The 64716-nt window shown below is 35.7% G+C and overlaps 1 protein-coding gene and 2 long non-coding RNA genes across 4 annotated transcripts; 1 reads left to right on the forward strand and 2 right to left on the reverse strand.

Annotated features, from left to right (window-relative positions):
* The first annotated feature begins 9414 nt into the window (after positions 1–9414).
* Positions 9415–10585, forward strand: LOC127698539 (uncharacterized). The gene is made up of 2 exons (XR_007980877.1): positions 9415–9574; positions 10375–10585. It is a non-coding gene; the product is annotated as an uncharacterized LOC127698539 (long non-coding RNA).
* A 12805-nt stretch (positions 10586–23390) lies between these two features.
* Positions 23391–48750, reverse strand: LOC127698546 (uncharacterized). The gene is made up of 2 exons (XR_007980885.1): positions 48469–48750; positions 23391–23671 (listed from the first exon to the last, which is right to left on the reverse strand). It is a non-coding gene; the product is annotated as an uncharacterized LOC127698546 (long non-coding RNA).
* Positions 30810–50817, reverse strand: LOC127698501 (RNA-binding protein lark-like). Of its 2 annotated transcripts, none has more exons than XM_052202009.1 (8): positions 50775–50817; positions 39993–40143; positions 35250–35333; positions 34610–34689; positions 34103–34126; positions 33172–33465; positions 31712–31750; positions 30810–31144 (listed from the first exon to the last, which is right to left on the reverse strand). In XM_052202009.1, the coding sequence occupies exons 2-8, from the start codon at positions 40125–40127 to the stop codon at positions 31069–31071; spliced, it is 732 nt and encodes a 243-aa protein (XP_052057969.1). In that variant the 5' UTR covers positions 40128–40143; positions 50775–50817; the 3' UTR covers positions 30810–31068. The 2 variants fall into 2 exon arrangements, with proteins under 2 accessions (XP_052057969.1, XP_052057968.1); XM_052202008.1 differs by having other exon boundaries at positions 33172–33480.
* Positions 50818–64716: the final 13899 nt, after the last annotated feature.

Raw genomic sequence — 64716 nt, forward strand, 5'->3', positions numbered from 1 at the left:
GACCAAGCAGGAGTACTTTTCTTGCAACCTTGTGAGAAAGTAAGTCAAAAAAAAAAATAAAAAATAACGGGGCGGGTGGGGTACAAAAAAATTTTCCAATCCGACATTTCTGCCGGATTGGAAAGTTATTTTTTTTTTATGTTTGAAACGGAGCACATCGTGAAGTGAAGCGAAATGGAACACATCATGAAACGATGTGTGTAGTGAAGCGTAACGGAATGTTGTGTGACGTTTTTACGGCGCATGCGCATTAAGGTCCTCACTAAAAGTGGTGGAAGGTTGTCGCAGCTGATCTTTCTCATCATAGTAGTTTTTGAGGCAGGTTGCAATCTTCCCAAACTCAGCATCATCAATTTGTTCATCATCAGCCAAAGCAGTACTAATACATTATTCAACCAAGGATTTTGTGGACTGCACCAATCGCAAGGTGTCGCGGTGTTTTTTCTTCTTTTTCATGATACGCCTTGAGATCAGTGTGAGTACCATCACGCCAGTGGCACTTAAGCAAGCAAGGGGTCCTAGGGGAAGGGAGGCTATAGCACCTATACCGGTCAAAGCTGAACCCATGGTGCAGCTGGTTAACACCAAACTGCCCACAGAACCAGCACCCAGTGCTGCAGATACAACTTTGTCCAGACGTTTGTAGATCTTCAAGGTACGTTGATACTTATGAATATCCGCGTTGAGTTGGTCTTCCATACATTCGACTCTGGTCTGTCGGTATCCAGAATCTAAATCATCCATTTATTTATAGGAGCATACCGAGGAGGTGAATATTTTTGAAGGGACTGTTAGCACCTCAGATCAGGCCGGCTCCATCGTGGAATTGCTGACCACGCTTCAAGTAGAGTCCATCACCATATGTGATCCGGGCGTTTGAGGGTTTGATGTAGAGACCGTTGCCACTAGGTTTCACTGTGCAAACGCATCCACCACGTTTCAGGTACAATCCAGACCCTAAGGCCTTGTTGACGGCTACACCACCAAGACCACTCAAGGCTCCAACACCCAAGGCGGGTAGAATGGTTTTTGCTAACATGGGGAGTGCCCTCATTGCAAGCCCCGCCAGCATGGGTAGGAAGCCACCAATCTTTTGCATGTTTTCCTTCAATTGGGTCGCACTCAACTATATGACCATGCCACCAGTACCCTTCTGTAGGAGCTTGGCGATCTTTTGAACCTGGCGGGTGGTGAGCCACATCTTGTGTTCGCCTTGCAGGTTTGCGTGGGACAAACGAATGGAGACCGGACAACCTTTCTTGGCAGCCCGTTGTAGTTTATCAACTTGACCTTTTGTCAAGTTCAAACCATGTTCGTGATAAGTCATTTATTTATACCTCACGAAGATGAAAGCGGATGGTGAGATGTTCACCCCTGAAATCGATGGACCTACCGTCTTGATCGGTGAGATACGTCTGCATGCGATTAATGGTTCGCAAGGTCACCGGCAAGTATACTAGATTCTTGGGGGTTTGAATGATCTTCATACCAGGATCGACTGCGGGAAAGAAGCTGTAGATGGTGGACTGCTGGGTACCGTTCACATAACTTCCATGGATGATATCACTATCACCAGAATGCTGTTAATGCTGATGATATTCACAATGTGTTCACCCTCAGTGTAACCATTTGTAACCCTATCAAAAGTGTAGAGTCGTCGCTCAAACCCCAACACGGTGCTAAGGCTGTTTTCAACATCAAAGTCCATTTGAAAGCGTCTGGCTAGGGTCAAGGTTGCTCTCAGCGTCGAGCGGTTGGCATTGATGATGATCTTAGTTTTGTGCTGGTTGAGACGAATCTGTCGCTGGACCTCATTGTTAATTTCATCTATACCGTACGAGCCAGTGCTCAACACAATGGGAAACCAGTTGGCACCTTCGTCTTGAGAATAGCGAAAGGAATTGTTACCTGCGTGAATGTTTGGGATGGAGTAGTAGGTTTCCAGGTTCACCAATGCCATCTCGTAGGCCTTGGATTCCTTGAGTTGCAGTGGGGGGTTGAATCGGGTAAGGATTTGGCTATCGTTTCCAGAGACGATGAAGGAAAACCCATGCTTGGGGTCGGTGTTATCGACAATTTGCTGCAACAATGTGTTATCCATTTATTTATGGTAGACCATTGTCACATTTTTTTGCTTCCACTCTTCGATACCGTCATACTGCTCCTTGAGTTGTTTACCAGCCTTCACTACGATCGCAGACTTCGGCGGGGCGACTGGCAAAGAGGAGTTGTAGGTGAATTTTATCCATTTTACTTTTTAGTACATGACGTTCATCTTCTGACCATCGGATTCAAACTGTAGGATTCTGTCGGAAATGACAAGTACAAACGCTTCGGTGTTGTCTGGAACATTGCGGGCGAATTCGGCCCGGATCTGAATGTCTACCGTAGATTCTTTGAGACTTCAGACTGATGACTCACATCGATTACAAACAAGGGGTACAAGTCGATGAAATCGGAGGGATTAATACCACCATTACTGAGGAGACTGTCCATGTTGTGGAATTTCTTTCTGAAGTCGGAGGCCTCTTTGAACACTCTGGCGATTCTATTTTCGTTGAAAGCTGCATTATAGTCGACTGCCGGATAACGTTCAGCGTTGAGGGTGACATGGATATTTCGCAATTGACAGTGATCGAACACGGAAGCATTATGGGTTTGGTCACCACTTCTGTTGGTTTGGAAGGCAATGATGATATATCTAGGCTTTTCGCGACCACTCTTGGCAGCTAGGCGCCAGTTAAACTGTGAGGCTTGGGGAACGGCTATGGAATCGCACTGTCTCATGCGAAATCCACAGCGGATCTTGGATTTACTCTGGATGGTTTTGTACAGTTGCATCTTATTTTCGTCTGAGGGGGTGACATGAGGGACGAACCACGATAATTTACTCGGGACGATCTTTGCCGGATCGTTGACGGCAGCTGCTCTCAGAATGGCATTAGCATTTGAATCCCGAACGAGTGAGAGTTCGTGCCTGAACCCGTACACTATTTTGTTGTAATCATCTGCGAATCCAAAAATATGTTTTAGGGGGATGGCAAACGAAAACGATCCTTTGTTGGTGGGCTTGGTGATAATGTATCCATGGCGGGCTGCAAATCCAGTGTTCTCAGCCTCAGCATCGGTGGAAGAATCCTTATACCACAGTTGGTTGAGACCCTGCGATTTGGAGAAGTCTTCGGGGTAAGTTAACATTCCCAGCATAGTGGTGGCGATGCCGGGGTCGTTAATATGTTCGATCTGCTGACCGGAAAGCCTGTAACTGATGCTCTTGAAGAGATACATGATACCATTATGGGTGAGCGACACAAGATCGCCATTGGCATATGCTGTGTCATCATTCTTGAGAAGTCGACCTTCCACCACGAGATAACTCTCGGCGGGGTGTAGGAACAAATCCTGGGTTTCGATGTTGATTCGGATTTCAGCACCGGCATTGTTCAGCTGGGCACCGGCTTGTGGTTCGTATTCTCGAACCTAATATTCCTGGAGACTTTCGTTGAAGGTCAACCCTTCGGTGATTGTAAGGATGTCAGACATAATGTATTTATTTATAGCGTTGGACGAAGTCGTGGATGGTTTTGATACCAAAGCCGGAGATTAGATTGTTTAACCGAACTTGCTCTGGCTTCTTGCGTTGAACACTAGGCTGTCGAGGGGTTTTACTGCGTTTTCTGGGGTGGGTCACTTTATCAACCACATGGTCGACGGCTTTGGAGGCTCCTTTTTCAACACCTTTCAAGGCTGCATTGGTGGCAGCACTCACGGCCTTACTTCCTAGGGTTTTGGCGGCAGAGGAAGTAAACATGCGTCCAGCCAAACTGGCGATTGTGTCAAACAGTCCTTTACCACCGTAGACGTACTTTCGAGCGTAACCTTTCTTGATTTGCAACATTTATTTATAGGATGCTAGTATGAAGCGCCTTATATTCATCGATGCTGATATGTCTACCCGTTTTCATAGCATCGATAATCGACACAATTTCGTTGCGCACACCATTATTTCCTGCTCGGTATGCTGCAGCACACAGTTCCAAGCGATCGAGGAGCTGCTTGAAGTTGGAAGGAAGAAACACGGTATGCAGCCCACTACCAAACTTATCCTTCTTGTAGATGTGGGACACGATTTCCTTCCACTTGTAACCCTTATTCGCCTTCGGGGTTCTCGAAAGGGTGGAATTGCCTTGATACATGGCACCGGAACTTTTCAGGATTTGTGCAAAGTCCTCTAGGTCTTCAGGCTCGAACGTTTCTGGATTCTTTTTCACCATGAGTTCCCAGAGGCCAAGGGTTCCTTTGTACCTCACACCATCTACGAAAATATCATCACCGTCAAAAGTAACTGGTGAGCTTCCGATGAAGATACCATCGTTTTCAGATCGCAATCCAAAGGTGTGGTCGGCGGAAGGAGTCATACTGAGCTGCAAATACTGCTGTGCTCGAGGTCCGAGGACGGTGTCTGTAGGTGGTGCGATTGGTAGTGGATCGGCAAACTCGGGCGGTGGAGGAGGGAGGGCTGGCACTGCAGCAGGAAGGTCCAATATTGTCAAGGCGGTGTTGCATGTTGCTGGCTTGAATGCTCCGCTTAGTTTCATGCAACTCCTTTGCAAGTGCCTCACGCTGCTTAGGGTCGGTAATCTTGATAAACGTCATTTATTTATAGGATCGAACGCTGTTGAACGCCCCATAGCGTTGGTGTGAACGCCCCTAAGCGTTGGTGTGAATGTCCCTAAGCGTTAGGTAAAACGCTCCCACGCGCCTGGGGGAAGGTTCAGACGCCTTTCTCAATCGCTAGGGGTATCGTCTGTAACCGTTGCAGCCCCCTTTTTCTTTGTAAGATTCAAGTGTCTGAGGCATAGGTCTTTACGCGGTTGGCATGGCTTTGTGCACTGGTGGCCTCGAATCGTCTTGGTAGGGCATTGGGGTTGAGGAAAGCGCTTCTTTTTACCATACTGACGGCCAGAGTTCCATGCGTCGAAATCACTTCCACCGCTATAGATCGGGCGGGTGATCGTGCGACCGCATTTCCAACACATACTTATCATATCTACTGGGTTCCACTCAAATTTACATTTGCAGGGCCATTCGAACTTGCAGGGTTGGGGTTCCTCTGTGTCCAGATATTCTTCATTCTCCAGTTCCAGGAAAAAATCTTCGAACTGATCCATTCTTTATTTTATACCTCATAGAACTCATCTAATTAGCATCGGTATTTCCCTGCTGACTTGGGGCTTGTGAGATCGATGGTTACAAATCCATATGGTTGGGACCAGCAATGCTTTCACAGAGTGTCGAACTGTTCCTTGGTGAGGTCAGCATCAAGTCGTCGAACACCATGAGGTTCTTGCGGCTGGGATCGAGTTCCCGGGGGTCTGGTACATCACTCCCTTGCTCGAAGAAAAAAGTGTCGATACCACTCGGGTGTCGTGGTGGTTGTAAGGCGTTGACCACATCGATCATCGAGTAGGGTGACTTGCTATTGCACTGTAGGAGGTCTCGAATATCTTCCTTAGGGAAGCCTTTTCCCAACGCTTGCTGCAACAGCTGGTAGTGGGCTGGTGAAGTGATTTTTCGAGACGTACAATCGATCGTAGTCGAGCCATCCATCGCGCAGGAGTAGGTTGTTCAACAGCGTTGTTTTACCACAGTCCGACTTCCCAATGATCAACCCTCTGATCGACCGCTGCGGAAGGAGGTAGTGATTGCTCCTCTTAGGGGCGTTGGCACTGTAGGAAATGTCTTCGACGTTCATTTATTTAAATAAAATAACGATGATCTTCTGCGTGAAATGTCGTAGGAAGACGGACACAGTTAACCCTGGCGAAACAATTACCAGCAACGGGCGACGGAGGAAGTTTGGCAACTGCAAGGTATGCGGTGCCAAGAAGTCTCAATTTGTTGCTACAACCGATGCAGGGTTCATGAACAAACTAATCAACGGATTACCCATGGAAATGCATCTCCCCGGACACAACTTCACTGGGCCAGGGACTAAACTTAGCAAGCGACTACTCCCCGATGGCACCCCGAGGGCTTGGTCAAAACCCATTAATCGAGTGGACCAGGCTGCATATCACCACGATCTTTGTTATGCCCAGCACAAGGATACAACCGCACGCAACTCCATTTGTGACAAAGCTATGCTAGCCTCGCTTAACACCATTCCCAACCCTACCACACGCGAACGCATGGACCGCAGCATTGTCGGACCCATCATCGGCACCAAAGCTCGATTCGGTCTGGGTATCAAAAAAAAGTTCGCTGGACCGATGATTTAGCTGAGGAGTTGCACAAACCTGTTCGACGTAAGTTTCAAAAACGCCGTGTGGTAGTGGGTGGTGTGGATGAGACCTGGGCGGCCGACCTTGTTGATATGAGTGCCTTTTCCAGGGACAACAAGGGAAATAAGTTCATCCTGAGCATCATCGATGTCTTCTCCAAATATGGTTGGTTGATACCGCTCAGAAACAAGAAGGGGGTGACGGTGCGGGATGCCTTTCAAGCGGTGTTCAAGGAGCGTGTGCCCAAGAAGCTTTGGACAGACAAAGGCACTCAGTTTTTACAACAAGGATGTAAAACAGTTGCTCCAAAAGCATGATATTGAGCTCTACTCCACCGAGAACGAAGAGAAGTCGAGTGTGGTTGAGCGATGGAATCGCACCATGAAAGAGAAGATGTTCAAATACTTTTCAGCCAACTCCACGCGCACCTATATCGATGTCCTGGACAATCTTGTTCGCCAGTACAATACCACCAAGCACCGCTCCATCAAGATGACCCCTGTCGCCGCAAGTCACAAGGAGCATGAAAACAAGGTGTATTGGAACCTTTACCAGGGCATACCTCCCATGAAACCACCGCGATTTCGTGCTGGCGACAGTCCGAATCACAAAGAAGAAAGGTACATTCGAGAAGGGATACACACCCCGCTGGACCGAGGAAGTATTCACCATTTCCCTAGTGTTGAACACTCAGCCGCCCACCTATCGCCTCAAGGATTTCAGCGGCGAGGAAATTCAGGGTTCCTTCTATGAGCCCGAACTTCAAAAGACTGATCAGGACGTCTACCGCATCGAGAAGGTCTTGCGCCGGAGAACCCGGGGGAGGGGTGAAAGAGCTTTACGTTAAGTGGAGGGGGTATCCCACGGAATTCAACTCTTGGGTCAAAGCCACAGATGTGCAATAGACTAGTCAAGTTTTCTTGTCCTTATTCATAGGACAGGAAAACTCTGCTGTGTTACCTTATAATTTCATGAGTTCCGCCTTGATTCTGTCGAAGCGCCGGTCCTCCTCAGATATGGAATCCAATTCGCGCCGGCTCCTGTCCGTCGTGTGATAAGACTTCACCTTCTGTTCGATGGTGTTGATTTTCTCTTGAACCGCCATGCTTAGATCCACATAGTTCTTTGCATACTAGTACCATCCTTTGGTCACCGGTTCATGTGCCGCCACCCCCTCTGGAAGATTGACGATCGAGTGTCCCTGCATATCCAGGACACCACTCATCATACCGCCGGCCATAGGCAAACACTTCGCCACTTTTTTCTCGATACCAGGTGTTTTTTCATCGCCTCGAGCTCTTTCGAGATTGCTTCGAGCGCAGCCTCTAGGTCATTGATGTCTTTTATACCATCTTTTAACTGTTGGGTCACCCACCTTTTTGTCACAGCATCCGAGCTGTCCTCCGGATGTCCTAGGCTAGTAATGCGATTGTCGTTCATATCCAAATCCATTTATTTATAGAGTGAGAAGATTGTATCTTCCAGCGATTTTCCAGTCGCCAACACTTTCAACACGAATAGGCAAAAGTGACCACACACCACCGAGCCTCGCTGCTGTAATTCATCGGTGCTATATCGAATTTCAGGCTGTAAGTAGTCTACCATCTCGTCAAGAGTCAAAGTAATACTTTACCAGCCCACGTTTATACCAGCAAGTCCAATGCGTTCCAGGACCTTCCCAGCTATCGTGATTCAAGATTCCACACTCAATGCGGCGCGGGCTGGGTGGTAGGGTATCTCGCATGAACACCCCTCTGAAACTTGGGATTCCTAGGGCTGTGACGGCTCTATCCAATTCCTTATTCGACAGCGGCTTGTGGGGGAGAATTATGCTGTGAATTCTGATTTTATCCATTTATTTTGTAGTGTCCATGGGCTAGGGTGCTAATTCCGTCGGGGAGAATGTGTCGCTTGGTATCTTTAGCCGAGAGAGCGACTTTATTAATTTCCTGGGTGTAGATCTGATGGCGGTGACTACGGAAAATATTCATCGATTTGTAAATCTCTTGTTGGGTGTGCAGACATCTCTTATACTCATCGAATGTGATGTTACGTTCAATCACATTCCTCTTGACCCCCTTTGCTCTCTTGGTGGTGCCACCATTATCCATCTTGTATGAGTATAACTTAGGTCGAAGCCCCACGAATTCAGTCAAACTCTTACCACCACACTCGTCCTTGAACATACCGATCACCTTCTTGTTCACACCGACTGGAATTCCAGATGAGTGACCGGCCGGGTAGTTTGAGTTGTCGATTTCTCCTGGATGTGGGGGGTAATGTCCTTGTAGAAATCAGCTGTTGTGATCTCATAGGCCAAACTGTCAGTGTCTGTGAATAGTAGGCGCGCGTTGTCGCCGTGTGTCTTCCGCATGAAATCGTAGTGGAAGTCGTACATCAGGATCTTTGAGATGTCTAGGATGCACGCCCCCAAGTAGATGGGTTTGTCGAACTTGAGCTTGGTCATCTTCATGTGGACGGCTGCCAGGTTCTCGTGAAACACAACCCTTCGATCGAAGTTAGGTTTAGCTACAAGCTTCAGTGCTTGTTTCTCTGTGGTGACCAGTCGGACATCGATCCTCTTGCGGATGTTCTCCATGGTTTTGCCAAACACTGAATTATTCATCAGCTTGAAGAAATCCTTTTCGGCATCGTTCTTGGCCACGGCCCTGGGTCCGGTGTTTTTGTCGATGTATGGTTTGAGCCATGCTGATTGTCTGAATCCAATGATGCGATGGACCTTGGTGAGCTTTATCCCCCGCGCCATGTACTTCTTGAGGTTTCGATGGTGGAGGGTGTACTTGACGCGCTTGTTCAGATGAGGTGTCAGTTTGTGCACCCCATCAATCTCCATTTTCCGGCGCCAGAGGGTAGTCGTTGTGATCATCGTGGAGCTCTTGGGGATACTCTAGGTCACATTCCACCATAGCCCCATGCTCGTGATCGTCTGGGTAGTCTAGGATTTGGTCGATCTCCTCCGGCTTCATCCATTCAAAATCTCCCGTTGGTAAGGGTTCTGCCACACTGAAAATTTAAATTAGTCACTATGACTATTCATTTAGTCAAATATTAGCCGAAAGGTAGTCAACAGCATATATGACTACCCATCATGTCATTGTGACTACCTGCACGGTCAATTTGACTATGTTAGTGGTCACAGCACCACGTGGTGTAGAGTATCAGTTTTCACGCGCACTCTTTCGCGTTCCCTTTGTTCTCTAGATCGTGTAGATGTAAACAAACCAGGAGGCATGAAACTGTCATTTTGTCAATTAAACCAATTGTTTAAAGTAAGTATTATGTATATTTGTTTAAATTATAACTTACAAAAATTAAATTTAAGAAAAAGTGTAATGAATGTAAAATCGGCACATGTTGACGTAATGACAATAAAAAAGGGGGAGATATGTATACGGGATATCAATTCTGATACACATACAACGTATTGTCGATTGAAAAGAGTATTTAGCGATATCTTTTTTTCACCTGACCAAAAACTGTTGAAAATAAATTTAACACTGCAATCGATATTCACAACAAAAATTAAAAAAAACCTCAGGTTGGCTGTCAAGATCCTGGTGCTTACATTACAATGCTGTAATATAGGATGGGTGGATGTCAAGATCCTGGTGCTTACATTACAATGTTGTGTTATAAGATGGGTGGCTGTCAAGATCCTGGTGCTTACATCACAATGTTGTGGTAGAAGATGGGTGGCTGTCAAGATCCCGGTGCTTACATTACAATGTTGTGGTATAAGATGGGTGGCTGTCAAGATCCCGGTGCTTACATTACAATGTTGTGGTATAAGATGGGTGGCTGTCAAGATCCCGGTGCTTACATTACAATGTTGTGGTATAAGATGGGTGGCTGTCAAGATCCTGGTGCTTACATTACAATGTTGTGGTATAAGATGGTTGGCTGTCAAGATCCCGGTGCTTACATTACAAAATAATAGTATAAGATGAGTGACTAAATCACTAGATCAAAGATTTTAAAATTTGTTTTATTCTTTTAACTTTTAACATGACTAATATACTTGTTTATTGTAATATTTTAGCTTTTAAAAAGAAATAATTTTATTTTTCAGCAAATGAAGACATTGCTATATTTGTATGAACACAGCTGAGAGATTTTTTACCAGAGAGAATATTACACTGACACATGCAGAGTTGATACCGACAAAATATCTAAAATAAACACTTCAAATTCTGACATACTGAAAATGTATAAAATATATATTGAAGTTGGGATATAATAATGTATGTAACAATGAGTTTATAATAAATATATTTTCTTTATTTGATTTTTAGACTTTAATATATGTCACTGAGTAATGGTTACACATGGAAACTTAAGATATAGGAAGGTTTTGAACATTGAGCACTTTGTGGTCCTATACTGTTGTCATTGTTAGTATTGCTGCTGTGGTATTTTTAATGATATTATATTCCAAATGTATTTGTCAATCCTATGGAAGAGAAACAACATAAAGTAGAATAACAGAAGAAATGAAACATAAAAGTACAAAACGGATGGAAACACACACAAAGTAAAATGGTAGAACAAAAAACACAACACAAATTAAAATAACAGTCTAACAGTCGTGACTATTCACAGTAATCATGTTGACTAACCAACATGGTCATTTTCGACCATTTCAATAAGTCATATGGACTGCATTCAATTGTCAAACTGACAAATGTGCATAGTCAATTGAACAATCCAATTCGTCATAACGAGTATAACATATAGTCATTTTGACTTCCTAACATAGTCATAAATACCAGCCTTCTCAGTCAAATGTGACTAACCATCTAGTCAAACGACTAAGAGCATAGTCAAAATGATTAAAATGCATTGTCATCTAGAGGACAGTCAAAATGACCAATTAAATTGGTCAAATTGACTAATTTAGGTTTTCAGTGCATGGTCCAGCCGTACAGGTTGTTGGCGTCCAGGTAGGCCAGGTACTTGATGGGTTGTGCCGCATCGTAGTTGGTCATGTATGGATTGTTGGCCTTTCCATATCGGTGGGAGATCATAGCCACGCCTCCCCTAGTCGCATTCTCAAACATCATCAGCATGTCTGGATCTGAGAGGAGTTCCAGTCGGACCCTGGTGAATTTTAGCGCCGCGTCGTAAGCGAGTCCGGGGGCTGTGAAGTAGTGTGCTTGATCGAGCTTATAGTTTACCATACAGATATCCCTAAAATTCTCGAAGACATCCTCCAGTATGGCTACATCACTTTCCAGGTAGAGATTGTGATAGTCCCGCATCGTCTGGCAGCTGAATTCCTTGAACATCCGCTGGGCGTGCTCATAGTCATCGTCACTAATATCTGTGCCGTTGAGTTTGTTGAAGAACTCCTCCTTGGGTGGTAGTTGTGTTTCCTCCAGCTTGGTAGGCCCATCCATGTAATCGTAGGGGTACACTCCCTTCCTGATCATCAGTTCTGAGCGTTCGCCGAAGCATTTCTGTGTTGCCTTGAACTTACCCATCGTAAGATTTTCCGCCAAGGTTTCGAGGGAGTTGGGCATAAACCTACACGAGTCGATGAACCTCATCTCCAGGGTCTTATCCACCTTCTTTGAGAAGCTGATGTAGGTTTCGTCTGTGCTTGGGATGCAGTTGAGCTTCCCTTCCCCAAATCCTAATTCCTTCACAAACATATGGGCGTCATACTTGCTGAGATTGTGAAACACGATGGGAACGAAGTTGGGAAGTTTGAATGCTAGGTTGCACTCACTGTGCGCTGCACCGCGATACTTACCCGTGAGGTGGTCGTGATCTCGAACCTTATCCCCATTCAATGCCTCATCGCAAATATGACAGTGTGTGCTCGCTGTAAAACTCTCCTTGTCGGCGTCGGTCATCACCATCGTCAGCTCTTTACCATAGATTTTACCAATTTCCCGGACTTCCTTCTCCATGCATTCGACAAAGTGCTTGGCCGCATCCTCCCCACAGTAGACGACTGAATCTTTGTAGTCACCGTGGACGTATTTCACACGGTAGCAGAACCCTGATGGTCGGTGTAGCTGGTACGCCTTTGTGTAGGCTCTCGATGGATTAGGCTGACAGGTGTTCATCTTTTCAGTGAAGCACTCAAAGTCTGCGTAGATGGTGAATGGAACCGTCATCTGACGTTTGTGGCTTTGGAAGCCGACGGAGGTTCCTTCCTCCGGCATCTCGATTTTGACCGCCTTCTTCTGACCGCAGTATTCCATATGCTCGTCCAAGATGTCCTCTCTGGAAAAGTGGCTCAGACACCTGCGGCAGAAGAAGAGCTCATGACCATGCTCTGTGACTTGTGAGCTCAAGAGTCGTGATATGCTCTTGATCCAGCAGTAGTGCTGTTTGTCGGTGCCGGTCAGGAACAGGAGGTCTACATGTTGCGCGCCGGTGTTCTTCGATATTCTCAGGGGATATAGTTGGAGATCCTCCTCTTCATCTTCACCTTTCTTCACACCATCGAAGCCAAAGACGTTGATGTTGAGGTTTGTATTCCGGGTTTCGAATTTGTCGATCGCCTTGAGGGAAACCGGGAACTCAATGTCGTTAAAAGTTGAGCTCGTTTTCCCACTTTTTGTATTGCTTCAGGCGGTAAGCATGATTCTTATCCACCTCGTCTTCATGCAGGGCCGCCAACACTGCCCATTGAAAGCAGTGATCATCCCTGTTTTGTACATTGATGATTGCTTTCCTCCTGGCAAGCTCCGATGGGAGTGGTATGTAGGAGCTGCCGGCGAGTGCCTTAAATTTGTTCAGGTGGATTTCAAGTTTCTTGATGTGATTAAATACCCATCCACTACCCTCACGCATGTAGTTTACCATACTCTCCTTGATCTTCGCTATCATGACCGCAATCTCAAAGTCCAGGTCAGTTGATTCGGTGATTGTTACCATCAATGATCTGAAGTAGGGGGTAGCGTAAAGATTCTCTCCGGTCGCGGGGTTCGTTTTGACTAATTCCAAGCTCACCACTAGCTGTACCTTCAACCCCTTCTTTTGGGTGAGGGCATCTTCGATTGTGCTGGTGATGGTGTTGCGACTTACCTGGAAAAACGTCTCCAAATCATGCTGCTTGAGTGGTTCAATGGTGACTGTGCCAAATACACCTTTCAATGCATTGCGTCGGTCGACAATTTTGATTTCCTCTTCGACGGTTGCATTTTCGATTTCCTTCTTCACCAGTTCGGTCAGGTCAGCTCTCCCTAGTCGGGAATAGTTGGTAATTCCCCGTCTTTTGGCAATGGTCCTCAGCTCCTTCTTGGTAAAGACCTCTTCGCGAGTAAATTTGTGGGCGGTATTGGTCTCAATTAACTTTATCAATTCCCCCTTTGGTTTCCTACTGTACCCCTTAAGACCCTCCTTCTTCGCGATTTCTCGGAGTTCTTTCATGGTGGCTTTCACCACAATTTTCCCTCCGACTGGGGTATCCTCTTCCTCTTCCTGCTGGCGTGGTTCTTTGCTGTGTCTCCAGCAGAGCCTATCTTTTCCCGGTTTACTCTTTCAAAACTGCCCCTTCTTTTTCTTCAGCGGAGCGCCGCAAGTTTTTGGTTCTTCGGCAGTGTCATTCTCAATATTTTGGCGCACCTCCGTACCACAGTGCTGACAAATTTTGGTCCTTTCGTCCATATCTTCCATTTTGGGGTTGCTACAACACTGCTGCTTTTGGGGAGTTGGGGTACTATCTTCCATTTCTTCCATTTCCAGAAAGAATTTTTCATACTGATCCATATCTATATCAACAATATCAATTTGGGGGATGCTTCCTTCTAAGATGTTTGGGGCTGGGGAATCTCGGACGTTTTGTGTAAAAGACATATTTGTATCTACCCTAGGATTACATCCTTCTAAGGTGTTTGGGGCTGGGGTATCTCGGACGTTTTGTGTAAAAGACATATTTGTATCTACCCTAGGATTACATCCTTCTAAGGTGTTTGGGTTTTGTGTAAAAGACATATTTGTATTTACCCTAGGATTACATCCTTCTAAGGTGTTTGGGTTTTGTGATAAACTAAAAGACATTCTTGTTTTTACCCTTAGGCTAATTGAAACGTATTGCGTTTGCATTTTATTTTTAGGGTTGGGGTTCCTATGCTGAATTTGTGCTTAAAATGGCAAGTGGTGTAGAATCGGCCTTTTGACACTACTAATTGGTTTAAGTGTTTTTGAGTTGATGTCCGACATGTTGACGACGGACGGACAGACGGACAACGGTATACCATAATACGTCCCGTAAACGGGCGTATAAAAATCGTTAAAACTGCAGCAGCTATACAGTGACGAGTAAAATTTCCTGTCATTATCTTAATCTTATTATTATACATCGAACATCTTTTTAGGCTTTAACCGCCTCTGTAGTCTCGTGCTCTTTGATTCTTGGTCTGTTTCAGCGAAGTTTGATAAAATTGAGAATGGAAATGGGGAATGTGTTAAAGAGACAACAATCCGACCAAAGAGCAGAAAACAAGCACTAGTTCAGTGAAAATGGACGTCATACTAAACTCCAAAATATATAAATGAACTAAAATTAACATCCAAGTCTAACAAAGGCCAGAGGCTCCTGACTTGGGACAGGCGCAAAAATGCGGCGGGGTTAAACATGTTTTGCGAGATCTCAACCCTCCACCTATACCTCTAGCCAATGTAGAATAAACAAACACACAGCAATACGCACAGTAAAACTCAGTTTAAAAGAAGTCCGAGTCCGAGGTCAGAAAAGGTAACAAAAGGCACTAAGCAAAATGACAATGATACAGACCTCAATTAAACTGATTGAAAGATTATGTCTTCTTCATATGAAAATCAAGCACAATCCCTACCGTTAGGGGTTTAGTATCATACCATCATAAAATATATGAGAAGAACATAACCCGTATCATGCCAACAAATGGTTTTAGGAATAAATGTGTTGATTTCCGATGCAAAGATCCTATGAGTGAATCAATATTAATACCAAAATATGCCATCTTTAATGACCTGACAACAGTATCGTAACGATATCCCTTCTGAATAAGTCTGTTTAAAGGTTTGGTTAGCTTTTGAGGTGGATGCCGACATTTTTGTGCTTTGTATAGAATATTACCATAAAAGATCGGATGTGAAATACCTGAACGTATAAGATGTCAGCATGTTGATTTATATTTACGAATGATGTCCTTGTACCGATGATAAAATTTAGTAATTGTTTTGACTAATTTGTGATATCGAAAACCCTGGTGTAATAATTTTTCAGTAATACAGAGATTTCTTTCGTTAAAATCAAATACGTTGTTACATACACGAGCGAATCGAACAAGTTGAGATATATAAACACCATAAGATGGTGACAAGGGAACGTCACCATCTAAAAATTGATAATTAACAATAGGAAATGAAAAATCATCTCTTTTATCATACATTTTCGTATTAAGCTTCCCGTTTACGATATACACTAGATAGCATAATCTTGTGATTTTAGTTTACTTTCGACTTATGAGTTTTGATGTCCGTTTGGTATCTTTCGTCTCTCTTTACCGACTAATTATTCTAATCGATTATGGCTGCTTATCGTCCAATGATAAACATTTCATGCTTTCTGTCGAGGATGAAAGAGTTGTTATTTTTACTGTGGGGAACATTACTGAAAATAGTACTTGGAGGACGCGTTGTTATATTTTAAGTGTCTCATATAATTCTACAAAATATTCATCTTTTTGTTCGAATTTATATAACTTACCTCGATTTTCATCATCGTGTTTCCTTTTTCCATCTAGTTTAAGTTATTTTTAAATCCATAAACGTCTTCCAGTGCCATGCCAAAGTAATTCTTGTTGATAGTTCCGTCACTCGTGTTATACCACCAACCGTTACACAGAAAACTTGACGTGCAACGTGAAAGTAGTTATCAAGAGTGATAGGAATATTATTTAGGCCCGGTTCTTTATTCGTCATCTTCATTTCATCTACTGGACTACTAGATATCTTTGTAGGTTTTGATGGATTGCTGTCCCATTGAGATACATCCCACAACTTTTATACATGTAATTCACTATTGCGAATACAAGGGAGAGGGTATCACTTAATCTCATTGAATTAGAAACTTTTCTTCGAACGATGTTATTTTATTTTTTCTACTATTTATACAAAAGCCCACAAAGCCATTTATTTTTAACAAAAGCCTAGTATATCAAATTAAAGAATATATCTCCCTCATGCAAAGTTCTGATTCCTTGCCCTCTTTGGTTTTACATTTTTTTATCCTTTTTGGTTGATCAGCACTTCATTTTTTTTTATAAGGCTGGATTTCAAATATTTTTGTCACGAGCATCACCTAAGAGATATTTATTGTCAAAATGCGCATCTGGTGCAGTAAAATTGATTTTTTAGCTATTAAACCTTGGAAATATCGCCTGTTTTACTGATTATGATTGAATTTATTTTGAAATTCCTATAGATAAAAGGTTTTACTACAGATGTCAAATAAACTTAACATTATCAATGGTCCATGTAAATGAACTCAAGGTCAGGTGAACATGACATGCACACATTACAATCATTCCATAGTTGACCTATTTATTATAGTAATTGAGAAACACACCTAACCACGAAAACTAAAATTGACCAATGAACTATAAAAAATGAGGTCAAGGTCTGTTGAATCCTGTCATATGGACATGTACAACTAACATTTATTCCATACACCAAATATATTTACCTATTGCATATAGTAGCTGAGAAAAGAACCAAACTACGAAAACTGAACATTGCCAAATGAACAATGAAAATGAGGAAAATCCATTTCGAGTGCATTTCACAAAATACATTTCATACACCAAATACACTTTACCAATTGCCTAAAGTATATAAGATATGGACTACCTTTTGAGATGTAATGCTTTATATGCCACCGCCGGATTAGAATCCCTATATATATGTCTCGCATTCGCAAGCTAGACTAGACAAAATGCATTTCGCGTGTATGTCTTTATTAAATCATGGAGTTCATTATTCTTAATACCTACATAATATCTTCAGAACAAACATTCATGAATAAAACTTTTTTTAGAAGATCGTATTCTTCAATTAAAATTGAAAATAAATAAGTATGCACGCGTTGTCGTGCTACGCATGTCCCACTCGTAATTCAATTTATCAGAAAACAGAAATTTAGTGTCGGGCCGTTCTGAAAAGCGCACACACGTTACAACGCATCACTGTTGAGCTACGGACTAAATATAAAGTCAATCTGTTTCATAGTTTCAGAGAAAACTGTGATATTATTTATGAGGTCATTCAACATACAAAAAAAATCAAAAGATCCGAAAAGAGCTCACACCTTACAACCATCACTATCAAGCTACTGACCATATATGAAGTCATTCTGGTGAATAGTTTCTGAAAAAATAGTGACGAAAATATTTGATTGACGAACGGATAAGGTGATTGCAATATAGTCCCAATTCAACAGTGGTGTTAAATATAACAGCTGAGACACTGGCATGCATATTTATACATATAAAATGTGGTTTTCTAAAATTTTGCTAGAATTCCTGTTGAATGTTTTTCTATAAAATCAGCTCTTGACTTCAAACCCGAAACCAATAGTTATGTATGGGTTTCTATATAAAGTATGAAGCTTGATAAAATTTAATGATTTTCTATGCTGGAAAATTTCCTTTTGGGATTCAGTGTCTGGAATGGTTTTCAAATTTGGCTGTCCATATGTTCACTTATCACGGCCACTAAAAAGGTTTGGACAATATTAAAGTGTTCAATCATGGTTCTATGAAAAGGTTTTTTCTATCAATCGTATTCTACACGTTATTTAGGGTTTGTAACTGATTTACATGGTAGGGGCGTGGAAATATATTCGAGTCGCCCATGCGACAATAATTTCCACGCCCCTGATTTGTAAATCAGTTTCATATCCTAAAAAATACCGTATATGTTTGGCGTCATATATATAGATATTCATGAATTTTTTCCCGCGTCCCGTACAAACAAATTTTGGAATATTTTCTTTACCGAAAGATCTGCGCATATTTAAAATAGTCTTCGCCTCCGGGTGCGAGATTTTCTCGCTGCGTTCAAGACCTATTGGTGATCTAGAACTGTTGTCTGTTTGACACATTTCCCATTTCCATTCTCAATTCTATTCGATCATGATAAACGAGGGAAAGCTATAGAAATAACTGTTATCCAAAGTTGCAGAAAATATGGGATGCTTACAAAAAGCCAAATGTAATTGACAAACGATAATATCAATAAACTGCTTCGTCGAGATCAGCTGGATACGACCGCAGAGGTCCAACCTTGAACAGTTGGGGCAAAAATGGACAAAATATTCAAGCTTGATACAGGTCTGAATTTGGATTGTAATTAAATATTTCACACATTATAGGTTTCTGACACAGAATAAATGTAGTCAAAGAACTTGAAATTGGTTATATGATTTGAATTTATATTCAATTGAAGATTTCTTGCTGTTGTGCAATATACTGTGCTGTTGCGCAATACTTAGTAAATATGTTTTCAGACTATAGACAAATAAGCAAAATAAATTGTGACCCCCAATTTATTTTGGAAAATTGACAATTTCTTAAAACATGAGGGGAAAAAAATTTGGCCAAAAATTGTTTGCGGTCGTATAAAAATCATTGCTCGGAAGGTAAGATCTTGTTTATTGCAAGGAGATTGGGATTCGAACAGGTATTAACTTTTAGATACAAATATATTAAGTTTATGTTGGTTAAAGACGTCTTTACATGCACGAAATACTGTTCACTGGACATAGAGCAAAAAACATCAATCAATCATTCGATGCAAAATTTTACTAATTGTTTTTTTACATCTTTGTAATGAATCATTGTTACAGAGTAAGTGCGTTTGAATAACAAAACAACCCTATGCTACAATAACTGTTAAAACTTTAAGTGTACTTCTTGCTGGTAAAATTTCATTTGAGATGACATATTATCAAAGTGAAATTTAGCCATGTTAATTATTTTATACATATAAAACTGCAAAAAAAAAGAAATCTGGCACACTTTCAGTTGCATCTCCTCAAACTCTGCCAAACAGATTTGATAACAGACTTAAAAAAAAAATGTGTAAGTTATTTGTGGTTGTAGTTTTCAATTTCTGAATTTTTTTAAGTATGTTCTTTCATGAAATATTTTTATTGAACTTTCGAAAAAATGCGTCCTAAGAACCAATCCGACAATCGTTTGAAATAATATATTAATGACATACATGTATTAAATGGATTAATAAGGTAGTGAAACCTTTTGTCTGTTAAAAAAAATATTTTCAAGTAGTGTACAATGAGCGTTGCAAAATTTTAAACTATCGGCGCACAGGAAGTTGTTGGCCGCACGACAGATGCAAAGATTGCTTACACACTAAAGCTCAGCATTATTTAGCTGCACACCAAATATAAAATCATTCCATTGCATAAAAGCTAAAAACACTTTGACAAAAAATCATTGTATAAAATGAGTATTGTAAAATTTCAAACTATCGGTAAACAGGAAGTGGATGAACAGATGTAAAACTTGCTTACACGCAACAACACAATACTAACCAAATATAAAATAATTTCCTTGAATAGAAGCTAAGAAAACCTTTGACGAAACATTTTTACAAAAGGTCTTTCGGACGGACGGAGTGAAGTAGTCATTACTAAACTTGCATTCGTCGTTAAGATTAATATGTTTAATGTGGATACATATCTGGCGAAATCGAAATTTCATTTGAAACGTGAATGTGTTAATAGAGAACTCTACAACTAACCTTTTCTGTGTTATACTTATAAAACATCAATTATACTTCAATTTCTTTTCATGTTGATATTGATAAAAACTCTCCCAATTCACAAAACAGTGAAAGTTTTAGATTTGAGCCCTGTGGCAATATTGTTACAACAGACCTTTTTGTCCTGTTCGAGATGCTGTGATGTGAAATACAGAAAACTTGATATCATCGACCTGCTTAAATTAACTGCCAATGTTGGTGCATAACAGAAAAAGATTACACGAAATCAGAAATTTACTCATCTGGTTAAAGTATTTCCATATTTCACTTGTATGTTCATATCAAAACGATTACCAGATTGAAAAATAAATCAAATACTCTCGGAAATCGTCACTTGTTTGCACCATATGACAAAGCAGCCAACAATGTCGTTGTTTGTCGTATGTAGCCGAATATAGAGATGAAACAGATACAATAAATTCCTATTACTTCCATTTAAGAAAATATTCAGATGGACACATCTCAACGATGATGGAATTTTAAGCAGCTTCCTGAATTATACAAAATCCTCTTTAAGTTTCGATCACATCTGCATCAAGTAAATGCTGAACTACTTATATCTCTGTCCTTCTACTAGCAATTTACCATATCCGAAGTTTTTAAATTCTTTGGGAATAAGTTTTTTCTCCTATGAAAATTGAGATCTCTCTACTCTTTATTTTCGACACATAACATAATCATATCGCACAAGCAAAATGTATTTTTTTCTGTGTAACTTTCTTTGGTAATTGCTAGGACTCCTCTTTCCACTATTCAATTTACAAATACAAATTGAACATGCAAAGAAATGATTTTAGCCATTCGCTTTCGCTTGAAAATATTTATAGTTGTTATGAACATGGAAGTAGTTGCTAGGACTTCTCTTTATAATACCACTATTCAGTTTAAATATACTAATTGAAAATGTGAAGAATTTAGCCATTGGTTTTCGCTTGAAAATTTTGGTGTTTAGCGCCCCTTTCAACCGGTGTGACCATTTTTGGTGGAGAAACCAATACTAAAAAAAAATCTTAGTCAATTAAGATTGGAGCCGAACGCACCAGCAATGTGTAGGGTTGGAACTAACAACATCAGTGTTGACAGGCTAGTGATAGTAGCTGAACTACTTAGACCATTCGGCCACCGATGCCCCTCCATGTTTTGAAGATAAAAGTATTGCGTTAAGCGATCATTGGTATCCCCATGAAACTGCTAGCCTGCTCAGCAAACGTTAAACGCAATCGTTTTTTTTTTTATTTTAGGATTTTGATATCCAAAGAGAAAAAGTTTATTTCCCATAAATATATTTCACTTCTGCATCATTTTCTAGTAATCCTTCAATTTGTACTAAAATTTACGTTATCATACATTTAAAATTGAGAGTGGAAATGGGGAATGTGTCAAAGAGACAACAACCCGACCATAGAGCAGACAACAGACAACAAATTTGAAGGCCACCAATGGGTCTTCAATGCAGCGAGAAACTCCCGCGTCCGGAGGCAGCTGGCCCCTAAACAAATATGTATACTAGTTCAGTGATAATGGACGTCATACTAAACTCCAAGTTATACACAAGAAACTAAAATTAAAAATGATACAAGACTAACAAAGCATGTCTATTTTAAGGTTTCAACAATATGTTGGCGTATTTACGAACACGCTACCGAATCATAGAAACTGAAAGATGGTACAAAACCAATATTTTGATCGAATCTGGATATTCCAATTTTTTATCGCAGATATTGGAACTTCAATTCGTTCTAAGGGGATTCTGAATCCTACTGAATTCCAATTTGTAGTTATACATATACCCATCATTTTGTAACTTGAATATCTGAGCATACATTTCAGATAAATTTCTTGAAAAGTTCACAAATAAGATATAAAGAATGTTGCGCTCAATGCACTTTGTTTGGTTTATTTTTAAACTCAAGTGTAGTGATAAAGTCATGCAGACCCACAGAGGTTTTGATTGCATACGTGCAATCTATACCACAAAACATATTCTCATTCAAATTAAAAGATTTTTACAATAGGAATAAAGATATAATAAAATGTCTTTACTAAAATAAATAAAGACTTAATTTTTAGCACTATCGGCAATCAAGATAAATTGGTTTATAATGGAATCATGATACAACTTAATAAGACTCGTATATTAAAAGTGGTACTTCACCCAAGATTGTTCATGGTAATATCAGTTTTAAGGCAAACAGGTTCAAATGTGTTGGGTTTTTTCAAATCATCCTTTTTGACTTTTATACATCTTGGTACAGATTATTACACATGGTCTTGGGGAATGGGCGCTCTTTTTTTCTTTCTATGCTACAGCTATTTCCAATAATGTCTTTTTCTGTCGTACTTCTTACTCCTACCAAGCTACTTTGCATAAATCAATTTATTTGTGCTATTTCACCACAATATTAAGATTGTGTTTATATGAGCAAGAAGGAGATAAAGGAATGGGATCTGAAATGTACTTTGCTAAAAATATGAGCAGCATGATTTCAAAATATGAAAAAACCAAGAGCAATAAAGCTAACAAGTTGAAGATTGAAGACAATATCTGGTCAACAAGAGTGCACATGCTGATACTAGTATGTCTCGCCTGCCTTACTTTTCATGATTGAATTTATGTTGAAAGTGTGTGATATGAAGGTTTTACTTTAAGTTTCAACAAGAATGTGCCCATAGTACACGGATGCCCCACTCGCACTATCATTTTCTCTATGTTCACTGGACCATGAAATTGGGGTCAAAACTCTAATTTGGCATTAAAATTAGAAAGATCATACCATAGGGAACATTTGTACTAAGTTTCAAGTTATTTGGACTTCAACTTTATCAATAAAATGCTCCGCTGGGCGCAGCTTGATACGACCGCAGAGGTCAAACCCTGAACAGTTGGGGCAAGTATGGACACAACATTCAAGCTTGATACAGCACTGAATTTGGATTGTGATTAAATATTTGACACAGTATAGGTTTCTGAAACAGAATGAATGTGGTCTAACAACTTAAAAATTTTTAATTTACCTATTATGGTCCAATATCCAAAATTTAAATACATACACGGTTAGATTCAGCATATCAAAGAACCCCAAGAATTCAATTTTTGTTAAAATCAAACTAAGTTTAATTTTGGACCCTTTGGACCTTAATGTAGACCAATTTGAAAACGGGACCAAAAATTAAGAATCTAAATACACGGTTAGATTCAGCATATCAAAGAACCCCAATATTTCAATTTTTGATGAAATCAAACCATATCATTATTATTTGCTTTTATATATAAATAAAAAATAACCAACTTAAAATGGAAAATTTAAAAAAAAAAAAAAAAAAAAAAGGAAAAAAAAATCCCCCCCCCCCAAATTTTTTGAACCCCCTTATGATTCATCACCCCCAAACTCAATCCCAGCCTTCCCTTAGAGGTATGGTACCTTGCAGTACAATTTCAGAGAGATCCATACACTTGAACACAAGTTATTGTCTGAAAACTAGAAAAATGCTTGTTTTTTGGCCCCCTTTTGGCCCCAAATTCCTGAACATTTAGGGCAATTACCCCCAAACTCAATCCCAGCTTTCCCTTTGTGATATGGAAACTTGTAGTACAATTTCATAAAGATCCATACACTTACACACAAGTTATTGTCCTGAAACTAGAAAAATGCTTGTTTTTTGCCCCTTTTTGGCCCTTAATTCCTAAAATTTTGAGGCAATTACCCCCAAAATCAATCCCAGCCTTCCCTTTGTGGTATGGTACCTTGCAGTACAATTTCAGAGAGATCCATACACTTGAACACAAGTTATTGTCTGGAAACTAGAAAAATGCTTATTTTTGGCCCCTTATTCCTAAAATTTAGAGGCAAATACCCCCAAAATCAATCCCAGCATTTCCTTTGTGATATGGAACCTTGTGGTACAATGTCAGAGAGATCAATACACTAACACACAAGTTATGTATGGAAGTAACAAAAATGCTTATTTTTGGCCCCTTTTTGGCCCCTAATTCCTTAACTGTTGGTACCATAACCCCCAAAATCAATCCCAACCTTCCTTTTGTGGTATTGAACCTTATGATAAAATTTCAAAGAGATCCATTCTCTTAAACTTAAGTTAGAGTGCCAAAACCAATGTGTCTTCGGACGACGACGCCGACGCGAACGTCATATCAATATAAGACCGCAAACCTTTTTTGCAGTCGTATAAAAAAGTGTGGAAAACTGATTGTCTGAGTGAATTTTCTAAGTTCAAGGACCATAACTCTGCACAAAATAGTCAGACCAGAACAAAATTCGAACTTGATCTGTAACTTGTCATGATTAAACAATACACCAAATATCAAATCAATATCTTCAAGCACGAAGAAAAAAAGTGTGGGAAAACTGATTTGCCGGATGGACGGATGGACAGACAGACAGACAGACGGACAGAGTGCAAACCTAAAATCCCTTGGACTTTGTCGGTAGGGGACTAAAAAGAGGGGTCCATATACTCGTTTTCAAGCTAATGATTAAAATCCCTGGAAAAAATACATTTTTCCCAATATGTTGGTCCTTCATTTCTATATTCTTTATTTTTTTATGCCCCTTTTCTCCATACTTAATATTTTTGCCCATTATTCTCTATTCTTTATTTTTTTAGGTCTGTTTTTCACTATTTTTTATAGTTTTTGTCCATTTCTGTCGAGCCTAAGACATTTATGTCTCGAAAGCGAGAAATAGCAATCCTAGATTCAACATTTAGGTTCAGTCAGTGGTTAAAGTTTTTTTAGACATCAATATATGCATGTCAAACTTTCATGGAATTTTATGAAATTTGGACAGAAGCTTTTTTATGATCAGAAGACAGTATCATGAGCAAAATTTTGAGAATATTTATTTTCATTTTTCCGTATTTTACTGGTAAATGGTCTAAGTTTGTTTTTACTGTTAGCAAGTAGATAACGTCTAAGGTTAATGTTTTTTCCCCATCAATTACTTTGTCAAACCTTCATATAATTTTATGAAACGTCCGCAGGAGCTTGTTAATGATTAAAAGATAATGTCTGAAGCAATTACAAACTTTTGAAAATATACTGACTTCAATTTTAATATTTTACTTCTTGGACCAAAGCTAATCTTCAAGATCAATAAAAGAACAGAGTTCCAATGTCCCCCGCGTTGAACATATTTTATCCATCCAAGGTACAAGGGCAATAACTAAAAAATACACATTTTTTTTGTTCTTTCAAACTGTTCATAAATATCTTAGAGAAATGAATGCTTCAGAGCAAATTCAATGTCATTTCTGATGTAATTAATATTTTCAAGGGGCATAACTCGTTAAAATTATTTGATCAGCACTTATTTACGAAAGTGTCAAAAACATTGCCAATATAAACCAATGATATTAGTTTCATAAATATCTGGCAAGAATTGTACACATGAGCCCGCTAAGGATGCAAATTGCCATTTAATCAATATTTCTAAGGGACACAACTCTTAAACAAACAAGCATTCTGAGAGTATTGCATGGCAATACATAGTCCCCTACCAGGTAAAAATTCATTTTACTGTAACAAAATGCTAACTTTTTCTATAACTTGTCATGGTGTAAACAAAAAGTAAATATCATGCCAATATCTTCAAGCATGACTAAAAACAGTGTGGAAAACTGATTATATGAGTGAAAAAAACATTAGATATGATTAATAGTTTTCGAAAATTAGATATGATGTAATACAGTGTATATCTATTTTCAAATTATAATCAAATATAAGTTATTGTCTGGAAACTAGTAAAATGCTTTTTTTGGCCCCTTTTTGGCCCTTTATTCCTAAACGTTTTGGGCAATTACCCCCAAACTCAATTCCAGCTTTCCCTTTGTGATATGGAACCTTGTAGTACAATTTCAGAAAGATCTATACACTTACACACAAGTTATTGTCATGAAACTAGAAAAATGCTTGTTTTTTGCCCCTTTTTTGGTCCCAAATTCCTAATATTTTGAGGCAATTACCCCCAAAATCAATCCCAGCATTCCCTGTGTGATATGGAACCTTGAGGTACAATGTCAGAGAGATCCATACACTAACACACAAGTTATGTCTGGAAGTTACAAAAATGCTTATTGTTGGCCCCTAATTCCTTAACTGTTGGTACCATAACCCCCAAAATCAATCCCAACCTTCCTTTTGTGGTATTGAACCTTATGGTAAAATTTCATAGAGATCCATTCACTTAAACTAAAGTTAGAGTGCGAAAACCAATGTGTCTTCGGACGACGCCGGAGACGAAGCCGACGTCATACCAATATACGACCACAAAAATTTTTTGCGGTCATATAAAAATACATGCTCTAAAAGCGTGCATATTTACATTTAATATAGATGATTTCCCGCCTAACTGACCTTTCATGGACGACGAGATCAACAGTGTACACATTTACATATACTTCAATTATTTCAGTTTTATGATCAACTCTAGATACAAAATTTCTCAATACAGCAATGTCAGAATTCGAGACCTGGGGTGTAAATATAAAAATAATAAAATGGATACTGCATATCACTCAGTTTTTTTTATGTCCCTATCCTGGACAAACACATTTGTCTCTGTTGAAAATTACCTATATACCTTAATTAAAGTATTTGGTAATTTATTTTGCAGAGACAAGTGCCTGTGCGGACAAAGGGCAGTTCTTTTCGTCCATCTGTACGCAAGTCTGTATGTACGTCCCATTGGTTTCCATTCACTTACTTAAGTTTGCCTCAATCAAACATTTTGAAACCTATCCATAATGCTTTTTACCTTTAAACACAAATCAAGTTCGATTTAAGACAGGGTCACTTTCAGCGTCCTTGAGTTGTGTCCCTTTATAAATGGAAAAATTGCTAAATTTGCCATTTCCACACGCTAACTACATTTTGACTCCATCAAATGTTATGAAACTTGTATACATTGGAAAAAATTGTTGAATTTGTCATTTCCATACTCTAAACTTTACCACGCCTCAACCAAATGTTATGCAACTTACACACATTGCTTGTTTCCACCAAACACAACTTAAGTTTGAATTTGGGTTGCGTCACTATCAGGGTTCTTGAGTTATGTCCCTTTATAAATGGAAAAATGCTGAATTTGCTGTATATTTACAAGTGAGGGCATCTGTGTCCCATGGACACATTCTTCTTTTATTTTTTAAATAAATCACAATAGCAGTCACCTTGAACACTAAAACAAGATCAATACTATATAAGAGTTGGACTTTTTTTACTCCAACACTAGAAGGTGATATTTTTTCTTTCCTATCATTTGTTTTCCTCCGAAACAGAACCGAAAATCAATATCATAGTTTTACCTCTATCTTGACTGTCCTTTATTCCAGATTTATCAATAAAATATATTGTACATGATTCACAAGTTTGTCTTGACCCCAATACTGCATAAATAATTTATAAAAGACAAAGAACTGATTTCATACTAGGGGGAATTATCGGTCGATCAATCTTTACTTAAAAAACAACAGTATTAACGCTCATGCAAGATTTGAAAACCATTTGTGGAATATTTGTTTTCCGGTGGCTTTTATAGCTTATCAAAAGGTACGGGTTTAATATATGATTGTCACTGGAAAAAAAATTGTTTCAAGACAGTTACATAGTTTAAGGAAGTCCCATTGTGAATTCTAAATTTGACTGATACAAGTTACTTACCCAGGCGACCTACGACTTTCTGCAGAAAAACTGGGAATCCTTGTCAAATAATAACAGAGCAGGGCTTGATTGATTGATTGTTTGTGTTTTAATGCATGTTTCAGCACTATTGGCTATATCATGGCAGCCAGTTTTAATTTGGAGCTGGACTACCACTGAACTTATGCAGGAAAACTGGCAATCTTAATCAATAAAGATTGGAATTGAACATACCAGCTATGTTCAACTTACAACTGCAGTGTTGACAGGCTATAGTGATACTGTAGATGAACAACTTATAAAAATAATCTGTTGACACACAGATATGTCTCGCCTGTCAACATAAATTTCAGAAAAAGACATCTGATGGACAGCAACATTGCTTCTTAATTCAAAGTCACTGAACCATGATCTAGTGGGCAGGGCCTGAAAATGGTTAATAAACTGATATGTACAGACAGTAATGTAACTTTACAGAAAATATCGTTGTCTATTATAAGTGTTTCCTAATAATCCAACTTTACCAGAAAACTTGACATTGAAAATTTCTAATTAATTCATAGTCACTGGACCATGTCCAAGAGGAAAGGGCCTCAAAAATAGTCGTCAAACTAATATGCACTGATAGTGATGCAACTTGTTACAAAATATCATTGATTTATCACAAGCAGTTCTTATCAAACTGACTTAACGGAAAACTTAACATTGAAAATTGCTAATTAATTCAGTCACTGGACCATGTACCTAGGGGACAGGGCCTCGAAATAGTGGTCAAACTGATATAAACTGTGCACTTCATACAAAACATCATTGATCTATCACAAGAAGATCCTATCAAACTAAATGAACAAGAAAACTTAACATTGAAAATTCTTGTTAATTCAGTCACTGACTGGACCATGTCCTAGTAGGGGGCAGGGCCTCAAAAAAGTCGTCAAACTGATAGTAATGCAACTTTATATTACATATCAATGATCTATCCCAATTAGTTCCTATCAAACTAACTTGAGCAGAAAACTTAATTATTGTTGACACCGTCGTCGCCTTCGCCGGAAAAGCAATTCCTATGTCTCGTTTTCCACGACGAAAGCATGACAATAAGGAGATGTGGTATGATTGCCAATGAGACAACTCTCCACCAGAGACCAAATAATATAGAAGTTTACAACTATAGGTCACTGTACGGCCTTCAACAATGAGCAAAACCCATACTGCAAAGTAAGCTTTAAAAGGCCCCAAAATGACAAATGAAGCAATTCAAACAAGAAAACTAACGTCCTGATTTATGTACAAAACAAACAAAGAACAAATCTGACAACTTGGCCACTTACAGTGTAAATAACTTATAAAATATTGATGACAATGTCAGATGATGATAATGATGACCATTAAGATAGTGTGATGATGATGTTAATTGCAATACAAATGTATACTTTGTAAGAATAATTGATGAAAACGTGTTGATGCTTATTTTAACATATATAAAAATAAGACGTGGTGTGATTGCCAATGAGACAACTATTGCTATATTTGAAAGCAACGAGAAAATGTATTCGCACTTGTTACATGGTTTTGAAAGAAAATACAGTTCTTATTTGTCAATTTGTCTTTAAGGAAAGGGGTTAGACAAGTGGATGCAAAGTAATGGCAATAACTAATATGTTCTTCATTAGGGTCAGGTGAGATAAAAATAGTCATCACATATGTATGATTAGGAATCCTCTGTTTTAATTCTTATTTATTGGTTAATTTTGCAGACATCTTCAATAAGGCTTTTGGCATTCTGCCAGCCATGAATCTTTTTTCCAGCATAATAAGCACACTTACTACTTTAGCAATCCAAGAATATAAACACTGACCTAACAAAAACATGACAAAGGAAAACCAATCTGGTCATTAAAACACAGACACACAAGTTAATAATAACCAAATCTCTCGAAATAGTTTTTTTTGTGTTTTGTATTCAATGATTTTTGATATGAACATGATCATGACTTCCAATGAAATAGGGCCACAATGAATTAATTGTTCTCTTCTTTTATTTTAAATCAAGGTTGAAAACTTGGCTACTTAAATAAAATATGATTTATCTAAATATATTCTTTTTGACTGCCTGAAAAATTATGCACATGAAATAAAAATATATCAATGAATTTATTGTGGACTAATGGATATGAAAATAAATTACATGTATGTAATGATTGTACAACATCACCTTAATCGAAAGCTACACACATTCTTGCTGTTGCTCATGGAATAATGTTAATTAAAATAATTAATTATGTTAAAAAATAAATGAATAGTTGTCTTTTGGATTAACATTATAAAGAATAAAAAAAATCAACCAAATTTCACATTTCAGCCAAGTTAACATTTTATAGGATTCTCATTCAACTCTAAATAGGGGTGACAAGAACATTACTATTTCAGTTTTTTCCACTTGCAATATTAATTTACAATGATTATTATTTGAAGACATTCCATTATAATGCTATGATTTGCTATTGTCACCACCATTGTAATATGATGAAAATAATTTAAAATATTGAGAAATGATGCATGTAAACAAGACACGTTTCAAATGAAAATGAATGCAAATATCAAATTCATTGATGTCCGCTAGAAAGACATAGAATCAAAATTCCAGAAAATAAAAAAAATTATAAGCTCTCTTAATTAAGGGCTATTCCATTAAAATGTATGTGGGAGGGTAGGAAGGGAAGTTTAATTATTGAATGTGGGTCATGGGTCTTTTTTCAGTATGCATCCATTACCATTATGTGAAATTATCCCAAAAGTGGTTCTTGGTTGTAGGGATATTTTGAAAGTCCCTTCCTACCCTCCCACATACATTTTAATGGAATAGCTCTTACTGGAGATGGAAGATTTACTTTATATGGCCTTTTGTAAGATAGTTGCAATAAAATCCTTACAGACAAATTAATTCTTCACCCATCGATGGAACAGCTTAAATATTCATCTAGCGATAATGACACTCTGCTGTTGTAGAGCACGTAACAATCAGCATATAAAGCGAACTTAATAAATAGAAAAACAAGCTCGAATCACGAGACAAATTTATTCCGATGATACATAGCGACAATATGAATTCATAAAAATGTAACCAATGACTTCTATGTACACTCCATTTAAAAGATGTGTAAAATTTCTGATAACACGATAATTACATTAATGTCATGAAAGGCGATATATTACAATAATTGCGACTTTAATCCATTTCCGTCTTCATGAATACACGATTATCCGCTGTCAAGTCTTTCTCCTTAATCACATTCATCCGCGCATTCTCTCCCGCTACGACAGTCAATATGGTGCCGGAATGCGACTTCTAGGTGGCGACATGCGAGTGGTTCCCGGCGGTGGTGGTGGAATAGGATAGCTGTACGATTAACAAATAGGAAAACATGTCAAATAAAATATTAATGAATATCATTAATTTTCTAACAAATGGTTCAATCCATAAAATAATATTTCAAATCAATATAAATTTTAATTTCAATTTCAAAGCTAGAGTTTACTAAAATGATTAGACTGTCTGTATGAAAAATAATACTAATGGAATTTTCTCTGCAGACATGAAATGCAACAACATAAAATTAAGAGAATTACATTCCAAGTAAGTTCCCAGTTTTCAAACATAAATTCATGTTCATGTACAAGGACAACATGATGACTACTTATGACCTTGAATAATGTAATTTTTTTCATCACTAGAGAATTATGTCTGTATTTATAATACAAAACTTTCAATGTGAATCATTACAAATACCTGTATTCAATACATGTATTTTTTTAAAATGACTTCAAATTACCATTGAACCTGACTTAAATGTGAACCATCACATGACCAATTGATAAAAAATGATTCATCTTAAATAAATTTATCAGGTTAAAACCAATAACCTATACAAAAAATATATCAAAAGATATAAAAGAATAAACTTACTTTGTTCGTCTTTCATAGTAATGGTCATAGTATGGATCCCTGTAAATAAAAATAATTTTGTGTGTAGAAAGTTAACATAATCAAAATGCTAGAAGGGTGACTTTTTTTTTCATTTTGCAATTTGAAATTAAAATTAAACCTTTGTATTTAATTTAGCAATGAGAAGCAATATTTTAATTTGGAGTAATATTTCTTTAATATATTAGAAAAGAAAGGATATTGTGTATCCATCCATGACACAAAATCAGTATGTGCACAGCAAAAAATACAAAAAGCAAATGAACACTTCTTTTATTGCCGTCCATGTATTGTAATTTTGGTTGAACCATTTTTGACAATAGATAGATTCATACACTATCCACAACTTATGTCATTTTCAATAAAATAGTTTTCTTTACAAGTATGGTCATACACATGCAGATCATTTTGTAACTTGAAAATCTGAATATATATCATTAATAAATTGTTTGAAATGGACAATGATAGGATCTGAAGAATGTTCACCTCACTGCACTAAGTTGTTTGTGCTCTCATACCAGTGACAATAGGGTTTCAATTGAATTTCATGCAATTTTTACCCCCAAAGAGTATTAAATAACATGCAATACATGCTGAGATTTAATCACAATAAAAAAGACCTTTCCTGATAAATTTGATTGAAGCATACCCAGTAGTTTTTCTGCAAAGAAAATTCTATATTTTCCCATAAAATTTTGAAAGATTGTTTTTAAGGACATTTTTCTAGCAGAAATCCAACTGGACGTACTCTAAAGAGCACAAAAATCTACTAACTTACATGTAATAACTGAAATTGAATGGCTAAGTTTTACTATAGAACAATTGTACATGGACTTTCTTGTAAAATAAAATCCTTTATTTTATCAAAATCTTTTAAATGTACTGCTATTGAATTATTGTCTTCCTGTACTCTCATTCACCGTTATTTTTCTTTATGCAGTGACCTTAAGTACTAGACCTCTCATTAGAACTTCGGCCATTGCACAGCGCAAGTGAGAGGGAAAAACTATGATGAAAGAATGTAAACAAACATGTTCTGGAAGGTAAATAGTTATAATTGATTCTTTATTAAATACACCAAATTTTAAGAAAAGTGGCTGCAATGGAAATTAGTCAAATGTAAGGAACAAATCTGAAACATCTTAAGAAGATGATGATCAAATCTGATTTCAATTCCAACAGTGCTTTTAGGGAAGCTTTTTTTATTTCTCCATTAACTGACAAAAGCACTATCACGAAAGCTGTTACTATTGTTTGTTTGTGTTATAATATAACAACTGTTACTAACTTCAAACAGTGGTATGGAAAGGACTATTTCTGCTGGGAGTGATTGAATCATTGAAAATTTGAATATCAACTCAGTGACACTATTAAAACTAACAAGGGTAACTGAATCACCATGTTCATACTGCATATTTACATATACTTGTTTGTATTTCTACCTTGTAGGAAGTGGTGCCGGTGCAACTGGGGACCTTCTTCCTCCTGATGCTCCATAATACTCTGGAGGTGGTCTTGCGTATGGGTCTCGTTCTCTCATAAATGGATCCCGTGGATCCCTTGCAGGAGGCAGAGGTCGTCTGTCATAAGGATCTGGATATGGTCTGTATCTATCAAATCTGTCCATTGGTGGAGGAGGCAAGTATCTGTCTCTGTAGTAAGCATCATAGGGGTCTCTAGGATAAGGATCTCTGGGATACATGTCTCTCATTGGTGCTCCTCCTTTAGGTCTTGATCTATCGTTAGAAATCCTATACGCAATCATGAAACAGCCAATTCTAAGGTTCAATCTTTTATAAACACTAATACTTTACTGATATAGTTGTAAATTTGTTGGTGGCTAAAGTGGATAGTGTCTTAAAATTTCTCAAAATTAGATAATTTTATCAATATTTCTGTTTACATATATATAAATCACATCTAATTTTTACCTTTCTTCAGAACTCTTGTTTTCATTTTTTGTCTGTCATTTTTTTTTTTTGCTACTTTTAATATTCAAAGCATCTTTATTATTGCAATTTGATTGTATTTTATGTGTTTGATCATTGTTTGAAACTTTCTTTAATGTCATTTCTATTGTTATTTTGTCTGATCATTGTTTGAAACTTTCTTTAATGTCATTTCTATGGTTATTTTGTCAGACCATAATAAAGCAGTGTGTTCTACTTGATACACACATGAATGTCATACAAATTCACACCTAGTCACAAATAAAATCAGAACTTCATTACATGTAAAAGGTCTTTTTGAATATCTACAAATATATTTCTTTTTTTTTCAAATGCTGCACTAGATAGCTTTGCTCAATTTATTATTTAAATGTATTACAGTAAAGTTAACTCAATACACTGTACATTGTATCTAAATACTTACGGACCCTTGGGACAATCTTTTGACCTGTAATTAAACAAAAAACATTAGTTATTCAATAGCATTATTTTACACATTTTTTATGTAAGTGTATTTTTTTTTCTTGTATCTTACATACATCATGTGAATTTAACTTAAATTCATATTTCTCTCAAGTAGAAAACAAATCTAATGTTTAGGATAAACCAAAAGACAATAAGCAGCCCATTTCAGACTAAATTTATTAATAGTATTTTGATAAATGAATAAAAATCATGAAGAGAAAATTTAGTGAGAACTAATTGATATATTGTATTGCTATAAATTAGGTAGTTCTCATTTCAATGGTTTCACATTTTTCATGTTTGGGCCTTTTATAGCCGAATTTAAGTTAAGGGTTTTTATCATTGTTGAAGGCTGTAGGGTCTCCTATAATGGCCAAGATACACGTAACTTTAACTCTGGTGGATAGTAGTCTCATTAGAAATCATAACAAATATCCTTATTTTTATGTGTAAATTTTCTACATACCAATGGCCTTCTTTTCCACATCTGTAGCATTCACCTTTACCACCCATACCTGGTTTTTGTCTTACTTTGCTGTGTGATAACTACAAAAAAAAAGATGTCAGTTATGTTCCTAAACAGAGTTTAAGCTATGATTTTGAGAGCTTCATTTACTTTTGATCAATACTCAAAAAACAGACCCTTTAGGACCAAGGCAGTTATGTGTTATTGCATGGGCTTAAAGACAAATTTTTGTAAAGTAAATAGTACGATTGAAAAAATAAAATACTTTTTGTTCTTTTTGAAGCTTATTCAATAGGAATTTAAAATATCTACTTAAAAATCAATCATTCATTGATTAATTTTGTCTCCCTTTAAGTCTGTTAATTTGTAGTTTCTGTAGGAAAATAGCTTACATGTTAATCTAGGTACATAGGCACTGAGAAATAACAACAATTCTAGTCACATGTGGACTCAATCAGAAGGAAAAGTTCCATGAATGCATGACAGACAACGAGTAAACAGTGATTGCAAAAGATTACATTGTCTTTGTCCTAGTAATCTAGAAATAATGCTGATCAGAATAAATACATTTTGTATTAAGGTTATGACAGAATCATTTTCTTAACATAAGCACAATTTTAATGATAAAAGTTATAAGTACCTCAACTTTCAGTTTTGAACCTTCAAAATCTGTTCCATCTAAATTTGCTTGTGCCATTTTAGCTTCATCTGGATTTTCAAAGTGCTAAAAAACAAATCAAAACAATTTTATATGCTAATGCTAACAAATTAATTTTTCTACATTACTAACTGAATATTCTGAAGTATTATCCTAATATGTATCATGTTGGGTACATTGTATGGATATCCTGCTTTAATAAAACTCAAATACAAGTTTTTCAGTGACCACATGATCTGCAAATTCTAAATTTCCAAAAGTGTACAGTGTTACAGTAAGGCCTCGGACTGTGAATCACTATAGCACTTTATTAAAATACAAGTAAATGTTTGACAGATTGGTTCACATCAAAATTGAATGTGGAAGTAACCTAATCATGCTAATGAATGGCTATGAGGTATTGTAATTTTAATTATTTTGAGTCTAATTATATTCAGTCAAATTATCACCTGCCTACATGTATGTAAGACCTACCAGCATCACATGCAGCCACATACGTTGTAGCATTTTCATTTATAGGTGATTAGAAGAAGTGAGTAAAAAAATCTAAGCTTCTATTTTTATTTTTTTTTTTTATGTAATGATTGCCATTATGAGTCTGTCATGGTTCATTTTTTTCTAATATTCAAAACCGGGAAATACTGTTATATGGCATGGTGTTGTAAAATAGAAATTAAATCTCTAGTGGACCCTCTTTAGTCAGCTTGGATCTACTATGACCGTTCCATGGCAAAGGAACTAGAAGCCACTCAAAATTGAAATGGATGTTTCAAATTTAGTGACAAATAAATAGATTATCAATAATAACGATCAAAACACAAAACAATCTTTTGATGAAATTTAAAATGCATTTAAGAGAAAATAAATGGAGAATGTGTCCCCATAGACACAGATGATGCCCCCGCTTCCATACAACATTATAAAGGGACATAACTTAAGAACAATAAAAGTGACGCTACCCAACTTTGCACGTGATCTGAGTTTTGTGGTAAAAAGCATTGTGTATAAGTTTCATAACATTTGGTTGAGGCAACTTAAGTTAGAGAACAGAAACTAAAAATTTTGCATTTTTTTCCATTTATAAACGGGCATAACCCGAGAATGGTTAAAGTGACCCTACCAAAATTCAAACTTGATCTTTATTTTGTGGTAAAAAGCATTGTGTATAAGTTTCATAACATTTGGTTGAGGCAACTTAAGTAAGAGAACGGAAACTAAAAATTTTGCATTTTTTTTCATTTATAAAGGGGCATAACTCGAGAACGGTTAAAGTAACCCCACCAAAATTCAAACTTGATCTGTATTTTTGTGGTAATAACAATTGTGTATAAGTTTCATAACATTTAGTTGAGGCAAACTTAAGTTAGAAAACAGAAACTAAAAATTTTGTAATTTTTCCATTGATAAAGGGGCATAACTCTAGAACGGTTAGAGTGACGCTACCAAAATTCAAACTTGATCTGTTTTTTTGTGGTAATAACAATTGTGTATAAGTTTCATAATATTTGGTTGAGACAAACTTAAGTTAAAGAACGGAAACTATAAATTTTGCAATTTTTCAATTTATAAAGGGGCATAACTCTAGAACGGTTAAAGTGACACCACTTAAATTCAAACTTGATCTGTATTTTGTGGTAATAAGCATTATGTATAAGTTTCATAACATTTGGTTGAGGCAAACTCAAGTTAGAGAACCGAAACCAATTTTAGGACATACGGATGTACGTACGTACAGACGGACAAGGGTAAAACTTAATGCCCCCTCCGCTACGGTGGGGGCATAAAAAGATTATGAATCTATCTTCTTTACCGACCGTGCGAGGGATGTATATCCAGTCAAGGTCGTAAAACACTTCCAGTAGTAGTTTCTTTAGACAAATTCAAGTCAAACATTTTTGCAATAGGAATATTTGGGACATTTGGCTATAAATCCTGATAAGAATAAACTGCTTCGCTGAGCGCAGCTGGATACGCCCGCAGAGGTCCAACCCTGAACAGTTGGGGCAAAAATGGACACAATATTCAAGCTTGATTCAGGTCTGAATTTGGATTGTTATTAAATATTTGACATATTATAGGTTTCTGAATAAATGTAGTCAAAGAACTTGAAATTGGTTATATGAATTGAATTTATATTCAATTAAAGATTTCTTGCTGTTGTGCAATACTTAGTAAATCTGTTGTCAGACTATAAACAAATAAAGTTCAATAAATTCTCAATGTCATATTAGAAATGTATCAAAATAAAAAGGGAGCTTACATCAATAGATATAAACAATTCACCAACGTTTCATGAGAATTGGTGACAGCATTTTTGAGTTATTGTCCGAAAACTGGAAAATCCCCCCTTTTTTAATGAATAAAACCCCATAACTCAAAAATGTAAAATGTAAAATTTATAAAATTCTAAAGGGAGCTTACATCAATACATACAAACAATTCACCAAAGTTTCATAAGAATTGCTGAAAGCATTTTTGAGTTTTTGTCCGAAAACTGGAAAATCCCCCCTTTTTTTATGAATAAAACCCAATAACTCGGAAACGTAAAATCTAAAATTTATAAAAATTGAAAGCGAGCTCATGTCAATAGATATAAACAATTCACCACAATTTCTTGCAAGTTGGTGAAAGCATTCTTGACTCATTGTCCGAAAACTGGAAAATCCCCCTTTTTTTAATGAATAAAACCCCATAATTCGGAAACGTAAAATCTAAATTTTATAAAAAACGAAAGGGAGCTCACGTCAATAGATATAAACAATTAACTAACGTTTTATGCAAATTGGTTAAAGCATTTTTGAGTTATTGTCCGACATGTTGACGACGGACAGACGGACGGACAGACGGACGGACGGACGGACGGACAGACGGACAACGGTATGCCATGCTGAAAGCATTTTTGAGTTTTTGTCCGAAAACTGGAAAATCCCCCCTTTTTTTATGAATAAAACCCAATAACTCGGAAACGTAAAATCTAAAATTTATAAAAATTGAAAGCGAGCTCATGTCAATAGTTATAAACAATTCACCACAATTTCTTGCAAGTTGGTGAAAGCATTCTTGACTCATTGTCCGAAAACTGGAAAATCCCCCTTTTTTTAATGAATAAAACCCCATAATTCGGAAACGTAAAATCTAAATTTTATAAAAAACGAAAGGGAGCTCACGTCAATAGATATAAACAATTCACTAAAGTTTTATGCAAATTGGTTAAAGCATTTTTGAGTTATTGTCCGACATGTTGACGACGGACAGACGGACGGACGGACGGACGGACAACGGTATGCCATAATACGTCCCGTAAACGGGCGTATAAAAAGCCATGCATATTTATAATTGGTTAATAGCCAGAGATTTTTATGAAAAAGTAAAAACATATTTTTGTGAACAACATAATGTTACTGAAAGAATAAAATTAACAGCCTGGAATTAAGCACTGAAGAAATTTGGAATGCAGGCTTAAGAGACAAGACCACAAGCCATTTTCTTATCACCTGATATACATTTCTGTACATGTACATGATGTACAAGGGGGGTGGTTCTCTTTGGGCATTCCAGCTTCCGGCACCAATAAAAACTGACCGTCACAAAACAGCACAATAGTGCTGAAAGTGACGTTAAACACCATTCAATCACACAATTTACATGTACAAACCTGGCATGTCATTAGATACATTTACATAATTTTTAATCTAATGTACTTTGCAATTAAGTCATAAAAACTGTACATACAGTATGATACAGAGAAACATGTAATTTTGATAGTATGATGCAGATGTTAAAATTAAAATAGCTATACTTAAACAATTAAACTATGCAAAACATTCAAGTGAATGAACCATGACTGAAGGCGCAGGGCCAAATAACCTCCATGGAAACAAGATTTGCTAATGCCAATACAACTGCTGTGCATACCAAATATCATTAAGCTACCACTTGTCATTCCCTTTAAACTGACTTAATAACAAACTAAAACATGTAAACTAAGCAAAAGTTCCTAAGTCAATAAACCATGACTGAGGAGGCAGGGCAAAATAATCTCAATGGAGATGAGATATGCCAATGCTAATACAACTGCATATTCTAAAACCAGTTGTCGGCAAGATACAGGTTATGTCCTTCTCTAATAATTTATGATGGCATGATACTAAACTCCTAGCCTGGTTTAATCTTTCAATCAGTTTAATTGAGGTCTGGAGCTGGCATGTCAGTAACTGCTTGTAGTGCTTTGTTTATATATGTTGATCACTGTCCTTTTGCTTAATTTCTTCTGTTGCCTATTCTAATATTAGACTTAGACCTTTTTTAAACCGAGTTTTACTGTGCGTATTGCTGTTTGTTCAATGTTTATTCGACATTGTCTAGAAGTATAGGGGAAGGGTTGAGATCTCACAAAACATGTTTAACCCCACCCTTTTTTGCACCTGTCCCAATTCAGGAACCTCTGGCCTTTGTTAGTCTTGTGTGTTTTTTAATTTTGGTTCATTTATATCTTTCGAAGTTTAGTGTGGCATCCATTTCACTGAACTAGTATACATTATTTTTTAGGGGCCAGTTGAAGCCTGCCTCTGGGTGCAGCATTTTCGTGCTGTATTGACGACCCATTCGACATTGGTGGCCTTGTGCTGTTTCCTGCTCTTTGGTCAGGTTGTTGTCTCTATGAGACATTCCCTGTTTCCATTCTCAATTCTAAAGCCTACTGGGCATAATAATAATTTAACTTACTACAAAGGCATAGTTTCTAACTATGTCACATTCAATAACTTTTCCATAAAGTTCAAACATCTTTTGAAGTTCCACTCTTCGACATGTTTCTGGTAAATTACCAATGTAAATCTTTGTTGATATTTGTGGCGGCATTTTGAAATTATTTTATCTGAAAAAAAATATAATAAAACATGTAGCTTCAATTGTAATATATATTTTAAATACAAGTACTTGTTTTTTCCAACCAATAACCAAGGGAAATACTCCAAATATTAATAAAATGCTTCGCTGGGCGCAGCTTGATACGACCGCAGAGGTCGAACCCTGAACAGTTGGGGCAAGTATGGACACAACATTCAAGCTTGATACAGCTCTGAATTTGGATTGTGTTTTAATATTTGACACAGCATAGGTTTCTGACACAGAAAGAATGTGGTCTAAGAACTTCAATTTTTTTAATTTACCTATTATGGTCCAATGTCCAAAATCAAAATACATGGTTAGATTCATCATATCAAAGAACCCCATATATTCAATTTTTGTTGAAATCAAACAAAGTTTAATTTTGGACCCCAATTTGGACCAACTTGAAAACTGGGCCAAAAATCTAAAATCTAAATACATGTTTAGATTCAGCATATCAAAGAACCCCATATATTCAATTTTTGTTGAAATCAAACAAAGTTTAATTTTGGACCCCAATTTGGACCAACTTGAAAACTGGGCCAAAAATCTAAAATCTAAATACATGTTTAGATTCAGCATATCAAAGAACCCCATATATTCAATTTTTGTTGAAATCAAACAAAGTTTAATTTTGGACCCCAACTTGGACCAACTTGAAAACTGGGCCCATAATCAAAAATCTAAACACATGTTTAGATTCAGCATATCAAAGAACCCCAAAAGTTCAATTTTTGTTAAAATCAAACTAAGTTTAATTTTGGACCCTTTGGACCTTAATGTAGACCAATTTAAAAAACGGGACCCAAAATTAAAAATCTTAATACACGGTTAGATTTGGCATATCAAAGAACCCCAATAATTCAATTTTTGATGAAATCAAACAAAGTTTAATTTTGGACCCTTTTGACCTCAATATGAACCAATTTGATAGCGGGCCCACAAATAAAAAATCTAAATACATGGTAAGATTCAGCATATCAAAGAACCCCATATATTCAATTTTTGTTGAAATCAAACAAAGTTTTATTTTGGACCCCAGTTTGGACCAACTTGAAAACTGGGCCAAAAATCTAAAATCTAAATACATGTTTAGATTCAGCATATCAAAGAACCCCATATATTCAATTTTTGTTGAAATCAAACAAAGTTTAATTTTGGACCCCAACTTGGACCAACTTGAAAACTGGGCCCATAATCAAAAATCTAAACACATGTTTAGATTCAGCATATCAAAGAACCCCAAAAATTCAATTTTTGTTAAAATCAAACTAAGTTTAATTTTGGACCCTTTGGACCTTAATGTAGACCAATTTAAATAAAATGCTTTGCTGGGCGCAGCTTGATACGACCGCAGAGGTCGAACCCTGAACAGTTGGGGCAAGTATGGACACAACATTCAAGCTTGATACAGCTCTGAATTTGGATTGTGATTAAATATTTGACACAGCATAGGTTTCTGACACAGAAAGAATGTGGTCTAAGAACTTCAATTTTTTTAATTTACCTATTATGGTCCAATGTCCAAAATCAAAATACATGGTTAGATTCAGCATATCAAAGAACCCCATATATTCAATTTTTGTTGAAATCGAACAAAGTTTAATTTTGGACCCCAACTTGGACAAACTTGAAAACTGGTCCCATAATCAAAAATCTAAACACGTTTAGATTCAGCATATCAAAGAACCCCAAGAATTCAATTTTTGTTAAAATCAAACTAAGTTTAATTTTGGACCCTTTGGACCTTAATGTAGACCAATTTAAAAAACGGGACCCAAAATTAAAAATCTAAAAACACGGTTAGATTTGGCATATCAAAGAACCCCAATAATTCAATTTTTGATGAAATCAAACAAAGTTTAATTTTGGACCCTTTTGACCTCAATATGAACCTATTTGATAGCGGGCCCACAAAATAAAAAATCTAAATTCATGGTAAGATTCAGCATATCAAAGAACCCCATATATTCAATTTTTGTTGAAATCAAACAAAGTTTAATTTTGGACCCCAATTTGGACCAACTTGAAAACTGGGCCAAAAATCTAAAATCTAAATACATGTTTAGATTCAGCATATCAAAGAACCCCATATATTCAATTTTTGTTGAAATCAAACAAAGTTTAATTTTGGACCCCAACTTGGACCAACTTGAAAACTGGGCCCATAATCAAAAATCTAAACACATGTTTAGATTCAGCATATCAAAGAACCCCAAGAATTCAATTTTTGTTAAAATCAAACTAAGTTTAATTTTGGACCCTTTGGACCTTAATGTAGACCAATTTAAAAAACGGGACCCAAAATTAAAAATCTAAATACACGGTTAGATTTGGCATATCAAAGAACCCCAATAATTCAATTTTTGATGAAATCAAACAAAGTTTAATTTTGGACCCTTTTGACCTCAATATGAACCAATCTGATAGCGGGGTCCACAAATAAAAAATCTAAATACATGGTTAGATTCAGCATATCAAAGAACCCCATATATTCAATTTTTGTTGAAATCAAACAAAGTTTAATTTTGGACCCCAATTTGGACCAACTTGAAAACTGGGCCAAAAATCAAAAATCTAAATACATGTTTAGATTCAGCATATCAAAGAACCCCATATATTCAATTTTTGTTAAAATCAAACAAAGTTTAATTTTGGACCCTTTGGACCTTAATGTAGACCAATTTGAAAACTGGATCCAAAATTAAAAATCTAAATACACGGTTAGATTCGGCATAACAAATAAATAAATGTGGTAAAAGATTTTACAAATCTAATGCGCCATACTGTGCAATTAAAGATTACTTCTTGAAATTTTTCAATATTTGAAATTTGAAAAAAAAATAATATTTGAAGAATAATTCTTTTTAATTTCTGAAATCTGAAATGAGAAAAAATTGACCCCCCACAATTTCTTTTTACCCCCCCCCCCCCCCCCCCCTTTTTTTCCCCCAAACCATAATTACCCATTTAAATTTACCATAGTGCTAACTTAATCTATTTTATAATAGAATTTAAAATATAGTGTCAAATCTTTCATATGGATTTTTTTGTAAAAAAAAAAGATGCAACATTTGCAGATATTTTTACTGGTCTTCCTTTATAAATATGCATTTCTTTAAACATAATTTAAAAGCAGTGTAAGGGAAGTAACCAAAACGTTGTATTTGGATTACCTCCCTTACACTGTTTTAAATTATCTTAATTGTTCATTAACCATTACTTTATACATAATTTAAAAGCAGTGTAAGGGAGATAATTTCAATGATGTATTTGATTTATCTCCCTTACACTGCTTTAAATTATGTTTTGTACTAAAGTATTTGTCCATTAACCAGGACAACCTTGTTTTTCCCCCTTTTTTGCCCCTAATTCTTAAACGGTTTGAGCCATAACCCCCCAAAGCAAATCCTAACCATCCCTTTGTGGTATGGAAACTTGTAGTATAATTTCAGAGAGATCCATACACCGTTCCACAGTTATTGTCTGGAAACTAGAAAATGCTTATTTTTGGCCCCTTTTTGGCCCCTAATTCCTTAACTGTTGATACCATAACCCCCAAAATCAATCCCCACCTTCCTTTTGTTGTATTGAACCTTATGGTAAAATTTCATAGAGATCCATTCACTTAAACTAAAGTTAGAGTGCGAAAACTAATGCGTCTTCGGACGACGACGCGGGACGACGACGACGCCAACGTCATACCAATATACGACCACAAAAATTTTTTTGCGGTCGTATAAAAACACGGGTTAACTCATCCCATAGATAACCTCAGACCTCTGGAAAATACATTGTATATATAGCACGACTCAAAATCATGTTGCAAAAAATAAAATGACAAAAAATAATAAAATAGTAATAACAACTTACCTACCCTTTTTTTTTATGCAACCTTAAACAGACATATTTATTTTGGCCTAACAATACACTAATTAATGAATTTATTAAAGTTCAAAATTTGAGTTTTTTTGCTGTGCATGTACTGATTTTGTGCCATGGATGGATACCCCATATCCTTTGCTTATCTATTTTTTTACAATAACAAATGAATTACTTGTAAAATACCACAAATTCACAGAAAATGGAATGATCTGTCCTAAAGAACAAAATAACATCTATAAATTTGGGTTAAAAAAGTTATTTGACTTGAAAATGGCAAATTTGGGAAGTTTGTATAAGCTTGTAACTTCTTTATACATTTTGAGATTTGGTTTATTTGACATGCAACCTTCTCTTCTTACCACAGAATATCAAAATATGAAACTAATGTTCAGAGTACGCGAAATTTTCTGTTATTTACTAGCAAGATTCAGAAGTGACGGTAATGGGTCCTTGTTCTCGTAAAATTTCATGCACAATCAATACTACAGTACCCTGCTTTACATTAGTTATAAGAGGATTTGAAGTCCAAGTCTATGGTGCTAGAACTAACTTTTTGTAAACCGTTACAAGTTACAAAAATAATTCCACAAGGAATTCCTGTTCAAGAATATTTGTGAAAAACTGTGAATTTTTACAGTAACTGGTACCAGGGCTCATGCTACCAGGAACTAGGGCGAAGAAGTCGCTTTCCCGTCCGTCACTTCGCTTTGCCCGACCCTCAAAAGCGAAAACAAGTCGCCCTGTTGTTTACGATACTCGCTTTCAGTCGCTTTCGTCATCGGACATTTTCAATTTTTACCAAGTTGATAAAACATCAACTTTTTATTGATTATTAAAGAAATTCAGAAATAAACGATTCATTTTCTTAAGAAAAGAGGTTTAAGCATTGACTTTACAGTGTGTAGCAGGTTATTTAATAAAAAGACAACTTTTTATCACTGCATGCACTTCTGGTACTTGTTACTCGGAGAGCGTACATCAATCTAACTTTCGGCGGGAAATTAAGTTTGTTACTTCATTTGAAAGTGATAAAAGTTGCCTGCAGTAAATGTTTAATCCATTTATTGCATTAAAAACGTCATATTCCTTCAGACCCAGCCAAACTTAAATTGTTTTAACAGGTCAGGAGGTCCAGTAACAAATATTTTTTACTGGACCTTCATTGCTGTTACAGGACCTACTTATTATCACTGGTGAGCAGCGCAAAGCGCTGCGAACTTGCTAGGGGGGTCTGGGGGCATGCCCCCCATAAAATTTTTGAAAAATTAGGTGCAAAATCCTGCATTCTGAGTGCTTTGACTATGATAAATGAAGTAACCAAAACTACTATCTTGTACTACACTTTTGCATGTTTAATCACATTGAATAAAACTTCATTTTTTAAGACTTTATCTAAATTTATTCCTCTTTGGCATAATCTAGTATTTTATTTGAGTTCATGGATTCATCCTGTACTTTCATCATCGGCCTTCCGTTTTTGACCAGGTACGGCACCATCATAAAAACGGAGGAAACTCATGTTATTGTTTACAACATGTGTTTCCGGCGCATGCGTAATGAACCGGGGAAAAAAGAAATGCCAGAAACTGACGCAGCGGACATGACAATCGAGATACAAATCTTCAAAATATTCAAATTGAAAGGGTTTTAGCAGTAGGGGACAAGCCAGTGAGCCTTAAAATCGTCTTATAATATGTTTTTAAAAAAAAGAAGTCGCATTAGAAATGCCATTCAGGGAATGCATAAAATAGTTGACAAGAAAATCTCACCGCGTGTCAATGGAAGCATGATTTCATTGGCTGCTTTTTATATTATTGCATTCTGATTGGGTTACTATTTGTGTTGCCCATATATATCTCTATAAATATGACTAGGGTATTTCCGCGATCCTAATTAATATAAGGACAATTGTTTTTCATTGATCTCGGGAGGAAAACAATATTTTGTGTTTGATATAGCAGCACATTTTTCCCAATTTTAATATTGCATGCTGCAAAAAATGTACAGGACAGGAGGTCCTGTAGTTCACAGGATGGTGGCAGACCTGCGGTCCGACGATGTTTGGGTTGGTCTGTTCCTTTCCAAATAGCTTGTCAAACATCGTTTATTTTTGTAAATTTTCTTTGTCCGCCATTAACCGTTAACTAACTACGGATCGGAACCGGACCAGCTATGACCGAAATCAGTATTTTTACAATAATAACTACAGACGCATGAATGGAACAGCTGACAGAAGAATATTGATCCCAAAAGGAAAAATTACGCATTCCACACACATTAAAAGACTTTTGGTTAGAACTAATTGATTAATGTATATAATTCCATATAATTTATATGGATTGTTTCAAATTATTGATTAAAATTGCTTAACTACTATTAAATATCAATCTGAGACTACTATAACACATAGTAGTCTCAGTATCAATATATTATGGCCCAGCTTAACTTTGTATATCTTTTGATGAGAAACACTGAATTTCATAAACATGATAAACAAGATAGTTTTTAACTGAATTGTAATTCATATATTATAATTTCTTTACCTTTTTGACATAAAAAAAATTCTTTTTAGTGCTAGATATTTAGTTGGTAGTTTCTCACAAGAACCTAAACTTAAACAACTTTGAATTTGAACTGTTACATGTAATTTAATTGTATACTCAGATATGAATTGAACAATATAATAAAATGCTCCGCAGGGCGCAGCTTGATACGACCGCAGAGGTCGAACCCTGAACAGTTGGGGCAAGTATGGACACAACATTCAAGCTTGATACAGCTTTGCATTTGGATTGTGATTAAATATTTGACACAACATAGGTTTCTGACACAGAATGAATGTGGTCTAAGAACTTAAAAATTTCACCTATTATGGTCCAATATCCAAAATCTAAATACATGGTTAGATTCAGCATATCAAAGAATCCCAAGAATTCAATTTTTGATGAAATCAAACAAAGTTTAATTTTGGACCCTTTTGACCTCAATGTGGACAAAGTTGATAACGGGGCCCAAAAATCAAAAATCTTAATACATGGTTAGATTCAGCATATCAAAGAACCCCATATATTCAATTTTTGTTGAAATCAAACAAAGTTTAATTTTGGACCCCGATTTGGACCAACTTGAAAACTGGGCCCATAATCAAAAATCTAAATACATGTTTAGATTCAGCATATCAAAGAACCCTAAGAATTCAATTTTTGTTAAAATCAAACTAAGTTTAATTTTGGACCCTTTGGACTTTAATGTAGACCAATTTGAAAACAGAACCAAAAATTAAGAATCTAAATACACGGTTAGATTCGGCATATCAAAGAACCCCAATAATTCAATTTTTGATGAAATCAAACAAAGTTTAATTTTGGACCCTTTGGACCTCAATGTGGACCAATTTAAAAACGGGGCCCAAAATCCAAAAACTTAATACACGGTTAGATTCAGCATATTAAAGAACCCCAAAAATTCAAGAATAAAACCCCATTGAAATTGGTCAAGAAATAAGCAATTTATAGGAAGTATCTTCTTTTGCACAATACTGTGCAATTGAATATTTCTTATTGCGCAATACTGCACAATTGACAATTTCTTGCTATTGCGCAATATTGTGCTATTGGATATTTCTTGCTATTGCTCAATACTGTGCAATTGAAGATTTCTTGCTATTGCGCAATACTGTGCAATTGAAGATTTCTTGCTATTGTGCAATACTGTGCAATTGAAAATTTCTTGCTATTGCACAATACTTATTATATAAAAATTTGCACATCCTGTTTGGTGTGTATCTCCTACCATATCATTATTATTTGCTTTAAAATATAAATCAGAAATAACCAACTTAAAATGGAAAATTTTAAAAGAAAAAAAAAAGGAAAACAAAACAAAAAATCCCCCCCCCCAAATTTTTTGAACCCCCTTATGATTCATCACCCCCAAACTCAATCCAAGCCTTCCCTTTGTGGTATGGTACTTTGCAGTACAATTTCAGAGAGATCCATACACTTGAACACAAGTTATTGTCTGGAAACTAGAAAAATGTGTTTTTTGGCCCCAAATTCCTAAACGTTTAGAGCAATTACCCCCAAACTCAAACCCAGCTTTCCCTTTGTGATATGGAACCTTGTAGCACTATCAGAAAGATCCATACACTTACACACAAGTTATTGTCCTGAAACTAGAAAAATGCTTGTTTTTTGCCCCTTTTTGGCCCCTAATTCCTAAAATATTGAGGCAATTACCCCCATCATCAATCCCAGCCTTTCCTTTGTGGTATGGTACCTTGCAGTACAATTTCAGAGAGATCTATACACTTGAACACAAGTTATTGTCTGGAAACTAGAAAAATGCTTATTTTTGGCCCAAATTCCTAAACGTTTCGGCAATTACCCCCAAACTCAATTCCAGCTTTCCCTTTGTGATATGGAACCTTGTAGTACAATTTCAGAAAGATCCATACAATTACACACAAGTTATTGTCATGAAACTAGAAAAATGCTTGTTTTTTGCCCCTTTTTTGGCCCCTAATTCCTAAAATTTTGAGGCAATTACCCCCAAAATCAATCCCAGCATTCCTTTTGTGATATGGAACCTTGTGGTACAATGTCAGAGAGATCCATACACTAACACACAAGTTATGTCTGGAAGTTACAAAAATGCTTATTTTTGGCCCCTTTTGGCCCCTTATTCCTTTACTGTTGGTACCATAACCCCCAAAGAGGCAATTACCCCCATCATCAATCCCAACCTTCCTTTTGTGGTATTGAACCTTGTGGTAAAATTTTATAGAGATCCATTCACTTAAACTAAAGTTAGAGTGCGAAAACCAATGTGTCTTCGGACGACGCCGGACGAAGACGACGACGTCGACGACGCCAACGTCATACCAATATACGACCACAAAATTTTTTTTGCGGTCATATAAAAAGAACATTATTTACATATGACCCTTTATACTATAGTAAAATCAAAACATTGTAGCGCAGCGCACGAAGGTGCACTTCTCTTTCAAATCTCACCACTTCTCCCTATCAGTTTCAAAAAGAGAAGTCACTTCTCCCTATGATTCTGAAGTAGTGTGAGCCCTGCTGGTATTGGACCAGTAATGTGAATAGTATAATTTTCATAACAGTGTGGACGAGACCATTTTTAGGCGGGCTCAACTCTCCCATTGACTGGGTTAAATTAGGTGAAGGTTCATATGTAACGCCCACTTACCACGTCGTATTTATTAAAGACGTCACCAAAGGTTCTCAACGCCCAACTCAAATAATTCGAAAAACTAGTAAAGGAATAACCTTTGTGTTTTGATTAATATTGAATACTTAAACGTTCTTTACATGTTTTTTTTTTGTTTTGATCAACAATTTCACTTTATGTATTGAAATGTGTAACAAGTGTTTTTCTAAATCCCCACTGGAGGGACTCTGTCAGACTGTGCGAGCGTAAAATCATTGTTACCAATAGCCGACAAAAAACAAGTTAAAGGTAAATGATTCAGTAGTATGAACAACAAAAGTAATACAGTTGTCCACACTGTTACAGGAATACCTCAATTTTTTTATAGTGGTATAGGTGTTAAGGTTCATCATAACAAATGGACAAATATGGCCGTATTTTCACCTCAAAAACTACTCTGTGTACAGGCTTACCTGTGCAGTTTGGAAAGTTTTAAGGCCTGGCATCCACTAGATGTATAAAAGTTAAATTTATTTTGAATATCAGAAATATAAAATCTTTTTTGGATTAGGATGGGCATTTTTTTCCGTTTTTGCTGAAGGTGTAAAAATAAACTAAGTTGGGATATAACTTTGAGATGCTCCATCTCAGGTAACAACTGATTTGTATTGTATTGATTGTCCTTGATTGGCATGGACAATAGATAGCTACACATCTATAGGTGAGTTAAAGGTAGTAACTGAGTGGACAGTATCAAATGCAATTCAGGTGTTTGTTTATTTTTACACCTTCTGCAGGAAGGAAAAAAAATGCCCATCATATTCAAAAAAAGATTTTATCTTTCTGATATGCAAAATAGATTGAACTTTTATATATCTAGTGGATGCCAGGCCTTAAAACTTTCCAAACTGCACAGGTAAGTCTGTACACAGAGTAGTTTTTGAGGTGAAAATACGGCCATATTTGTCCATTTGTTATGATGAACCTTAACACTGCAGTGCAAGTCATATTTGCAAAAAAAAATGAAGATAAACAGGAGGTTATTAAAAGCAGTACTTTTTCCCCAAATGGTTATGATGATTCTTTCTTGTGTCTGCCAAATTTTAGATTGCATTTCCAAATTATCAAAAATGAAAATAGAAATGTTCGTCAAAAAAAATAAAGGGAGATAATTTGTTATCTACGCATCAAAGCTATCATTTTCAACTGCAGATAATTTCACACTACCTTTTTAAATAACGCTAATTCCGTGTTTTCTATCCCCTATGCTTTCAGAAAACTAATGGTTTGATTTATTGCTTTTCAAAAAGAAGATTTCTTGCATATAATTATACATTAAACAGACATAATTTAACAGTGTGCCCTTTGTCTGTCTCCGAGTCAAGACGTCGTTAGTTTTATGTTTATTTCTACTTTCATATGTCCAAAGATGAAAAGTGATTAAAATCTATTAAAAATTGGGTTAATCAATTTTCGTCAGATATTTTGGTTAGAGTTGTCTAATAGCAGGGTTATGTGCATATTTAAAAGTAAATTTTCTTAATTAACTTTCCTTACCACGCTAATATTCTTAAAACTGCGCACGCATCGTTGGGGGAAGTTACTCGGTGTAAATAAACTAGAGGCTCCAAGTTTTAGCAAGACTTGAAAACACCAGGACGTTGATCATCGATCGTGAGCAACTATATGTCACTGTACGGTCTTCAACAATGAGCAAAACCTGTATCCTATAGTAAGCCATAAAAATAACCCAGCATGACAAAGATGACACTCAATGGTCTGATTTATTATTTGGCAGTGGCTATTTAATTGTCGGCACCGGCATAATAACCGTATTTACACTTTTGGTATTTAGCTATATTTTGCCTCCGAATGGCATTAGATCTACTCCGAATCACCTTTTGACGTCAGGCAACAATCACTTTTTAATTGTGACGTCAAATGTTTTGAAATATGATGTCAAAGTTTACGGGAACATGTGCAAGAATATGTCACATTTCCAAGCGAGATAACCCAATCTGTCTATATTGGACAGTAGATAATTAACGATAACTCTTAACTCCTTCCAATAGATGTCGTTGCATTTACTAATCTTGTTACATGTCTCTGATAAAAATTAATTAGCGTCTTCATGGGAGTTGTAAATTACGATACTTGAGTTAGTGGTCTTTTAAAGGACTATGATATTGAGACCAAAACCGCGTCGAGATTAAAAATCAATGTACGAAAGGGAAATTATTTTGAAAAATTAGGGCAAAAATCCATATTTTATGTTAATTGATCTTGATTGACATTTTTTAACAAACAGTCATAAAACCAGAGACATATATGTCTCTGATAAAATGTATCTCATGAGTTTTGATGTTCATATATCTTAAAAAAATACCATCTAGGAGGTTATATGACATCCTTGTTACCAAGAAATTTGATATTTTCATTTGTCCTTATGCAACAGAGCTGACGACGAAATTGGTACCGAACCGTGGCTTATTGCAGTTTAATCACCATTAGTAATGAAATTATATGACATAATATCAGCTGTGTTTTTTATAAACATATTAACACCAGCAAACACAAGTTTGTCCAGCTTTCGCAACAATAGGCTATATATATTCATTCATTTCAGTACAATCATTCATTTATGCCTTGGACAAATAAGTTTGCTTTAAGATGATGCTATATATGTCTTTGAAGAAATAACTTACAAGCAAGATGTTTTTCATTTTTTAAATGTTTTATGTAAAAACGGCTAAACATATCTCAACCATCTTTAGTTAGGTAAGGCGTAGCAGACAAAAGGTTCAATAAATCAAATTTAGACAATTGGTGAAAATTAAAGATTTAAATTCTAAGACTAAATAATTGAAGAATAAGTCATTCAACAGTTAAAATATATTTTTATTGATATTGAAAAGTAGAGCTCTCTCTCTGATTGATAAGTGAAGATTTATCAATTGTAGTAACTAAAGACATCATCATGAAGCGAGTTAGGTCGCAAGCGCTTTTATAGTGGGTCTCCCTTTTTATGTGTGTTTAGGAGTAACTCTTATTTGAAAGTTTTCTTTCATATTTCAACTTATTTTCACTTATCTAAAATTTTCTAACTGCTATCAGTGTGATTTAATACTAACAGTATTATATCTGATGTCCCTCTGTCCTTATTTTCAACAGTGCAAGAAAGGTAGAAAATTTGCCTGAATTAAGTCACGGATAAAAATTCACAGGACAATAAGGGACGACATCAAAAGTTCAATGTACTAGGATAAACAAACTTAATTCATATAGTTTTTTGACTGACCCCACCCCCTCTTAACTTAATGTTGGAAAAATTGATTGACCAATACAGATATATGTAAAATAATCAAAATTTGCCGCAATTTCAACCCCCCCCCCCCTTTCCATCCCCAAACTACCCCCCCCCCCCCCCACCCCACCCCACCCCACCCCCATACTATTTGAATTAAGTTTTTTTTATCCTACATTGATCTTTTGATGTCGTCCCTAAATCAAAGCTCATTTATGCGATTCATAGTTTGTCTAAAAAAGAGTGATTTGAAAGATTTTTTGCATTAGTTTTCGAGTTCTCAAATTTGTTTAAATAGTTCCACCACATTGATGTAATGTCATTACAGGATGATACTTCCACAACAATCCGTGCATACATTCATTACATGGACATATGTCACCAATTAACACTAGTTGTATTGTATCAGATTCAATTTAATAAAACAAACAGTGGCATCCTGTTGAGCATATATAAGACATCGTAATTGGAGATAGGAAAGACAATCAAGCGACAGGGTGCCTGCTGATAATAAAATTCTTTTGACAATATATCAATTTCGAAATTTTTTAATACACCACCTTTTCATTTTCTTTAAATATTATCGAAATACAAATGATGGAAAAATGTTTTACGGGTGAAAAAAAAAAAATTGAACAGCGAATCGTTTATTATTATTTAAATGTAAATGTATACTTTATCATTTATCATTAAATACTTTTCACCAAATATGAATAAAAAAATATCTTTATAGTCTCTATTATATGAAAGTATACGAACTATGAACTATCATGAACAAGAACCCTTAGTTACAGTAAAACTCCATTATGTCCTTTGAACAGATGAGTTATCCCGACGAATACAATTTAATATAATTAAATATAATTTTATTTTGTATTCAATATTTATCGTTTCTATTTGAACAATAAAAAATAGCCGCAGTGAACACTTTGAATTTGAACTTATTATGTATCATTTCATTTATTTAAGAATAACCGGAATTTATTTTACTTGTATAACAATATGATCTCGCTAATGCATGTTGTTTTCGTATATTACATTTGTGTTTGTTATTTTTTTTCAAAGACAACTTTTCAAAACGCCGGAGACCTAAGAATTTCTTAATTTAAACTGACTTTTCTGACATCAAAATATAGCTTATTGACAGGAGTATTGAACAGTATGTGTTAATAGTATTTCCTCCGCATATTAAGTGTGCTTCAATTTTTTTAGTTACTGCTGTCTCGTTTATTTTGAGGTAATTCATCGATATTTACTGATGTGAGTAAGGGAATTTAGATAATGAAATTTCAAAAAATCGGAGACCTAACAATGAGATAAGATAAACTGGATTTTTTAATACCACCAGAAAGGTAAATCTATGTAGAATTCGGTCGTATGTGTTAATAAGAATTCAGACGATTAATAAAAATAATATGAAGAATTAATGAAGGGTACCCATTTATTTTCCCATTACTTTCTATGTTAATCGAACATCATTAAAAACATTGCACCCCGGGTGTCGCTGATAAGGGTAATCGGCCATTAGTGTCCTTCATTCTTGGGTATGACCTGTGTGATTATACGTAATGGCGGACAAATTTGCATACAAGTGTAAAATACGTCTCTGATTAAAATATCTTAATTAAAGCCGGCATATTAAATAGCATATTTTTATTTCAATGGCTATTTTGCCGGCGTCGGCAATATAGCGATTTTTTTATTTTTTCGGCCGGTTCTTTGTAAGAGTGAATTTTGATATTTACTTTTGAAAAGTACTACGAAAATGTTTACTGTCAACATCATCGGAAACTCGGAATCAAATTATTACTCATAACGTTAAATAAGATGACAGTAACAATATTTGAGATACCAGAGACATATATAAAAAATCTCTGGAGATACATATAATCATTGGCATTTAAAACATTTATGAGTCAAAGTGAAAATAAGAATTTGTAAAAAGAAATACAAATATTGAGCATCCATTTGTAGCAATGAAATCATATCAACACATGTAGTTCTAAATTCAGTCACAGTCTAATGCTACACGTAAGCGCTGTTCCTTTGCTTTTTGTATGTTTTTTTTTGTTGTGCATTTACTGATTTTGTGTCATGGATGGATACCCCATATCCTTTGTTTTTCTATTATAAGAATACAATCTCAATTTTTTTTTACTGACTGTATGCTGTAAAAAAATAAAAGTTAAAAATCTCATTCAATCTGAATGATTGCATATAAATTTGATAAAACATTAAACAATCTAATAAAATCAATCACATAGCTTCAAAATCAAAAATTTTTTAAATTAAATTTGCTTTTGAAATAAAAGTCAGTTCTTTCAAATGCATATCTGTAAACAAAATCGTTTTTTACTGGCACAATTGTCTTCCGCTTAACTAGAGCATTTTCTATTTTGCAGGTGCTGGCGAAATAGCCACTGCCTAATTTTTTTTGTTTTAAATGCAACCTGTATCTGGAACTTTCATACTAACATCAATATATTATGTCCCAGTCTGTATTAACAAAGTGCATTCTTTTAAATTATACTTGGAATTGAAATTGATGAAAATGTATGCTTGGAAAAACATTTCGATATTTAAGGTCATGATCTCATAAAAAATATCACTTTTGTATAAACTTCAAGAGTACTTGCCTGTAGTATTTGTACACTTGCGCCAGGTGACTGGAACATTAATGCTAAACATATCAACATATATAAGTATAGACAGCAGACTGCTATTGATCAGCATTGTCAAGATGATTGAAACCTCATCAAGGATATAAATGCTCCGGATTGCAGGCCAAGATCGTCCCATCAATACACATATACTAAGAAAAACAGAATAAATACGTAGAGAACAAGTAGCTTCTCAATAACAAAAAAAAACGTTCTGGGATGGAAACACGACAGAATTCTAAGGAGTAATTGTCTCTTGAGATGCAGACAATTTTGATAAAAATTCCAAGACGAATCATAAATATGATTAGGCTGAAAGATCATCCCACAAAGTACAAGGAGAGTAACAGTCCTTCAAATTTATTGTTCAGAATACTCAAAACGGTTCAGCATTCATTTACAGACGTAAATGCATGTTGGTTATCCCCTCTCATAGGATGGTCAAAAAGGTGAGAAACAAATAGTACTTCAACGAAAAGTTGCAAAAAATATTTTCATTCCTCTCAGCACAAACATTTTGCGCTTGAACCCCTCATTATGTGATATTTTTGAACATTTATTAACCAGATTATAAATGCTTTAAGTGACTTGCTTTAGAACTGTAATTTCGGATGGTATATATGTTGAAATTTGGGAGAGGAATAAAAAGGACACAAAAACCCAAATCAAAGTTATGGGGGATGAACAGGTAACATGTCCCGTCTTCCAGATATAAATTTAATCATTTTTGGCAGATAAAAAATTATGAAAAATTTCAAAATTATTGTCAAGTTTTCTTCAACTGTAATCATTCACCCGAATATTAACAGTTTGATTCTATGAATAAATGTGAAATAAAAAAAGAGACTAAAATGTGAATAAAAGGATGATTTGGGGGGGGGAGTGTTAATGAAACAGAAAACCACAAAACAAAACAAAAAAAACATCTAGAGGTCAACATATGGTCTTAAACAATACAATAGTGTGTACAGTACCGACATGTCTAGCTCTAAATTGCCGCTAGTCTTTAAATTAAGCCGAAAAAAAAATCAACAGTCCACACTGAATAACTTAATTTTTACCTGAGATGTTTCTCACTTGGAACATGAACAGAATAAAAAGAGAGAGGAGCAACGTCGTGCGTTTTCGCACTTACGTTGAGGTTACCAAGCGGGGACGCAATTTTAGGATAAATCGCGATTTATCTTCGAATCCAGCACGGTGACATATATTTTTTATTTGCTATTTTGAGTAAGCATGACAAAAGACAGTTTATGTAGAAAAATGAGAAAAATGACAATATAAGAACCTCTCGATTTCCACATTTTCAGTTAAAAAAAATATCCCACTTTAAGCATCTTATCCGTAATTTTAAAAATGGCTTGAATAATTTACTAGTCATTCTTGCAAAACTTTATTTTTCCCTTATTTTCACAAATCTAAGAAAAAAAATGCCTTAATGGTTCAGCAAAGACATTTTTTTTTCTTTGATTTGTATTACCACGTTATTTGACGTCAAACACGATTTCCTAAGTCGTATGACTAGCTGTGGGCATGCAGTTAATCCAATTTGAAAATGTTAAATATTTTAAATTCATCAATTAGAATGAAATATGATATGCAGTTTCGTTGTGATTTGTTATCTTATCCAATGGACTTTTTCCTTTCACGTCACAAACGGGACACACAAATATGAAATTAATAAGTTGCTATATGATACGATTAAAAGGAGATGTTGGGTATAAATTAATCAGAAAGCAACCAAACGACATAAAAAAACGGGGAAAAACATACAGAAGACAACATATGAACTTCAACTACAGACAGGTGTCATTCCATAATAACCCAAAGTATACAGAAGTGAATGATTTAAACAAATAATACCAAAGCACTTTTATCAACACCAAATTCCTCAAAAATTACTAGAAACACTTCAAGATTTATAAAAGACAACCACCAATAAGGCTCCTTAATTTGAGCATGTGGCGGGGACAACTAGTTTTTTGTCTTCTCAACTCTTTTTTTTTTAAATTCATCAAGTTATGAGATATCTCAGCCCATTGCTCAGATAACTAGTAGAAAGTTCATGCAGTTAAATGTAAAAAAAACAAACTCTTACCATCCAATTTCAAAGCTCATTAGAACGATAGAGTGTTCGGTGAAAAAAAAGACCTACTGTATATTGATGGCATTCATTCTGGTCATACTTTGGTAAGATATAAGTTCGCAAAATCAACAAGCAAATAAAGAGACTTTTCGCCATTATTCCAAATTCATAAACCAATCAGGCGATTTCGTTCTACTTTATAATGGTACTGAAACGTTACACAAAGTAGAATGCTATGAAAAAGGTAAACGCAACTTGAAAACTGACTTTTTGCAAGTGAGTCTAAATCTGACAAAAAGTACAAAAGACAAATCAATGAATGAAAAAAAAATAGCACAAGTAATCGATAAAAAGTTGTTTAACTGGGAAACAAAACGACTTCGCACTGAAGTAAACCCGAAAAACAATTTATATAACACACCAAGGTATAAAGTAAAGATTTCCTATGATTAAGAGAAAATATGCTGATGAAAATGATTCGCTACAACTACCGATGGGAAATTGACAAAACAAATTGGAGGTGGAGACTATGTATAAAGGATTCAACCAAGTTATATCTGGAAAAGCTGATATCTATTTGAAATTTCCAATACATTAGTGATTATATACAAACCACATTATCATGATTTAGATGAAATGATCACTGAAATCTAGAATATGGGATTAAAGAAAGTATAAAATGTCATTCTAGCCAAAACACTGTATATCAAAGAAACGACCATTAAAAAGATAGCTTTTAACTAGCTTTCAGTAACCGCGAGTACTCTCAAATCGTACTTTCGTGTTAATTTGACCTGTTGACACAATTTGTAATGCATTTTTATTATTCAACATTTACTTATATTGTGTTATATCTCGTCTCACTATTATTAATATATACCACCAAGGAATTGTATATTCAAAATATACAATTCCTTAATTGGTACCACCTTTGATAAGTATTTAGTATGACGATATATTTTCACTTCTGTACTGGTACTATGAACAACAAATTTATTTATTTTATAACAAATATTTCCGTACATATAACAACAAAATTATTACATTTAAATTTACCTGTGTACGTTATTTTATTTAACACCATTTTGTCCCAGGTTAGAGCTGTCTTTTTGACATTGTTTTACATCCCGTTTTTTTAATTAATATTTTATTTATATTGTGTCATAGATCAAATTTTATCGTTCAATGTATGTTTACTTGTTTTTTGTTAATATGTCTTTTTGATCGAGTTAAGCCATTTCAATTGATATTTTATAGTGTGTCTTTCTATGTTGTAATGTTACCCTGCTGTTTCAGGTTAGGTTGAAGGTTGGCGCTGGTGTGGTTCATAAGTTTTTCTCGTTTCTCGTTTTTTATATAGATTAGACCGTTGGTTTTCCTGTTTTACACTAGTCATTTTGGGGCCATTTATAGCTTGCTGTTCAATGTAAACCAAGGCTCCGTGTTGTAGGCCGTACTTTGACCTATAATTGTTTACCTTTTTCACATTGTGACTTGGATGGAGAGTTGTCTCATTGGAACTCATACCACATCTTCTTATTTCTACTTATGTGCCTGCAAATGGATCTTTGTATGATACAATTGCCCGTATAGAGTGATGATTTGTTCAATTTAAGATGTATTCGACTCCTGTACCAAAGAATGATATCAACAAGATGTGTGATAATGTTCCCAATTTATGCAGAAGATGTGTGGATATTTAACTGTATAATTATATTGCGAGAATAAGACAATAGAGCATCTGAAAGGACGGAGGTACAAGATACGTAGAGAAAAAAAAAACCCAAGTCAATTTGAAGAATTGGAAATCGGAAACCAGACCTGTAGAAACCAGATAAAACTTATATTTGATACCATGAAAATTAGAATGAACAATCAACAGGATCAAATCAAAATGCCTTACCATAAATCAAATCAAAATATTTCATTGGTGTAAATTCCAAAACAGGAATGATATCAGCAGGGTGTAAATTCCAAAACAGGAATGATATCAGCAGGGTGTAAATTCCAAAACAGGAATGATATCAGCATATAAAAACAAATACAAAATTAACAAAAACAAACAGAGACATATTCTCTAAATGATAAATAACAATTTTTATTCCATTCGATATTGCTGGTAAGTGTAATCCAAGTCCGGTCTGTGTTTTTGTTAGATGTTTTTTCTGCTTTGTATCGATCTGACGAGTAAAGCCATTTTCAACTGTTTTTTTTTTATAGTTTGTTCTTAATATGTTGTGCTGTAACACCAATGTCCCAGGTTAAGGGTAGGGTTGAGAGCTCACAAACATGTGTAACCCCGCCACATTCTTTATATGCCTGTCCCAAGTCCGAAGTCTGTAGTTCAGTGGTTGTCGTTGGTTCGTGTCTGTCATATATATTTGTTTTTCGTAAACTGTTTTGTTATATAATTAGGCCGTTAGTTTTCACAATTGAATTGTTTCATATTTTCATGTCGGAGCCTTGTATAGTCGACTATACGGTATGGGTTTTTCTCATTGTTGTAGGCTGTACGGTTGCCTATAATTGCTTTCATTCACTTTATTTGAATTTTGGTGGATAGTTGTCTCATTGGCAATCATACCACATCTCCTTATTTTCATATTTTAACATGATAGTACAGTAGGATTTTACAATTCAACAATTCTTAACAACATTATTGTTGCTTTAAATCAATGTTTATACATACATATCGTTTATTCCAGTTACATACAGTACAAAAATCAGTGTCATTAGTTTTCAAAATGAAAAAAAAAATCTTGTTCCATATAAACGAATTTGAGCAATCAAAATCTCAGCCAGCGACGCAAGAATCCATAATATATAAATGACCATAAATTTGGCGAGCATACGTTTGTGAAGGACATATAGCAAACATTCGGTATTATGACAGAAGAACACAATTTTAATGCACTGCATCAATATTTAGATCAAAAACACATACACAATCAAATGAAATGCTAGTCAATGCTAGTATCTCGGAGCTATATTCGACCAGTAATAGAATACAGTAAAGTGTAACACTAGTCAAATTCAGCTTTAAACAGCAATACACAAAAACAGAAGACGAAGCATAAAAACATATATATATATTATATTGTGGAAAATGAGACAGAGATCCAACCGTACACGGTATGTTATGGCGTTCTCAGCATGAACAAAGAAGCCAAATGACATCAACAGTTCAAATGACGCACGGAAATGCTTGTAATATTTCAAACAATGTTCATTACAACTGTCGCACACAAAATATGAACAATATAAAAACGCTAAAATATCAGCTTAACCCAGCGTAAGTGAATACATGTTGCAAATACTACCCAAATGACTATGTAACTCCTGCAGTGTATGTTCTTTAGGCAAATAACGATGGACACTGGATGCCTAAATATAGCATTTCCATCAACAAAAGGCATTTGTGGAACTATTTTGGCTTATAAAGGTCGAAATCAGCAGATTACGCAGTTTTAACTATACAAACATTATTTTGCACAACAGATCAACCACCAAAATCTACATAGTATGACTCAAAGTATTTAATCAAACGATAAACCTCTTTATGCAACCAATTCAAAGTACCCGTCAACATTTTTATCACCACACCAACAAATGCCATCCATGAAACCAATACTAAACTCGATCTAGCATTAGAAACAATTTAACCAGCCTTCATCCTACGGTGCGATAAATTATGCCAATTCCAACCTGGCAACGCGCATAATTATCAGACAAAAAGTCTTCATCCAAATACAATGCTAAACGCAAGCAAAACAAAACAAAAGAGTCGTAACCGCATTTTAGCCTGGCATCATTTGCAGTCTGGTCAAATAGCATGGATGAACAAGATGAGGGAAACACTATAAACACAGAAATGAATATAATAAGAAGAACATCAGAAAAAAGACAAACAGATAGAAAGAATAACGAAGAAAGTCTCGTTTTTTAGAAATGCAATAAAACAAATTGAGATAAAAAGAGATTACAACTAGGAAAATAAATCCAATCAGTTTTTACCGCATCCTGCCGATTGAAAGAGATGAGAGTATTTGAGGGAGATAATATAAAAAAAATATATCTGTATACAGAGAGCACTGTCTATGAACTTTTGGGACTGATTGCATGGGACATACATTTAAAAAAATATATAATTAAAAAATTAAAGGACAGAGAATACTGCTACAGTTTGCTTTAGTCTATACGATGTCTGACAACTTGATGTTCACTGCTCAATAATTTGCGGTAAATCATTTGACCTCTCTATTCTTTACACTAGTATACCTCATTCTAAACTTAAACAGATTGATAAAATACTCCAACTTTGTTTCATATAAAAGGATGGCCTATGTAGATATCTTGTTCTAGGGAAGGATATCACACTTTGTAGAAAGACTAATCTGATCAAACATAAAATTCCTAGAAATAAACATCATCAAAAGACTAGATTTTTATTGAAATATATTTGTTACCATTACAGGACTTGTTATTTAAAAGACATGCATTCGGCATTTCTCACGAAGAAGGAAAAGAAGCAAGCATGCATCATCATATTATTTTAAGTTCCTCTATATAAAAGGTTCACTGAATACTTGTAATTCCAAGTTTGGTGACTATATTGAACGCATCTTTCCCATCGAACTTCAAGTTGAAATAAACTTTGGATAAACTTAATATAAAGTTAAGTCTGCTTTATATCTTGACCATTGAAGTATTATATTGACAATATAATACTTCCATGTCTTGACTTACATCTAGAAATTTGTTGATAATGAGGATCTGTTGAGAACTAAAGTTTACGACAAAAGAGTTAATTTTAGCTTTCCTACTGTAAACGTTCAATTTCTTTGAATCAACTTTCCAACAGTGCCTGCATATCGATTGTATATATCCATGTTGAAACGATATTCTAGACCTAGGTTGTTTTTCCTATCAAGATTTTCTTGATAGAGGGTGTTTCTTACAAGGAAGCTATTGAACTAAGGGTTCCTATCGGCGGTAACGTTGAAGTCGTTACTTCAAAAGTTTATTATAAGTCTGGTATCTTTGACGAGTTTTTACGAACATTATTATATGATTTGGTTGACCTTTATTCCATATATTATTAATTTGGCAGAGTGCTTTCAAATTGATTACTATTACATTGATTTATTTGTTTGCATTTACGTAAAATTAGAATTTTAATTGGTAACGAGTGTTTATATTAACTTTACATCTTTTATTAACGGAAGGACTCTGAATAGAAAAACAGGCGGAAAATAAGGAGAGCTTTAAAACTCAAATTTCGAAAGAAACTGAAAAACGATGAACCAAGCGTTTTCCGATACAGAAAAGTGTAGTATACTAAAAAGGTCTTTGAAGGTAACAACCTAAACTGAAACGTCTTAGATGACAAATTTTGACAATAAACAATGGAAGAGTATACCAGGATATGTGAATTAGAATACAACTTTAGCAGAACCAAGCCTAAAATGGATTCTGAGACAAACACAGAAGAAATGGAGGCAGCTATATACACACTTGAGAAAGGGAAACCCCAGTAGCTGACGACTACTAGTACTTCGCGGAGCTCTTTAAATATGTAGGAAAATACGAAATAGTAACATATTAAAGAATTAAGTTTAAAAGGCCTAAATATATCAAAACTTTGACCACCAGGACACGCAGACATCCAGGGAAAAGACCAGGCAAACATCCTAGCAAAAAGAACAGTCGGAGAAGGTAGAGCAACTACAGGAGAATAACATCATTAATCTTCAGGACGAGAAAAAAAGGACCATCAAAAGTACAACACACTTTGAAAGTGTCAAAGAAGAATGATCAGGGAAAAGGGATGAAGCCAGTATCGGCAAAGGCACAACATATGTTTTATCACTCTACTAAAACGTATAACAAATAATGACTCAACTGAGGATTGGATCTTTGGACCAAAACTATTATAGATATACGCTTGAGTAGCCCTAAATAGAGTTGTTTGAATTTTGGAGGAATTGAAACAGCACTTCGATTTCTCGTAAAGTGTCCCAAGTATAAACCCCACAGAGAAGTCATGTTTCGAAAAATAACAGCAAAACCTGGGTTCCGAAACACCAGCACTGCAACATCCTGTAACAGTTTGAGGCGAAAGATTAGAGGTAACATGTTCCAAACTTGAAGCAATTTCAATTTATCGACTACTAGTAAACAAAATGATATGGACGATCACATCACCCTCACTTTTAACAGCCGACAAAATAAAATAGACCAGTCCAAGGATTTATAACTAATATACGTCCATGTCCAGACATTTGTGAAGGAATCACTTAATTACAATGGTCCTATACATCCTTGAGATTAAGAATAAATGAGAAGACTCCAGCTGTCTCTGTTGAGATTTAGAATAAATGAGAAGACTCCAGCTGTCTCTGTTGAGATTAAGAATAAATGAGAAGACTCCAGCTGTCTCTGTTGAGATTAAGAATAAATGAGAGGACTCCAGCTGACAAAATGTGAAGATATCAAGAGAAACCTAAAGGCTGGATTGATGCCAAAAACAAACGAAAAACAAATATAGCAGACAACCATCAACGACCACTAAATTGCAGACTGGCTCTTGACTGGCAATTAAGGTTATTAACTTGAGAGTATTAGTTTTCCTATTTAAGTTATTGTTGTCTTATTACTAATATTCTCTGATATCAATACTTACTTTTTAGACTTGAACTTCAGAGCATTCATTTTCACTAATCACAAATTTTTTCACAAGTCTAAACAGAGAGATATATTTCTCTGGTCTCAACTTTTCAAAAGTTTACCGGTAATCTCAAACAAAGTAATTTATGGAAGGAAAGTTTTTTGTAGAATAAATTTTTTGTTTGACTGTGTTATTTCATTGTTAGCTAGCTTTGAATATCCATATTGTAAAAAAAATAATGTATTGACATCAATATGTCATTTCTTCCTGGATGAACTACTGCTTTTTGTAATAAAAAAAACTCAAGGTTAAAGATGGAGGTTCATATTCAAGGGAAAGATTTTACTTCCGCAGGAAACTAGTCTTCATGATAGATTTTAGACTGTTAATAGTAGGTAAATAATGTTTTCTTGTATGTGTGTGTGTGTGTTCGTTCCTTATCTGGTTTATGTTTTGGTTAAGGTAGTTTACCATTAAGTTGTGGTCAAATCAACTTGAATCTTTTTAGCATATATGCTTAATTTGGGTTTTGACCACCCAGATTTTCTTTTTACTGAACATGGAATTGCTAGAGTTAAAGTAGGATATGGTGTACTTTGGACACATATTTTTGTTTGAAAGAATATTAGGAGGCTCCCACAATATGTGGTGAGTTTACAATCCAAAATCTCCCAGTTGAGATGTGATATTGAGTTTTGACCTCTGACCTTGAATTAATGTAGTGTTTCTGTCTATCAATGACCAATCATTGATAAAGATAAGTAGCAAGATTTAAGCTCTCT

The sequence above is a fragment of the Mytilus californianus genome, unplaced genomic scaffold (assembly GCF_021869535.1).
Source record: "Mytilus californianus isolate M0D057914Y unplaced genomic scaffold, xbMytCali1.0.p SCAF_4, whole genome shotgun sequence".
Taxonomy (NCBI): Eukaryota; Metazoa; Mollusca; class Bivalvia; order Mytilida; family Mytilidae; genus Mytilus; species Mytilus californianus.

Excerpts from the sequence above, each read along its gene's own strand:
- LOC127698501 (XM_052202008.1), bottom strand. The coding sequence starts at position 40,127 with ATGCCGCCACAAATATCAACAAAGATTTACATTGGTAATTTACCAGAA. Across the intron at positions 35,334-39,992 it reads TTAGAAACTATGCCTTTGTA|CACTTTGAAAATCCAGATGA; the intron begins GTAAGTTAAATT and ends TTTGTTTTTTAG. Across the intron at positions 31,145-31,711 it reads TACTATGAAAGACGAACAAA|CTATCCTATTCCACCACCAC; the intron begins GTAAGTTTATTC and ends TTAATCGTACAG.